Raw genomic sequence first — 72089 nt, forward strand, 5'->3', positions numbered from 1 at the left:
ATTTTAAACACCTAGAAAGTGTGTGGCTCTTGGTAGGCATTTAATATAAATTTTTTTAAAAAAAGAAATGAAACTTTTTTCTTCCACTTTATGAAAATTTTAGAGAAATTTCTCTTAAACCTTTGTTCTGTCTAAGATTTCATGCTGATGCCACTCTTCCTTGCCCACCCCAAGGCTCTTCCAGGGATTCGTCCCTTTCTTCAATGACACTTTAAGTATCTCTGACTTGTCCTTAACACATTTGAATCCTGGGGTGTTTGTGGATCTATGTTCTCCTCCAGATGAGAGCTTTGAAGGGCAGGGATCTCGTCTTATTCGACTTGGCACTCTCAGGACCAGGCATCGCACCTGGCCGTGCTTATTTTCACAAAAGAATGGGTTCCATTTTGAAGGACCACCGAATTTTGCTTTGGATAATTGATCTGCAATCACTATCCAAGTTGTCTACTTTTGTAATCTCCACGGCATGGTTGGTAGGAGGAAGGACTAAAGGAGAAGTTTTCAAGTTGCCCAGCTTCTCTGTGGTCTGGCTGGTTTTGCTTTGCACCACATTGAAGCTTCTATCTGGTCCACCAGCCTCCAGTGAAAACAACTCTGCCTGCTTTATTCCCAGGGTGATTTTTGCGAACCAAGGTTATAGTGGTGCCTTCTAGGAAGGGAGCCTTCTGGGAAGTGTGGCCTGGAAAAGACTGGAGGAACAGAAAAAGAGGAGAGGAAACCCCAGGAGGAGGAAAACAGAAGTGAAAATATGGTGACCATTGGTACAACAGATTTAGTTGTTATCCTTGGTAGATCTTGGGAGGTGGAACTAGGGGACCAAGCAGGTCAGCAGCCACCGCAGGGCTCGTGGCTTTTGAACAGTGGACAGTAGAGAAATGGCTGCCCACTGGCACCAGGTTTTCATCATCGGCACAACTGAAATTTGGGGTTGGATACTTTCTTATGTTGGCGATGCTATCTCACACACTGTAAAACGTATGGCAGCATCCCTGGCCTCTACCCAACAGATGCCAGCAGCACACCTGTCCTCAAAGACTTTTGACAACCGAAAATGCCTCCAGCTATTGCCAGATGTTCCCTGAGGGTAAAATCACTCCCTTCAATTGAAGATTTTCCTGGATGCTTCAAACACGTGGTGCATGCTCTTTGTGAACAAGGATACTTCTGGCGACTGCAGGGAGGCGATTTTTCTGATGAAGATACACTCAGGGTGGTCTCACGGGGAGTGGAAGCCACCTAATGGTACCATGAGTCCAGGGAGAGCTGGGAGCAAGAGGCTCGCACACCAACCAGGAAAGGAGCACTCCCTGGCTGGACATGTGGCTGCAGTGAGGCAATGGCTCCGGCTCTGAAGCCTTCCAGCAGGGCATCCATCACTTCCCAACTTCCCTCAGGCCCCACTCTTCGCTACTGCTTACCCCAACCCATTCCTCCTTTCTGTGACCTCTCAGGCCGTAAAAGGGATCTGAGTTCGTCATCCTTGGAGCAAAGCATCAACAGGTGCTGGTGACAGAAATTACACTGACAGGCCAGGAAGTCCTAGAATCTCTGTTTAGTGCACCTTCTTAATATTTCAATGTGCATACGTAACTCCTCACATGTAAGGACTATCTGGTCCATATCTCAGACTTTATGAGGATTATTACAAGTACTGTGTCCTAGGAACATCCCAGAACGTTACTGGAGAAATCAGGAGCCTTTGTCCTCTGGAGCTGCTTAGTGCTGGGGTTACTTCTCTGTTTTGCAAATCTCTGGAATGGGCACCTCCAATACATCAGGGTCTGACCACAACTTCTACCTGCTCTAACTCTGAGACCTGGGCCCCTTGCTCACTGGAGGGCCAAGCTCACCATCACCCCCAATGCCCCCTAAATCTCAGGCTTGCATTAAGTGCGTCTTCTTCTTTTCCCCGCCGGGCTCCTGGGGCTGGTGATGGGAATGCACCCGGTGCAGCAGCTGCAGCATGCTTCCAGCCACGTCCTCATTAGGCTGTCAATTCTGGACCCCCAGAAAATGACCAGGCTGTCACATCTCTAAGAAAATGTGCAAATCCGCCCTGAATTCTGCCCCCAGCCCGCCTGCCATTCCTCCAAATGGCGGTGTTTGCAACAGTTTTCTACCTCCCAGAGGAGGCTCCACATTTCCCCAGTAATGTTCTGGGATGTTCCTGGGCACACAGTACTTGTAATAATCTTCATAAAATCTGAGATACGGGCCAGACGTTCTCACAGTGAACTTATATGTGAGGAGTTACGTATGAAGAACCACCCCTTCTCCTATTCAAAGCCAATCCTCCACTGCGCCTGTGACCCCCACCCTTCGTTTCCATATTGGATGCTGCTCCATGAGGTAGTTGCTATATCTGGTTTTATTCCTCTCTATGGTCTGCTTTCTTAAAGCCTTTGAGCCTGAGGACATTTCACTCTTTTTTTTTTTTTTTTTTTTTTGAGACAGAGTCTCGCTCTGTTGCCCAGGCTGGACACTCTTTTTAAAAATCCCTCCCTCCACCCTTGTCATCAGCTCCAGCTCCATCTCACCTCTTCTCATCGTAAAGTCAGGGACCTGGACATCGTTTCTTGTTTTCTGGCCTATCATATGGTCTGTCTTGGAGAATGTTCCATGTGCTGATGGAAAGAATGCCTATTGTGCAGTTTGGGGGTAGAATGTTATGTAAATATCTGTTACGTCTATTTGTCCTAGGGTATAATTTAAGTCCACTGTTTCTGTGTTGACTTTCTGTTTTGATGACTTCTGCAGTGCTGTCCGTGGAGTATTGAAGTCCCCACTATTATTGGGTACCATCTAGCTCATTTCTTTGGTCTAGTGGTCATTGCTTTATGAATTTGGGAGCTTGGGAGTTAGGTGCATATATATTTAGGATTCTGATATTTTCTTGTTGGACTTATCCTTTTATCATTCTATAACATCTCTTTTTGTCTTTTTTTTAACTGTTGTTGCTTTCAAGTCTGTATTGTCTATTATAAGAACAGCTACTTCTGCTCACTTTTGGTTCCCATCTGCATGGAATATTTTTTGCTACCCCTTTACCTTAAGTTTATGTGAGTCTATGTGTTAGGTGAGGCTCTTGAAGACAGCAGATACTTGGTTGGTGGATTTTTTTCCATTTTTATCCATTCTGCCTTTCTGTAGCTTTTAAGGGGAGCATTTATGCCATTTACATTCAACATTACTATTGAGAAGTGAGGTACTGCTCTATTCATCATGCTAGCTTTTGCCTAAATACCTCATTTTTTTTTCATTGTTATTGGTTTATAGGCCCTGTAAGATTTGTGCTTTAAGGAGGTTCTGTTGTGGTATATTTTTAGATTTTGTTTCAAGATTTAAAACTCCTTTTACCAGTTCTTGTGGTATAGACTTGGTAATGGTGAATTGTCTCAGCATTTGTTTGTCGAAAAAGACCTTATCTCTCCATCATTTATGAAGCTTAGTTTTGCTGGATACAATATTCTTAACTGATGATTATTTTGTTTAAGGAGGCTCAAGATAGGACCCCAATCTGTTCTGGCTTGTAAGGTTTCTGCTGAGAAATCAGCTATTAATCTGATAGGTTTTGCTTTACAGGTCACCTGATGCTTTTGTCTCACAGCTTTTAAGATTCCTTCCTTTGGACTTTAGATAACCTGATAACTATGTACCTAGGTGATGATCTTTTTGTGATGAATTTTCCAGGAGTTCTTTGAGCTTCTTGCAGCAAAGCCAGAGAAGTTTTCCTCAATTATTCCCTCAAATAAATTTTCCATACTTTAATATTTCCCTTCTTCCTCGGGAACACCAATTATTCTTACATTTGGCCATTTAACATAATCCCAAATTTCTTGGAGCCTTCGTTCATTTTTTTATGCTTTTTTCTTTGTCTTTGTCTGATTGGGTTAATTCACAAGCTTTGTCTTTGAGCTCTGAAGTTCTTTCTTCTACTTGTTCTAGTCTATTGTTGAAACTTTCCACTACATTTTGTATTTCTTTAGGTGTGTGTTTCATTTCCAGAAGTTGTTATTGTTTTTTCTTTATGATATCTATTTCTCTGGAGGGTTTTTCGTCCATATTCTTTTTTTAAATTTCTTTAAGTTGGTTTTCACCTTTCTTGAGTAGGTTAATAATCAACCCTCTGAATTATTTATCTGGCAATTTAGAGATTTCTTCTTGGCTTTGATCCATTGCTGGGAAGCTAGTGTGATATTTTGATGGTGTTATAGAACCCAGTTTTGTCATATTACCAGAATTACTTTTCTGGTTCCTTGTCATTTAGGTAGACTATTTCTTAAAATTGTTCTTGAATTTATTTCTCATTGGACTGTGTTTTGGTTTTTGTTCTTGTTTTCTTTCTTTTTTCCCTCTCAAGGATCAGACTTTAATGTTTATTTTATCCTAATTTGATTCTTGGTGACTGTAGGGGTAAAGACTCTGTATGAGATCCTTAGTTACAGAGTTTTTGTGCACTGGTTTTCCCTGATGCTCATTGTAGCAGTTACATTCTTGGTGTGTGGATGAGTTCACTGTCTCCTATGGAGTTGGAATGGCAGGAATCTCTTAAAGCTTATCTTATTCTCTGATGGTGTATACTTTATCTATTTATAAATTTTTTTCCTGCTGTTTTATTTACTGCATTGATGATTCAGTCTTCAGGCCAATCAGGGAGGTAACCCTGGGTAGGCACCCATTGTCACCAAGGCAGGTGGGTAGATGTAACAGCCAACAGTGGGCCAAGGCCCCAGGTTTTATCAGGGTGAAGAGTGAGAGCTACCTCAGCTCCCCTCCCAGGTCAGCAGCAAAGCTATTCACCCAACAGCCTCACTCCTGTCCTGGTGTTTTAGCTATTCGATCAGGCACCTCCTTTCATCTATAGGAATGTTGATTCTCCAAGTAGGGAGGAATTATGACTCTTCCTCTCGTACAGGCCTGAATCTGGAGTATGGTCCTCCTGTGGGGCTGCACTCAATTTGGACTGTTCCAGAATGGCTGTCTGTAGGTGCCTTCGTGCTGCATTCCTGTGGGAGAAGCCCCAGCTATGTCTTCAGAGGAGTACCGGAGGGGAACAAGGACCCCTTCTCCAAGGCCCTTCATGATCATAGAGGCTGCCTGTCTGTTGGGGTATAGGTGCAGACTTTCCCTATAGCACCAAGCACTGCAGTTGTGTCTCTGCTGTGAGAAACTGTCCACTCAGAAAGATCTGGAACTCAAGGTCCGCTGTTCAGATTTTTTTTGTCCTGCAGATGTGGTGCTTGATGAGGTGCTCTCCCCCTTCCCCTAGGGATCGGGCTTCCTGAGAGCCAGGCTGCAGTGGTTGTTATTGCCCTTCTGGATCTAGCCACCCAGAAGGGGCTACCAGGCTCCAGGCTGGTGCTGGGGAGTGTCTGCAAAGAGTCCCGTGATGTGGTCCATGTTCTGGTCTCCCAGCCATGGATACCAGCACCTGCTCTGATGGAGGTGGCAGAAGAGTGAAGTAGGCTCTGTGAGAGGCCCTGGTTGTAGATATGTTTTGTGTGCTGGCTTTCTTAAATGCTGGTTATACGATTGGTGAAGTTGTCATGTGATCTGACTCAGGGCCTCTGGTTAGCCAATATGTTGCAGGCTATGGGATTAACTGCTGTTTTCTCCTTCTTTGGAGCAGGGTTACTCTGTCATGAGTTGCTGTGATGGCCTGAGTTGGTTGACCTCTAGCCAGGAGGTGGGACTTACAAGAGAGCACCAACTGCAGTAATAGAAGGGGGATAGAAGCTTGCCCTAAGTTGGCCAGGGTGAGTATTCTGGTTACTCAGGCAATGGTTGGGGTCATAAAGCTCCCAAGAGTGTTTGTCTTTTGTGTTCAGCTGCCAGGGCAGGTAGAGAAAAACCATCAGATGGGGGCTGGGGGTAGGGTTAGATGGGTCTGGGCTCAGAGTCTCCTTGGGTGGGAATTGTCGCAAGTATTGTTGGGGATGTGGGGGTGGTTCTCAGGCCAGTGGGGTTATATTCCAGAGGGGTGCATAGCTACCTCTGCTTAGCAGTATTGTTCACCAGGGAAGTGGGGAAAGTCAGCATCGAAAAGTCTCTCCCACCTCCCACACAGGTGGCACGGCCAGTCTCGCTCCCACCGTGCTCCACTAACAGCACTGAGTTTATCTCCAGACAGCCTGTGTTGGGCGGGTGGGCGGGGACACTCAGACCTGGCCCCAGGCCATACTCTACTGAGCAAGTAAGCTCAGTTTTCAGCCCCTCCCCATCTGCCTACTATGTCGGCTGAGGCTCCTGCCCTCCTATCTCCTATCTGCAGCAGATTCCATTCACCCCCAGATTCTGCTCCAGAAACGTAATGTCCAGTCAAAATTATTGCACAATTCAGTTGCAAGCTTCTTACAGCCAGTGACCCTTCCCGCATTCTGCTTGGTGCCTTCTCTGAAGGCCGCTGTGAGATATAGTCAGGGATGGGCTCAAGCTGAGACTGGGAGTGCCTATAAGGCTCTGCCCGCTGCTGCTGCTTCTACTTTTATATTTTGCGTGGCTCCCTAAATCCATTTCAGCTCCAGGTAAAGTTAAATCCTTCTCCCTTGATCTGGATTTTCAGATTCCCTAGTGGGGATGTGTTTTCGGAGGCAAGTTTTCACCTCTCATAGTTTGGGTGACAGTTTTCCACCTGTCTCGGGATGTGCAGCGGTATGCCACTTCTTTCAAAGGATCTGTGAATTCTCTTGGTTTTCCTGCCGTGGTTCTTGGGTCAAGACGTGGTGTGAATCTCCAAACACTGTTCTGTCCATCCACGTGGGAGCTGGAGTTAGTCTTCTCTCCTATCTACCATCTTCTCATCATCCCCATTAGGTATTTCCCACCAGATATTCTTTGGGCAGAGAAATCTCAGATAGCTGTCTGATCACAGTCTAATTGCTTAAAGACGGGCCTTGGACGGAGGCTTCCAGGCCACAGTTTATACAAGAAGAAGTTTTGTAATCAACTGGCTTAAACCTAGGCAGGAAAGATAACTCTCGCTCATGCTCCTGGGCCAGCAGCTCTGCCCTGAGCCCGGTACCCTGGCATCGGTCAGACAGTGGGCACTCTTTTCTGCCTGCTCTTGGGAGCTGTGCTCAGTCACTGCAGCTTTGCCGGCTGTGGGCAAGGTCTGTTAGTTTACGGTTACAGCTCAGACTGCTCCCGTGAGCGCCTGGCCTGCCCTGATTTCCTCTCTCATGGAATATGGGAAGCTCTGCAAATTCAGGAGAAGAGGGGCTCCTCTGACGGAAGACATTGTCTTGTAAGAACCCGCACTAGTTTAGGATTAAAGCATGAGGTGTTCTCAGTGGAAATATTCTGAAGCCAAAATAAATAAAAAAGAAAAAGTGGAAAAGAGTCAAACAGGCAATTATTTGCAATAGGAAAAAAACTATTGATTTTCCTTTTTGATACATAGTCTAAATTATCCCTCAAGAAAAGTAGTAATGCATCTTTAAACAGATTTATTGGTTCTAAGAGGGAAAAAATGTATTATTTAACTTCAATGCTATTGGATTTTTCTTTTATGTTGGATATAGAAATAGGACAGACGAACAGAGTGGGACGAGAAAATTCCTTCAAGAATCACAGTTGTTGTGGATCCCAAGGTAAGAGACTCTGGCATTTCTCTCAAAGCAGTACGAGTTTGTAAATAAAAGATCATTTTTCTGGCTAAATAAATTATATTGCACAGTTAAGAAGCGTACATTTTTCACAAGACCTGAAGTTCCTGTGAGTGGAGTGAACAAACCACAGAGATCCCCCAGCATGTCCTATAGGCTCAAGTTCTTTCTTGTGAAGGAATTTTGCCCTGGGCAGAATCCTGTGACTTCTCTGATCCTGGAGCTCCACGTCCCTTCTCTGAGCTGGAATCTCCCCGTGTGTCTCACTCGTTGGCTTCTGAGATCAGAAAATACACAAACTGCTGACACACAGAGATGTGTCTCAGTCGGCTACAAACAGGAGCGTGTGGTTGGTGGAAAGAGCCGGGGCCTGCTTTTCCCAGCTCCTCATCCTGGGCCTCCTTAGAAGGGACCTTGGGTTCCATGGGGCGTGGCACATTTGGGGTCCCGCAGTCTGTGGGCCTGGTCCTGCATCTGTCTAGGCACCTGTTCTGTGGCCTTGCAAACCACTTCACCCAGGTGTCGTCATCTGTCACTCAGAGGCAATCTCAGGTAACCTTGCTGAATCATCACAAACAAAAACTACTCAGAATGATTGGAAAACATTTTTCAAATGTAAAAGTGCTCTAAAAGCCATGGATGAAAATTTCAAGCCACCACTACCAGCCAAGCCCCTCATCACATTTATTCCTTACAGTTCAGCAGTTTAGGACGGTTTTGTGCTTGTTTCAATAACTGGGCTCTCTCAATTACCTAGGGATGTATTCACTGGGATTCCATATAAAATAACCCATAAAACTAGTGTTCAGAAACCATCAGGCACTCATGATAGCAAAGGAAGCTCCTGGGCCGCCCTCCTCCCCACTCCTTCAACCACACTTCTCCCTACAGCTGCCTGGGCGTTTTCAGTCCCATGCCTGCAGGTGATGCAGATTCTGGCACAGAAAAGGAAGCACCACCACTGCTCACTCCGTTCCACGCGGCAGTTCTTTCCTCTCTCAGTGATGATTGCGGTCTGCTGGCCAGGCCTGGGGTTTTCTACTTCTAGTCTGGGAACTAGGAGTAATAAGCATGCCAGAGCAATCCGCACTTGTGTTGAAGAGCTGCATTCTGTTCCAGTGGCTTTGGACTAGAAAATCTCCTTCCCTGTTCAATCAACAAGATGAGGCAAGAGTTGTCTTGGTCATACAACAACATAGGGCATAAAGGGTCTTCCCACATGGTCATCTGCAGTCATCTGGTACACTTTCCTCTCAACCTCCCTTCCCATAGGTACACATGCCTGCCTGGACCTCATCCCTTCTACCGACAGAACTCAGCAGTCATTTATTTGAGGACAAGCAGCAGATCATATTCTATATGCCAACATACGTATCTGGGGAGACTGGCTGGTTGCAAGGGTTTGTAACCACCTTCCAGGCAGATGACAAGATGGAACCTTCTCGACATACACCTCAGTTACAAGTCAAGTCAATAAAAGCCTGGTTGCACGAAAGAGGACGATGCATAAAGACTGGCTGTATATCTTTGTTTGGTTTGAGTAAGAAATGCTTCCATTCAATGAGGCCACTGAGTTTATGATCAAATCTCCTGGTAAAGAATAGAGCACAGAGAAACCCACATTCTTACCGTGTGACAAATGAGACTGTGAACATGGACCCTTCTTTAAAACTCCAGCTAATTCAGGTTGCAGAATGAAGTGTGCCATGTCATAATTAATCCCTCATGTATTGCAAGCAATTTAATGTCAAAATAATCGACAGGAGCGTTTTTTACCCTTTTGTGAGTACATAATAAATACTGTCATTTAGCTGCAGCAAACATTGGATTTCTTTCCTGGTCTTTGAATAACGCTCCTTGTGAGGTAAACACCAGACCTCCTTCTCCATCTCCCCCTCCCCAAGCCCTACAAACCACACATATAGACACTCTTTAGGAAAATAAATCATGAATATCAAAAGAAAAGTAGTGTGATAATTTCTAGTTGGTACTTGGCATCGTGATTATTCTAGCTCAGAGTCTAAACACCAGCTAGGGGCAAACAGCACAGGAGAAGGAAGGAATCCGAGTGGAAAGGGTGCCCTCACACTGTTTGTCATTTATTTTTTTCCTTGTGGGTTACTGTCAGTGGCGTGACATTTATTTTTCCAAGGCTAAGTCCTTGCTATTAAATAATCAATGAATTTCTTTGGTTAAACCTGGCTCACTTTTTAAATAAACGGTGTCAGAAGTGGAGTGGCCTAGTGCTGCCTTTTTCCTCTGTAGCAGGGCAGGTGTGGAGGGACCTGGGTGTCTGCCTTCTTCTTCAGGCCACACTTCCTCCCCAGAGGTAGCATTTCACAGCCTTTATTACATCCTCCACTTCCAGGAGACTAGTGTTCCTTTTGCTTTAGATAGAAGCTCTCCTGTTAAATTAATATAGTGATCAAAAAGAGAGCCTGGGAGCAAGCTTCATGTAGATAATTAATCTCCAGTTGCTTTCGTTGAGAAATAACTGAGCTAAAATCTAGGCTTTGAGGTGACACTTCGCAACAGGTGGGAAGACCAAAGCAGGACCCTTCTGCTTTAACTGATCTGTGTGAAAATGATTGTTAAAGATTGAAGTGGAAGACAAGACTCCAAGAAGAGCTCCTTCTTGGTGATTAGTTTTTAAAGATCATGGACCAGACTTTCCCGTGAAATCACATTATGTGTTGCCCTTTGGCATCTGTTCAGCCATTGTTATCAAAGAACACAAGTCCCTCCTTTAGGTATTTACACATGTTTTGTGGATCTGCAAGAAGCTCGCCACTACTTATGTTTCCCAGTAATTACAGGTTTCTTTACACCATTATCGATTCTTAATTAACTCATATAAAGTACCTACTTTGCCAAAAGCTTTGGATAGAGGCTCCTGTGATGTGGAGAAAAATAAAACACAATTCAGTCCTGCAGGCATACACACACACATAGACACACACACACAGAGGCATTCACACACAGACATACACACACATACACACACACACACACATACACACACATACACACACACACAGAGGCATTTACACACAGACATACACACACATACACACACACATACACACACACATACACACACACAGAGGCATTTACACACAGACATACACACACGTACACACACATATACACACACACAGAGGCATTTACACACAGACATACACACACATACACACACACAAATACACACACACAGAGGCATTTACACACAGACATACACACACATACACACACACACATACACACAGAGGCATTCACACACAGACATACACACACATACACACACATGCACACACACGCTATTCAACAATGACAATAACATTCAATAACCTTCTGGGTGTCAGTGCCTCAGAGACCAGGACTGTTTCTCGTTTCTCCTTGAATTCACAGTTCCTGGAAAGATGCTTTGCACGTTGTGGGCAGTCAACCACTGTCCTGGCATGATAATGGTCACCTGGACAGGAAGGGAGGCCTTTTAGGCACAGATGAGGCAGCAGGTCACCTACAGAACACATGAGCCATGTTGGGGAACTTAAGAAGGCACTACAATCGTTTTGCTCTCCCGGATCTTACAACACCTCTAAGGATGTTGGAATGCAGTCGAAAGGCACATGACATCTTTGAGTGGCAGCATATAAAGGTGTTGCCAATCAAAATCATTCTTTCGAATGACCTTACTAGATCCAATAACCAACGCTCAAGTGCATCCTGAGTGGATGGTACAGGTACAATGGGTAGGGAGAGTGCCCTGTGTGAGGAGTTCTGGAACTGCAGGCCCAGGACCCCAGGGACTTCCCAAGACTCCGGAAGTGGGGCGGGCTCTGCCCCCAGGCCTGGGGCAATAAAGACAAACCTTGGCGACCCACCAGCTTCCCGTGAGCTGACTCTATTGGCAGTATATCTTTATTACCGGGAAGGATACCTCTGTCCATACGATTCTCTAGTTCCCTATAAAGTGGCTTCAGATGTTCACAGGCGAAAACACAGCTCCAAAAGGTTTGCAGAAGCAGCATTTAAAACGGCCAAATCAATCTCCCCGTGTAGACTTTTCTTTTAAAATAAACTTATCTCTGAAAACTGCCTCCTGAAGCTTTAGCTTTAACAGTAGAGCTTCACTGTTTTATGAGCTAGTGGTAAAATCCTAAAGCCAGCAGCTCCTCTAGGAGATACTAACACACCATTTACAGAAGTACTGCCATGAAAATAATACGTGGCAATGAAGTCACTATAAATTCACAGGCACTCACATGCACACACAATACATCGTATGTGTACCCAAAAAAACCCCTTTTTCGACACTGTTTCTTTCTTTAGGATGACATAAAACAGCACAGACAAAACCCGCTCTGCCTCCCTTCTCACTATTCTTAGCAAATCCATGCCGGACAGAAACCATCAAAAAGCAAAGGTGGCAGGTGCCTGAATGTTTCACTTTGGCACTACTGGCCTGTCTGCACGGTAACAGTAGATGCAAGAATATTTCACCAGTGCCATTGCTTAACGATGTAATATGACAGCATCCATGAAACTGATTAGCATAAATCAACATAATACTCACTTTGCAGCATTAGTATTGAAAACTTTCATCTTGAAATAGTAAGAGGAAAGAGACAATACATGATGAATTGGAATGATTTTGCTGGAATGCTACCAGATGACGATGTAAGAGTACAGGAGAACAGAGCCACACACTAACATGCATATGTCAACATGATCATCCCAAACAGCTTTCTTTTCATTCTACAAGCTTCACACAAGTAGACGCACACTATCTTAAATATGGCTAAGAAAAACGAGTTAAAATTATCTTCACAATTCAAAACAGGTCGATGATGCGGTAATACAATGTAAAAGTTTCCTGATTTGCCAAACGTACCATTTTGAGAGTCTTAAATGTAGTTCCCTGAGGTTCAAACTACAGATAATTGCACCTCACAGGGCCATCACCTAAAATAAAGAAGGAAGCAGAACTGTGTCACGGAATGACATTTTCAATAGTTGATAGATGGGTTCCACTTTTCAGGGTGATAAAGCAAAGGTCATGTGCTCTTCCAACAGCAATAAACACACTTTCCTTCCTTTCCCTCTGTTCACTCAAACCTTCAGCTTTTTAAAACATTCATCCAAGTGTTTCCTGTGAAATTATTCTTTATTTTACCCAACTGAGGAAACCAAAGGACTTGAACATTAGTCAGAGTGGTTTTCTTGAACATTCCAGAAAATGGAACTGGACTTGGAGCAGGGCCTGGGCGCATCCTTGGGATTTGTTTAGTATTTACCTACCTTGTGATGACACTGTTCACTTTTTTCATGCATCCATTCAAATTGACACATTGTAATCGTACATGTGAATGAGGGTACAGTTTAGGATTTTGATACATATATGGTGTATAATGACCCAGTCAGGGTAATTAATATATCCATCGCCTTAAGTGTTTATCATTCCTTTCTGGTTAGAGCATTCACAAGCCTCTCTTCTAGATGTTTTGTAACCTACAATACCTTACTGTTCACCACTGTCACCCTACTGTGCAACAGAACATCAGAACTTGTTCCCCCTATCGAACTGTAACTTTGTAGCCACTGGCCAATCTTTCCCCATCCTTCCCTCCTCCCCTCCTTCCCCAAACTCTGAAAACCACTGTGCTACTCTGTTTCTATTATATCAGCTTTTTTTAAGATTCCACATATGGGTGAGATCATGTGGTATTTATCTTTCCTTGTCTGGTTTATTTCACTTAACATGATTAAAAAAATGGGCAGAAGACCTAAATAGACATTTCTCAAAAGAAGACATACAAAGGGCCAACAAGTATATTAAAAATGCTCAACGTCATCAGTCACCAGAGAAATGCAAATCAAAACCACAATGAGATATCATCTCACTCCGGTTATGATGGCTGTTATCAAAAAGACAAAAGAAAACAAGCATTGGTGAAGCTGTAGAAATAAAGAGAACTTTTACAGTGTTAGCTGAAACATAAATTAGGGCAGCCACTATGGAAAACAGTATGGAGGCTCCTGGAAAAATGAAAAATAGAACTACCATATGATCCAGCAATCCCACTGCTGTGTATATAGCCAAAGTAAATAAAATCAGTATGTTGAAGGATATCTGCACTCCCATGTTACTGCAGCACTATTTGCAACAGCCAGAGTATGGAATCCACCTAAATGCTCAACAGATGAATGGATAAAGAAGACATGGTGTATACACACAATGGAATACTACACAGCCTTATCAAAGAAAGGAAATCCTGACATTTGCAACAATATGGACCAACCTCACGGACACTGTTTACTCTTAATGTATCTAGAGGATGCCAGGATTTAGCTATTGAACGTAAACCTTATTGGAAGGTGGCATATGATGTGACTCCTGGGGTTACAAAGAGACAGCCACTTGTTTACATGCAGTTTCCCTTGCTGACCCATACATGCTGGGAGCATGTGAACAAATAATAAAGGCAAGCGTTCACTTCCAGAGCAACAATTATGGTACCTTTGTCCATGCATCTTCCCCTCTCCACCATCTGTCTTTTCTACTCCCAGCACCTTGAGCACTGAGAAGGGAAAGATAGTACTGGTACTTTTCCATTGCAACCTCGGCAATAATAAAAGCATTGCTATATATTGAGGCCTTCTGCATCTCAGGCATCATAATCAGTACTCTTACACGTAATTTTTAATTCTTAAAATAAAATAACCCTTTGACACAGGTGTAAGCCCATCTCACGGATGAGAGACAAAAATGTGGCTTACAGAATGCAAGTAACTGTTTCCTATTCCCGCAGCACAGAAGCTAGCATTTGGACCTAAGCACAAAAATGATCTGCATACTAAGCACTAAGCGGCATTGCCTTCCCTGTCTGGTGGACTTCTGTGGCTGTCTAGCAACAGGAGGAATTAGGCTAAGAGGTGTAGTCCAATTAATAACTAATTATTGAATGCTAGCTATTTGCTCAAATCTGAAAAGAAAACAAGAAGACAATTAAACATTGTTCGTCTTTTTTCTACCTGCTCTTACAATCTTAGCTTCTTAAAGAGCCACCTTGTGAACAACAGCAAAAATAGATACAGACCCAATGCCTTATTCTTTCTCTACTTTGCAATACATCATTGACCAGTTATTTTGGTGGTACATTGATTAAATTTAGCAAAAAGAAATAAAAATATACAAATAGTTTACATATTTTAATTGGATTGCCATTTTTTATTTAATGTAGGTTTATGTCTAAACTGTCCCAGAAAATTAAAAATCTGGCAATTCTGAAAGACAATTGGCCATGAAAAAAAAAAGTCTCAGATCCCATTAGTGCTCTTGCGTATATGAGGAGAGAGAAGGACTGTTGTAAATATGCGGCCGTTTTAACTTAAGTGGATCCTTATAGCTTTGACTTTCTGATCCCTGGTTTCAGTCCATGCTTTCTTTCAAGTCATCCATCAATAAGAATTTTGGGTTGTCTTGCAATACAGCAGATACCTCTTCTCTGTACTTAAGTAATACTTTAAATTGCCTAATGTAACCTCATCAACAATGTGTTTACATTTCCACCACTGAGCTTTCTCATCTTCTTGCTAGGTCTCTGCTATAACAGCAGATCTAGTCAAATCGCCTTTCTGAGTCATAGGAATTGCTATGTAACACACACAGAAACTGGGATTTATTTTCCAGAGTTGAAATAATCCAGTGGATTTGGATAGGTTCTGATTCAGATGTTTGTGGGCAAACATACTGTCATGATTTTCTGAACAACTATGTGTAAAAGCAGATCAAACAGCATCCAAGGGCTGGAGATAAAATTCATTGTTTTAAATAATTAGGGTAATGTTTTAAACATCCAAAAAGTTTATTATGCCCAAGTTTAGGATTTGTAAAAGTTGTGATGACAGGATTGATAATTTATGGGTTATTGGCTATTATGCAAGGATAATGAAAATAAATGCATTGATTTGAGACTATGTATGCCAGCTTTATGCATATAAATAGACTTTAAAATCCTATTGTGTTTTATGGCTCCACATAAATAACAAAACAACCTCATGACTTGGAAACAGAGCATGTGCATCTTAAACACTCCAATAAGATGGCTTGGTTTCTTCATTTAAACTCTCCTTATTAATGCCCATCTATGCATGAATATATTCCTGCTTGGGAAGATACAGAAGAAAGTAAAATCAGTGCTTCTGAAACATTGATGTGTTCATGAACCAACCAAAAAGAACCCTGTTAAAACACATATTCTGTTTCTGCAGAGAAAGGAAGGGCCTAACAGTCTCTGTTTTTAACAAACTCCCGGATGCTGCTGCTGCTGCTGCTGGTCGTCCAAGGCCCAACTCTTTGAGTCGCAAAGCGCTGGACTCCTCAGTGCTCCTAAAAGCTCAACAGTAACTACGTCTTTGATGTAATGATTTAGATACAGAAGAAAAGAGTTATAACTGCTATCATAAAGAATATGATACCTGGAGACATCTGCAAAATATATTTTTAGGAGCATAACTTATATAAAGCATTATAGGCAGCTTTTGCAATTGCACAGTTTAATGGCATTATTTGGTTCTGGGACTTCAATTGTGTGAAGTTCCTTATTCACCTCTTCGCCTCCCTCGAGAAGTGACACTGTATAACCAGATGAAAAGACACATGTAAGCAAAGCTATGTTTATTCACCTAGCAAAATTAACATACAATATTTGTCACTGAAAGCCAAGTAGAATCTTACACGACATTCAGAAAGGTTTACATCTGTCTCCCTTCTCCTTCTCCTCCTCCTTCATCTTCCCTTCTCTTCCTCCTCCTCTTTCTTCTCCTTCATCCTCTCCTCTTCCTCCACCTCCTCCTCCTCCTCCTCCTCTTGTTTCTTCATCATCTCCTTCTCCTCTTCCTCTTACTGCTTTTATCAGCAAGGAAATATTAATATTTTGGATTTAAAACCTCTTTTCAGTACTTTTTCTGGAGATATCAGTGTGTAAATTACAAATTATAATTTACAGTTGACCGTACTTGTATGAGTACTTGAGTGGCTCAAGGCTCACAGCGCCTGGATGGGAGCACAAAGGGAGCCCCCTGGATCCTCTTATAAAAACTGGGTCACACCATTATCAATTCATGAAGCTCCCCAGCAGAAAAATATGGAATCTATAAACTGGTCAGAACTGTAAATCTGTCGATTAGAAGGTCATTCATGAGAATAAAGACATGTGACATTTATGAAATGTTATACAAGCATCGCCTCATTTAACTGTAAGTCTTTATTCTACATTTTGTTTCAAAATGATTTGCATTGGGTTTTTCATAAAAAGTGTAAATGCTAACTTTTTTTTCTATTCCCCCAAGTAGAAACCAACTTAACATTAAGGCTATGTTTTTAGGAATCTGTTACCCAAGGTCAGGCAAATAACGTGATTAAAAATGTGTTCATTGGTCTTACTAATTCAAACCTCAGGCCAATATTTTGTGAATTTCTGCAGCTGCAAACACTCGAATATGGTATTGTGCACCTTCTTTTTTGAACGACAACAACTCTAGTTAGAAAGCCATTTCTAAAGGAAGACATTGCACTAAGCAATTTTAAATTTAAGCAAATTTTAATTTTGAATTCAATTTTAAAGTAGCGATTACGTTATCAGTCCCAAACTTCCAAAACCACTAAAGGAATTGCATTAGTTTAATATTGGCAATACCACATTTTACCCACAAAATACACTCACACACTCATAAATGAATTGAAAATAGAATATAATTTAATATTGACTGTATATGAATGAATATAGAAATAAAATTTGCTTAATATTTGAAAGACCTAGAAAAGTGAATAAAGTCACACTCTACTTTCTTAATCTCAGTTTAACAAAATATATTTTATTTATAATCTTAGGTTTTTCCTAGCTCATTGGTAAAGCTTTGTTTCTTTAATATTCTCAAGTACGTTTATTTCATAAAGCTTTTTTTCTGAAAGTCTTCTCTTTTTATCTTAAAATGCATGAATGCTAGGAAGTTCCAGTTTTATCTTAGTATTGACGTTTATGTTGATGAATATGCCTTTCTATCTTTTCTTTTTTATTTGTATAGAATCACATGATATTGTTTTCCTTTATTTTTGATTAAAATGTTACATTTGATGTTCCAGGAATAAAGTAGCTCACACAAACTGAAGTAAAGATAAAACTTTGAATTTGAAAACTAGCCAGAGTGACCACCCAAGCAATATAGAAAAGCACTAAATCAGCAGCACCATAAATCAGTCACACCATTCAAATTCACATTGTAATGACATTTATTTTTGAGACAATTTACAACGATTCCAGCTTCACTATGTATTCAGTGAGGTGGGAGGGGGAACCTGAGTGAAGTTATTTACATCTTACTAATTCCTTTATAACTTATCAATTCAGACAGCTTGTATCATATAAACAATCTCTGCCCTATTATCTAAAGTTGGCAAATTTTTCTGTGGATTCAGACACTGAGTCGGGTGGACTGATGGCTTTTTTAGTCCCTTTAATCCCCAGACTCTGTTTTGATTAGAAAGATGCTTTAAGTGGGCAGCAGCCTAAATGAGTCGAATGCAATGTCTAGAGTGGCTCTCGTTCCCAGAGAGCACTTCCTACTTGGAAAAACCGGAAAACTGCAGGACACTGTTAGAAGACCTTTCTATTACAGTTGTAGTACAAAACTAAACCTATCATTGTTTTTCTTCTTATTAAAGATTAAGTATGTGGTCCTTTTTCTAAATTCAGATCCTACAAAACAATTCCATTGTCCTTCATCCAAGGGCTATGTAGTCAACGTTATTGTACCTAAATGATGCTCAAATATGTAGAGAGGCATTTCTTCCTTGGAGACAGAGAAACACCAGCTTGGGAGGGAGACCCTCCTGGATGCAGGAATATGGCCCAGATGACTTTGGAAAACAGCTCCTGGATCTATTTCTTTAACCCAGGTTGTCTTTTATTATTTATATTTATTATATTTAAAGTTTTCTTAGCAAGACAAAAGCTAAATGCAACGGTGTGCGACCATCTTCTGGGGTTTCTAACAAACTGCATCTACACTACGCTGTTTTGTTCTATCAGTGATATGAAAAAAAGAACTGTTTGGTTTTTCATTATACACGTGTGATAGTCAGTAGGTACTGGAAGTGGTATTTTAAGCTCCCTCAGCTTTGTTTCAAGGTTTGAGTGTGATAATTCCTATGCAAATCATTCTGTGGCAGAGTTCACTGCCACGCCGATGCTGGAAAAAGAAACGTTTATACAGTGGGTGAAAGGGAGAGGAGAAGTTCTGGGAGAATACATGATGATCAGGAAACCAAATCAAGACAATTCCTTCTAGCACCCTAAATTTTTAATGCAAAATTACATAAAATAGACTCACTGCGTAATGGTAGATGTGACTAATGTCGGCTAAGAAACACACAGCATGAACCAAATCCTGAGAATCACAGAAAACACTCATGGAGGCCCATCGCCCAGAGACTAAGCTAGCCAGGGACTGCTTTACACTAGGCCAGCCATCCCGTCAAGGGGAGTTGGGTTTTTCACGTCTACCGTACCTTTTTAGAAGCAAAACAGCTGTTTATGGCAAGATATAGGTAAGTATTTTATTAGACAAAACCACATATACACTGGTCATTAGAGATATCAACACATGGAGCGCCTTTGGTTGCTGTGAGGTTTAGAGATGTCGCTCATTCATCTCCTACTGCTATTAATCCAAACTCACAGTCTCAACCCAGAATTGGTGGATAAACACATTTTTTGAGCTTTGGAATGACAGCCAGGGTTAAAGTTGTAGCAATGATTCCAGAAGTGTCAAAACAGACGTACATTTCCACGGCACATCAGGTGGGAGGTGGGGTGTCGAAGGGGTGGAGAGGAAAGGAGAGCAGGGAGGAGGGGGAAGTTCAGCCTTTCCATGCCTGATTTCTGTCCCCAGAAGCCTTTTCTGCTGAATTCCCTCCTGCAATCGTGGTTGAAAGGAGCTGGAGGCATCTGGTGTACCATCTTCCTGCTTCGTAGACTGTAAATCATCTGGAAAATGATGGCTTTCGCGGTACGTAGCACCACTTCTTGAACGTGACCCTCAGCTATCTAATCAATTCCCCATTAGTGGCATCTACATTTTCTGAAAACACTTTAAGTTTCCGGGAAACTATTACCAAATGTGTTTACCGAATTACCAAAGTTAAGAATGTTCATACTACCTTGGTTTCTACAAAGAGTTAAAATATTTAGACACCAAATTCTTGATCAATTCTATTTTTCCTCTCTTTAGAGACCCTCCAGGAGAATATAAAAAGCTCACTGTGTGAGCTACAGCTCTTTTAATGTGGCATTGCACAAACAAAGCTGCTACAGACTCACTCATCATGTGTTTCAGGAGTGTCACTTGATTTAGTGCAATGGTGGGCTACACGATGCTGTTTTAAAAAATAGTAATTGTGGGCCGGGTGCGGTGGCTTATGCCTGTAATCCCAGCACTTTGGGAGGCCAAGGCAGGCAGATCATCTGAAGTCAGGAGTTCAAGGCCAGCCTGACCAACATGGTGAAATCCCGTTTCTACTCAAAATACAAAAATTAGCTGGGTATGGTGGTGCGCGCCTGTAATCCCAGTTACTCTGGAGGCTGCGTCAGGAGAATCGCTTGAACCTGGGAGGCAGAGTTTGCAGTGAGTCAAGATTGTGCCACTGCACTCCAGCCTGTGTGACAGAGTAAGACTCCATCTCAAAAAACAAAAATAGTAATTGTGTTTGTGAAAATAAAATGATTCACTCCCTTGTGTAAATGCATGTGGCCTCTATTTGGCTGTGACAGTGTAAAAAAAACTTTCAAATTTCATTTTTCTTTTCTAAATGTAATCTGTGACTTTTATGTATTGCTGGAATAAGAAGTGGCTTTTTAGAGGCAAAAATAAAAATATACTTTTTAAAAAGCCATTGGTACTTCCAGGAAATAGCTTGGAAACAAGGATGTAGTTGCTATCTAAGCCGTCTATTTCCGGACTTTTACATTTTACTCTGAAAGTTACACTGGAGAAACCACATTTTCCATTTTAAAGGGGCTACTCATATTTGGTGAGATTGCCTCCACCCAGAGGGTCCTTTCCTGTGTGTTTTTCCTGCAACTTGTTTCCTGCCTGGACGTCCGTCCACTGCTTGCCAGGTCAGTACCCGGAAAAGTCAGCATGAAAGGCAATGCCAAAGGGCAACTGGCTGAAATGAGATCCCTGCATGGGTGCAAGGCAAAGCAAGCCTTCTTGAGCACCAGGGGACCTGCCTGAACTCACCGCAGATGGACGTACAAGTGCTAATCATAAGGCCACCGCAAGTCATGTTAGGTAAGGAGACAAGCGTTCTAAAGGAAAGGAATTAAGGTCACACCATTCCTCTACTGACACTAATGGATCTTAAAGGTTCAGATGTAGAGAGACAGAGATAAGAGTTTTAGAAAACATTAATATTTACCATCTACATTCCATATTAGCACCTGTAGGGCAGAATTTTGTGTAAAAAATGGCTACATGTCAATCTAGTAAGTATCCATTTACTGAAATAAATTCTACCATGGAAAGACCTAAGAAAAAACAAAAGCCTAATAAATTAATCAAAATGATATCAACATAATTGAACAGAACCCACTGAATAAGTAGCACAGAAATGTCTATTTAGATGCTTGCCAGTGTGTTAACTTCTGAAGTCCTTATATTTAAAAATTATTATACTTTAATACAAAATAAACATATAATACATATGGAAAAAGAAAATTCTAAAGTGTTACGTTTATAAAAATAAACTAGAAATATATGGCTTTTAAACATTAACTTTTAATTTCAAAACAATTAAAACTAAGTTATTAAATAAAGTCAGTGTAACAAAATTCTCTATTGGTCTTTCGTAATAACTCTCTAGTCAATCAGAATTTACTAATTGATGGTGGAATAATACATTTGTGTCTTTTCTTCTAAGAGAACATGTAACTAAAATCCAAAGTTACTGTATGTTTTATTGCTTAATTAAAAAGTTGAACCCTAACATGGTTATAATGCAACAATATTATAAATGCCATAATAATGTGTGCTGTTCAAATGGGATCTCCTTTTTCACTCATCAGACGCTGGAGGCTTTGGGTTTTGTTTTACTCAAAATACTGTTGTAATTTGAGACAGTATGAGTAATTAGCAGTTCTCCTATGCTATGTCCAGGTGTGAACAAGCCATCATTAACATCTGAATGAGCTGTCTGTCCAGTGTGAAGACCTAAGCGAAATCGCTCCCAGAATTCCGAGTTGCAGAGTTGATGCTCAGTGCTTATTTTGATGCTTCCTGAGATCTGCGACATACCGAAAACACATGCACAAATCCAATGTCAGAAATTTTAATTTGGTTTTTCTAAATATTCTCAGGATAATCCAAATCCAAATAAAATTTCTCATTATAATGAACACATCGTTTTCTATACTTTGTTCTCAAATAAATTGAAATGAGTCACTGACTAGAAACAAACCAAAGGTTGGCATCGGTTCCAGATGAGCCCCGTGGAACTGTGTTCTGCCATATCTAGCCTGGTACCTTCCAAAACTTTCAGCATGCCAAACCCGGCAACCTGGGTGACTAGGACATGCTGTCTGGTGAACGCTGGTCTGAATGTAGAGGGAGTGTGTTGGGAGGTAAGGTGGGAGTAGGTAAGGTCCTTGAATGTCCTCATTCAAGAGCCCTTTTTTTGGAGAGTCTTTCCCTGTGGACCTGAGAGCCAGCATCTCCGCCGGCCTTTAGTGCAGCCCTCAGACCCTCTGTTACTCAGGGCTGCCTGGCTGAATTAAGCAAGGGAGAGCTGAGAAGAGTTAACTGTACATTTTGGAGGGTATTTCTCCCACTGTCATTTGTCAACTAGTTGCTTTGTCTAGGTGACACTTGTTTATTCACATGGTATTAACACGTTCTCATGGATCTGAAAAAGAAGTTGGTTTTCCAGGGAGAAACAGGTAACTTTACCCTGAACCCTGGGACCTGATGGGCTTGTGTCTCTGTATGCCCAGGTGCATGGGAAATGCATGTACTGCTGGTGAAGAGTGATGGCCAACAATGCCACCCTGAGCCCTCCCACCATGATTCCCTACCTGTTCCCAAAAACCTAAGAACCTGGGCTGTGGCCAGTAGTAAGTAAGCAGAACAAAAGAAAGAAAAAGTCTTTGTAGTATTTATGGTCCATGGCCTAAGTAGAAGGAAATACCAGAAATTTCCAAGAGAGGGACTGTTTCCAGGAGATTTTTCAGACTACTTTTGCATAACCACATTTGCTTATCCAAGAGTCTTAGACAGTTTGAATTAAGCATTTGAACTTCCGGGTGCTCATTTGAACCAAAGTCAAACTTTGAACTTTTCAGGTTTCCCTGTCATTAATCAAAATTTTGAAGATCAATGGCATGTAATGAATCAAGTAGAATAGCCACCATCAATTGCGACAGCAAGGAGCCATACCAGGGGAGTACCAGAATGCTATGTTGGATAAAACTCGAGCTGACTTTGAATACCAAGTGAATCGACACTGAGATCTGATACAGAGGGAGGTTGACACCATGGGTGAGAAGCGTCTGCCATGGATAAGGACAAGTGAGCTGCCCGGCTGCACCCAGAGCACACCAAACACACGCTTTGAGGCACTTGCAGGAGGTGGACTTGGAAGGCCTGGAATTCATGTGCTGCCCTGGCATCTCTGAGCCTTCTGGGGCCCCAGAAGCTTAACCATGAGCATCCTTGCTCTGGCCAGAATGGCCGTCACACAGCAAGAAAGACCCCATCCAACTAATTCCCCTATGAGCCGGAACAGCCCCACCCCACTGGGCCCCCCATTGAACTAACAGGTTTCACTTCCCTGCCAGTGCACAGAGTTCTGCACACAATCCCACCTCCCCATGGGAACCGGGGGCACCCCACCTCTTGTTCCTACCAAGCCCCTGCTGGTTCTGCTGGAGTCTCCGCCGTTCAGTGCAGTCCCCGTGTGTCCCCGTGTGTCCCCGTGTAGCCCCGTGTGGCCCCGTGTGGCCCTGTGTGGTGTGCGATGTCTTCTCCTGAGGCCCTGAGTATGTTTAATTAGTAAACCTCTGTTTAATTTTCCCTGTCATGTCTTGGGTGTCATGGGTCCCGCCATCTCCTACTGTTTAGAGTGGGGAATCCTTTCTCCCACAACGGGGTGATCAAATAGAGTGGGAGTGTCTGTCGAGGACAATTTTGCAAATATAAGGACATTTATGGAAGTATTTCAAAAATAAAAGCCAGAGAAAACTATTTACTAAGAAGTATTTAAAACAGGACTCCAAACTCTCCTTGTGAGAGGTGTGTACACGTCTGTATATGCTGTGCACACACAAGGGAAACTGCATTATCAGGAATGGACTCTGAGTCTGGTGCAGCTCTGCTGTATACCTGCATTCCAGGAAGTTATATATCCTGGAACACTGGACCCAGAGGATACTAACAGATGTGTTGAAAAATATATGGTCTGTGGTCAAACAGGCTTGAGAAATGCTGACTTTAACAAACCTAGGTTTATTACTAATGTGCATTCTAAACCACCCCACTTACTTGTAGGGCCGATATTCCACAACAACCAATGCCAGTCTACTTAATGACTTTTGTGCTTACAAAAAAAAGTAAAGTAAGTAATCGAACATGTATTTGAACCTGTCCCCATTTTCCCATTTTCCCCCATAAATAATACACTTATTTATTTGGCACAGATAAAAAAGAAAGTAAAATAATAAGCCTTCTGAAGGCATCTTCAACCAGTGTTCATTCCACTGGTCGTTCCTCCTCACCGGCATCATCCCCCACCACAAACCACAAAACATTCCCAAAATTAGGAATGCCTCTTCCTCTTTCTCAGTGCATTTTCCTCATTAATAAGCAGGTGAACACCTTTAGACTCATATTCAGCCCTGCGAAGATAAAAGCTGACTTGCGCAGGAAAATAAAGAGTAGTGTCCCACAAAAACACAATTGCATTTGACATAGAGGCAGACACAAAACACAGCTCCATTAATATTTTAATATTTGTTTTGGAAATGTCAGCCCATTGGTATTCAGAATATATAATTCATCATATGGTTTTTGTTTACAGAGTGTACATTTTAAAATCTCTTGATTCTAAAAGTTTTCAGGATAATATTTCGGAGACTTTTCCCACCAAGGTAATACTGAAGACATAGATTGATTAAAGACAGAGACAGAGCAAGGGGATAGAGATAATGACAAGCAATGTAGGAAAGAATTAGAGCCATGTAAGGTAAGGAAGGTGAGTTTGATATGCTAGACAACAGTGAGATCTACTCATCGACAAAACAAAAAGTATAAAAGACTATCTATCTTAAAGAGCTCTAAGAATTATTTTGTACAAGAATGCTTACATTTAATTTTAGGTGAATGTATTTATTTTTAATGATTAAAGTCCAAATTGACTGTTTTACTTGTTTGCATTCTTACTATCACTGATTAACAGAAAATAATGCATACACCAGCACTATAAAATTCATAGCAGCATTAGTATAGCTAAAATAATTCAGTCATTTGGAAGTTATTAAGCAAATACTATTAAACATGTGTTATACTAGATACTAGAAACAAATGCATGATTCAGACATAGTCCTTGTCCTCAAAGAATTTATAGTCTAGTCACACATTATTAAAAATATCCACCAGGTTTTAATCACATTTGATGTTGATTTGAAGGAAAACATCTTTTTTAGAAAATGTAAGCAACCTATACAATTGAAATTACTTTAGCCAATTGTTAAAGTGTTTTATTTTAGTTAGTTGGTTCATACAAAACCATTTCAAATATATGTTTACCTGGAAAAAAAAAGCAAGATGTCAAATGCAAGGGATAATATGACTGTATCTTTATGCTCCTTGAGTTGTCTCTTGGGTCATAATTATAATAATGAAGTAATCGGCACTAAAACATTCTTTACCCATGGCCCAAGTTGGTATTTCATAAATAATATCTTACTAGAAATAAGTGACTGTACTTCTAAACCTAGATACTTGCCAAATCAATGAGGAGTTGGTGGTTTATTCAAAACATGTTCTTCAGACAACAGACTAATCACAAAGGGAAAGAAACGTTAAATGTCTTGTACCTTCAAGGAAAATAAGTTCCAGTTGAATTTTAAGATATCCATGTAAAAGTGAAACCATAAAAATAATAAGAAATTATGGAGTAAATAATTACAAAAGTTTGGAGTGAGGACAAAGTGTCTTTAAATGTGACATCAAAGCCAAAGCCGTAAAGGCAATGACTCAGATGAGACGCATCTCTTTCAAGTCGGCAAGTACCACTAGTGCTTGTCATACAGGAAGTAACACATGACCACAGACTTAATGCCTTAAAAGAACAAAAATTTACTATCTCACAATTTTTGTGAGTCATAAATTTGATACATTCCACTTGGGGCCTCTGCTCAGCATCGCCCCAGGCTGAAATCTTGGTGTTGCCTGACTGATCCTCATCTTGAAGCTAGACTAGAAAAAGATCCACTTCTAAGTTCCCGCAGATGGTCGGCAGAATTCACATCCTTGTGGTGTGGCCGAGGCCCCCATTTTCTTACCATCTGTCATCTAGGAACCCCTTGCTTCCCAGGAGTCTTTCTCAGGTCCTCACTACATGTCCCTCTCTGCAGACAACTCAAACATGGCTGTTTGCTTCTTCAAGGCCAGCAGGAGAATCTGTTACTTAGAATCTCTCTTCAGGGAAGGCCTGAGCTCTCTTTTAAAGGATTTACCTGATTACGTCAAGCCAACCCAGAGTGAGTCAACTAATTAGGAACCTTAAATACATCTGCAAAAGCCCTTCATTTTGCCATAAAATATTTATGGGAGCAAAATTATGTGACAGTGACAAGCTCCACCCACACTCCAGGGGAGAGGATTATCCAGAACATCTCTTGGGGGCGAGGATGCTGGGGGCATCTTAGCATTCTGCTTCCACCCAGAAGGAGACCAATAAGTACTTTTAAATAAATGAATGACAAAATAGTCCATCAAAATAAACTTTAAGAGTGAACTTGTAACCCAGAAAAACATTTTGTAACAATACAACTTTGATTTCAGTCCTCTAAGCCATAATTTTTAATGTGCAAATAATATGAAAAAGAAATTTATAAATTATTTTAAAATATGTTAAATGTGATCAATTTCACAAAGAATGAAATAAATGCAGATAATAACAAGATATTTAAGTAAGAGTTTGTGAAAACCCTTTTTAAAAGAACACACAGTGTTGTTGCAGAAGTGTAAGAAATCATAGTTCATACCCCATCATACCTCAAGAAAACAAATTGATATAACCTTTATGGAGAACATTTTAGCAATACGTATCAAACACCTTTAGAGTGCTCATCCTTTTGACTGGAAATTCCATTTTTAGTAATTGATCCTAAGGAGGAAAAAATGATAAGAATGCAAAGATGAATGTACCCCGTCTGGATGAAAATAGCAGAGTAAGTGCACTCATTTTTGACCCTTTTCATCCAATATCCCACAAAAGTCAAAACAAGATAGAGAACAGAGACATGACTAGCAAGTCATAAATTTTGACACATTTTCTGGAGACAGCATCAAAGTCACACAAAATAAATGTTGTCACAAAACTAACCAAAAAAACAGAAAGAAAAGGCAGAGGCAAAGAGAGTTACAGCCCATACTACATTGAAAAAATGTCTTCAGAAAAGATACTTCTCTTGTTTGCCTTGATCCAAACACAGAGATAGCTGTTGGGAGAGCAAGAGTAGGCTGTGGAGAAACGTGTCGGGCTTCAGTATCACTCTTGTCATTAACCTTGTCTTATGAATTTGTTTACATACTGGTCACTCTTGCCCCACAAGACTGTAGGTTCCATGATGACCTCAAATATTAAAATATCAAATAGTAATAATGAAACCGAACAGTGACAAGGAAAAAAAAAAAAAAAAAGCTTGGGGGGGGGCAGAGGGAAGACCGTGGGAATCAATCTAACTCAAAATCAATCACTTAGATTGTACCAAAGTAATAGATCCATTGTCCAGCACTCCAGGGTCTATCACTGTGCGAGGTCCCACTCCCTACAGGGGTGTCTGCATTACTGGGAATGAATGGAGCCCAGCCACATTGGTTCCTGCCTAGACACAGACCTTTGAGAGTGTGAGAATTACATGACGTACCACAGGGAAAGGAATGTCTGGCTCAGCCCATAAATTTTTTTGTTACATCCATTATTGTTCTGGTTGTTATTATTGCTGTTGTTGTCAGTATTTTAACCTGGTTCTGTACTTCAGCTACACGTAAACCAAATGCTCCTTAAAATGATCTAATTGGCCTCTTGATCTATTCTTTACCTATCCCATTATCAGAAGAGAATGAGCCTGGGACCCCACGTCTATAAGCTATGAATGCTAGCGGACACTTTTGCTATCATTAGCTGCTCGGGTTATTATCAGTTGTAGGAAAAGTTCGGCAGCATGTTTGTCATATCACTATTCAATAATGACAAGAACAGAAATAAATGCAGGTATCATAATTCCTATCTTGCTATTTGACATAAATTTTGTCAGCAGCTATACCCAAACACCCTCACAGTATCCTGACTAATGCAAATTGATTTCGGATACTTTAGTCAACTATTGAATAGGTAATAAGGTTTTTAATATCCCCAGGCAAAAAGAAAAACAAAACAAAAATGTGAGTTCATTTCTATGGCTAAAATACATCGTCATTAATTGTATAGGAATGATTTCTGGTGGACCGAAGTCAGGGAAATGGCTGACTAAATAGGAGAGACAACTGAAAAAAAAAATACATCTAAGTGGATGTATTATGAGAAAGGATGCATAGGAGAAATAAAGGAAGAATAGGTTCATTGCTACAAGCCCAGGCTTTTCATCTTAACTCCTTGTTCAGGTTCTCTTTGTTCAGGTTATAGGGGAAATGGACTCCCAGCAGGAGTGGAATCAACTTCCAACTTCATCAGGATTCTGAAGGGAGATTCACATATTAACCATTGCCAGCATTTATTGGGACATCACCGCCTGCTGCCACAGCAACACTGAACATTGAACAGAATGTAGAGAGATTTGGGGTATGCCCGCTCCTCCTGCATATACATAGACTGTCCCTAGTCAACGTCCCAAACTAGAGCGGTGAATTTGTCACTGTCAATGAACGTACATTGACACATCATTGTCACGCAAAGTCCATGGTTTACATTAGAGTTCACTCTTACACGTTTTATGGGGTTGGACAAATACAAGTTTTTTATGGTTACTGTAGTCTTGTACTATAGTTTGAAGTTGGGTAACATGATGCCTCCAGCTTTATTTTTTATTCTTAGGGCTGCCTTGGCTATTCAAGTTCTTTTTTTTTTTTTGATTCCATATGTATTTTAAACTAGCTTTTTTTCTAATTTTGTTAAGAATGTCATTGTTAGTTTGAAAGGGCTAGCATTGAATGTGTACATTGCTTTTAAGCAGTATGGCCATTTAAACAACATTGGTTCCTCCTATCCATAAGTATGGAATATTCTTCCAAAATTGAGGAGGAGGGACTCCTTCCTAACTCATTCTATGAGGTCAGCATCATCTTGATACCAAAACCTGGTACAACATAGAAATAAAAGAAGACTTGAGGTCAATGTATTTGATGAACATAGATGCAGAAATCCTCAACAAAATACAGCAAACTGAATCCAATAGCACATCAAAAAGCTAATGCACCATGATCAAGTAGGCTTTATCTCTGGGATGCAAAGTTGGTTCAACATACACAAATCAATAAATATGATTCATTATATAAACAGAAGTAAAAAACAAAAACCAAATGATCATCCAATAGATACGGGAAAGGCTTTCAATAAAATTCAACATCTCTTCATGTTAAAAATCCTCAACAAACTAGGCATTGAAGGAACATACCTCAAAATAATAAAAGCCATCTATGACAGACCCACAGCCAGCATCATGCTAAATGGACAGAAGCCAGAAGTATTATCCTTGAAAACCAGAACAAGACAAGGATGCCCCCTCTCACCACTCCTATTCACCATAGTACTAGAAGTCCTAGCCAGAGCTATCAGGCAAGAGAAAGAAATAAAAGGCATCCAAATAGGAAGAGAGGAAGTCAAATTATCTCTTTTTGCAGGCAATATGATTCCATACCTAGAAAACCCATAGCCTCTGTCCAGAAGCTCCTCGGTGTGATAACAACTTCAACGAATTTTCAGGATACAAAATTAATGTACAAAAATCAATAGCATTTCTACACACGAACAACCTCCAAGCTGAGAGCCAAATCAAGAATGCAATCCCATTCACAATAGCCACAAAAAGAATAAAATACCTAGGAATACAGCTAACCAGGGAGGTGAAAGATCTCTCCACAAAAAAAAAAAAAAAAAAAAGAAAAAAATTACAAACACTGCTCAAAGAAATTGGAGATGACACAAACAAATGGATATCCATGCTCATGAACAGGAAGAATCAATATTGTTATCACAGCCATCTTGTCTGAAGCAATTTAAATATTCAGTGCTATTCCTATCAAACTAACAATGGCATTCTTCACAAAATTAGAAAAAAAACTATTTTAAAACACATATAGGACCAAAAAAGAGCTCAAAGCTCAAATAGCCAATGCAATACTAAGCATGAAGGACAAAGCTGGAGGCATCATGTTACCTGACTTCAAACAATGCTACGACTCTACAGTAACCATAAAAATTTCAGAATCAGTTTGCTGACATTCACAAAATAACTTGCAGAACTTTGAGATTACATTGAATCTAAAGATCAAAATAGGATGAACTGACATTTTGACATTATTAAGTATTCTTATCCAAGAACATGAAATATCTCTCCATGTATTAGTTCTTCCTTGATTTCTTTCATCAGAGTTTTGTAGTTTTCTTCATAAAGATCTAGCACATAGTTCATTAGGTTTATACCTAAGCATTTTATTTTGAGGGGTGGTGATGTCAACGGTACTATGTTTTTTATTTCAAATTCCAGTTGTTCGTTGCTGATATATAGGAAAGTGATCAACTTTCTTGTTAACCTGGTGTCCTACAAACTCGCTGTATAATTACTTATTAGTTCCAAGAGTTTTTTGTTTTTGTTGATTCCTTTGGATTTTCTACATAGACAATCATGTTGTTTGCAAACAAGATAGTTCTTCTTTCTTTCTTTCCAATCAGTATAACTTTTATTTCCTTTTCTATTTTTGTCTTTTTGCATTAGCTACAAATCTCGGCATGATAGTTAAAAAGATGGCTGGGCATGGTGGCTCATGCATGTAATCCCAGCAGTTTTGGAGGCCAAAGCAGGTGGATCACCTGAGGTCAGAAGTTCGAGACCAGCCTGGCCAAGATAGTGAAACCCTGTCTTTACTAAAAATACAAAAATTAGTTGGGCATGATGGCAGGCACCTGTAATCCCAGCAACTTGGGAGGCTGAGGCAGGAGAATCACTTGAACCCAGGAGGTGGAGGTTACAGTGAGCTGAAATTATGCCATTGCATTCCAGCCTGGGCAACAAGAACAAGACTCCCCATCTAAAAAAAAAAAAAATAAAATAAAAAGGATAGTGAGACGGAACATGCTTGCCTTGTTCGTGATCTTAGTGTGAAATTTTCTAGTTTCTCACCATTAAGTAAGTTCTCTGTAGGTTTTTTGTAGATGTTCTTTATCAAGGTGAGAAAGTTCCCTTCTTCTATTTCTAGTTTTCTGAGAGGTTTCTTTTTGTTTTTTTTTTTTTTTTTATCATGAGTGTTGGATTTTGTCAAATACCTTTTTGGCATCTACAAATATGATCATGTGATTTTACTTTTATAGCTTTTTGATGTGATGGATTTAATTGATTGATTTTCAAATGCTGAACCAACCTTGCTACTGGATAAACCCCACTTGGTTGTGGTGTATAATTCTTTCTATATATTGTTGGATTTGCTTTGAAAAAATTTTGCTGAGGATTTTTGTATCTGTGTTCAGAATATATATTGTTCTGTTTTATTTTCTTATAATGTCTTTGTCTGTTTTTGGTATTAGGGTAGTGCTGAAAGTATTTCTTATCTTTACTAACGTGCCTTTTTCTTTGGGCTTCTTACAAGATTTTTTATTCACTTTTGATTTTCTGCAGTTTGAATATGTATATTTAGGTGTAGTTTTTTGGGGAATTTATCCTGCTTTGTCTTCTCTGAGCTTTCTGAATCTGTGGTTTGCTCTCTGACTTTAATTTAGGGAGATTCTGTGTTGAATTTCTTCAAGTATTTATTCTGTTTCTTTCTCTCTTTCTTCTGCTTCTGGTGTTTCCATTACACACATGCTACTTCTTCTGTAGTTGCCCCCACGGTTCCTGGACATTGTGCTCCAATTCTTTTCTAGTCCTTTTTTCTCTTTGCTACTGTTGCAGTTTTCTTGCTCCTTAGTTCAGCTAGGTCTGAGTTCTTGTCCCATGACCAAGAAGAATAAGGCACACTGACACTGGAGAGTGGCTAAGGCAGAGCGGAGTTTTATCAAGCAAAGAAAAGCTCTTAGCAATGACAGGAGACCTGAAGAGGGTTGCCAGAAATGAAGAAAGTTCTGGATCTTTTATGTGGCAAAGACAAGGAAGGTTCCTGTGGGTTTTACCCTAAGGGGAGGTGTAAAGTTGCATCTGTGCATACCTTGGGTTGGTCATAGCTACTCCATCTTGGTTACTACCCATGAGTGCCTAAGTGAAACCCACAGCAGGGCTAAAACCATAATGCTAATTTCTTGTGAATGGTATTATAATGAGTTAGGTTAAGTTAAGGATATTTAAGTTGATTTATTGCACCTGCACCTGGGTTGGCATTGGGGGAAGCACTTTACCACATTTCTTTCTTCTAGCTGCAGGTGTGGTCCTGTGAGTGTTTTTCCTCTCGGGAGACCCTCCCTCTCTATCCACCTAGCTGGCTTCTAACTGCCTCCTTTCTCACTCTCTCATTTTGGAAGTTTCTGTTGACATTTTCAAGCTCAAACATTATTTCCTTCAGCCATGTTCAGTCTACTAATGAGCCCATCAAAGGCATTCTTCATTTCTGGTATGATGGTTTTTTACCTCTGGTATTTCCTTTTTAGAATTTCTGTCTCTCTGTTTACATTTCCCACCTCCTCTTGCATGCTGTCTGCTTTATCTATCAGATCCCTTATCATATTAATCATAGTTGTTTTAAATGCCTGCTCTAATAATTCCAACATCCCTGCCTTATCTGAATTGGGCTCTGATGCTTGCTTTGTCTCTTCAAACTGTATTTTTCTGCCTTTTAGTATGCCTTGTAATTTTTTTTCTTGATAGCCAGACATGATATTCTAATTAAAAGGAACTATTGTTAATAAAAAAAAAACCCTTTAGTAATGTGGTGGTAAAGTGTGCGGGGAGGTGAAATATTCTATAGCCCTATAATTAAGTCTCTGTCTTTCAGCCAGCTTAGGCCTCTAGACTATGAACTTCACAAGTGTTTCCTAGTAGCCCCCCACCTCCTGGCCATGTGAGACAGGATGGCTGGAGTGAGTTAGTTGGGTAATTTTTCTTCTCCCACATGGAAGGCTAAAGGGAGATAGAGTTGGGCATTTTTTTTCCCCAAAGGCGGCTAGGGTCTAAAAACATCAAAAACAAAAAAGACAAAAAAAAAGAAAAACCACAGTAGTTTAGGCTCTTGTAAAATTGTCTCTTCTGAGGGCAGGCCTTATTAAGAACAGAATGTTCTGACATATTTCAAAATGGTTACTTTTCTTCTCCCACCTGCTAGAAGTGCAAGAGGATTTTTCTGTGAAAGCCCGATCAAGCTCCTGGAGGTAAACCTCACAAATATCAGGAGAAGGGGCATTCTCTATAACTGGGTTCCCCTGGAGTTTTTAACTCTCAGCCTTGTCCACATTGAGCCTCCAGCACTTCTTCAATTGCAGGTTAGGTTTCCCTCCCTGGGCTCTGGTTCCCATGGAGGTTTCTGCTCATGAGTTTCTGCTCCAGTCACATGATTCTCTGTATTGACCTGTCTGCCTCTCTACTTTGGAGGCAGTCTGTTTGCTCAGTTACCTCACTTTTCTAAAAGATCTAATGAATCATTGATTGTGCCATTTGTTCAGCTTTTTACTTATTGTTAGAATGGAGTGAAGACTTTCAAACTCCTCACATACCAGGCCAGAATCCAGAAGATTCAGAATCACTTTCTATTCTCATAATCATCCCATGAATTAAGCATTATCATCCTCATATTATGAATGAGGAAACTGAGGTTGAAAAGGTCAGATGACTTCACAAGGGCACACAAGGTGGTAAAAAGTATTCTAACCCTGGTGTCCCCATGTACTAGAGGGTTCTTACAGCATAAGTACAGTGGGCTGAGTTAGCAGGAGACAGAAGTGAGAAAATTGCATATCACTCTGAGAGGTATACCAAACCCCTACAGAGGGAATATCAATAAAAATAGGCTTTTTTTTGCAGAAATTGATAAGTTGACCTTAAAATTCCTATAGAAATGCAAAGGACCAAGAATAGCTAAACCAATGCTAAAAAAAAAAAAAAAAAAAGACAAAGAGGACTCACATTCTCCCATTTTAAAACCTATTACAAAGCCATAATAATTAAAGCAGTGTGGTACTGGCATGAAGACAGACACATAGATGAATGGAATAAAGTTAAAAGTTCAGAAAGAAAACTTTACACTTATAATCAATTAATTTTCCATAAAGATACCAGGATTCCAGTGGGGTGAAACAGTTTCTTCAACAAATGTGCTGAGATTACTAAATATCCACATGCACAAGGCTTTATTTGGCCCCTTCCCTTATGCCATACATGAACTAAACTCAAAATGGATCACAGACCTAACTAAAAACTAAACCAATAAAACTCTTGTAAAAAGACATAGAAGTAAATCTCTGTGACCTGTTGGAACTTTAGGTTAGGCAGTGATTGCTTAAATATGACACCAATAGCAGAAGCAATAAAAGGCAAAATTGATGAATTAGACTTCATCAAAATTAAAAACTTTTATGAGTCAAACAATATCATCAAGTAATTGGAATATCAGCCCATAAAATTAGAGAAAATATTATATATCTGATAAAAGACTTGTATCCAAAGTATATGAAAGCAAATTCATACAACACAATAATAAGAATAACCCAGTCATAAAACAGGCAAATGATTTGAACAGACATTTCTGCAAAGAAGATATACAAATGGTGAAAAAGCACATGATATTCAATGTCCTTACTCATTAGGGAAATGCGAATCAAAACTACAATAAGCTACCACTGCACATCCAGTAGAACAACCATAATAAAAAAGCCAATAATAAAGGTTGGTAAGAATGTGATGAAATTGGAACCCACCTTGCTGATGGGAATGTAAAAAGGTGCAGAAACACTGGAGAATATTTGGGCAGTTCCTCAATATGTTAAATATAGAGTTACCATATGTCCCAGAAATTCCACTCCTAAGTAACTACCCAAGGAAACTGAGAACATATGTCCCGGCAAAGACTCCTGGATGAAGACCGAGGGCAGCTACTTCTCGTAACAGTCAAAAAGTGTAAACAACCCAAATGTCCTTCAGCTGATAAATGGATAAACAAAATGTGGTATGCCCATACAATGGAATACTATTTGGCAAAAAAAAGATGAATTACTTATACATGCTAAAACAAGGAAAAACCTCAAATATTATGCCATGAAACAAAGCCAATCACAAAAGATCAAATATTACTATTCCATTTATATTACATGTCCAGAAAAGGTAAATTCATGGAGGCAAAAGTAGATAAGTGACTTTCAGAGGCTGGGGCTGAAGACCGACGGGGGTGATAGGGAGTGACTTTTAATGGGTATGAGGTTGAAGATTGAGGGGGGTGATAGGAAGTGACACCTCATAAATACGGGATTTCTTTTGGAGGTGATGAAAAATGTTCTAAAATCAGATCATGATTGTTACACAACTCTGTAAATATATTAAAAGCATTGAACTGTATACTTTAAATGGGAGAATTTTATGGTATGTAAATTACATCTCAATAAAGCCGTTTTAAAAAAGTGTTCAGATACAAAAAGGAGGTTGCTAAAAACAGTCCTTCTTCCTATAGATCAGGCATTTTTTTTTTATCAAGCTCACTACATCATATGCTTCTCCAGATGCTTGGTTTGGTTTCTCTACTTGGGGGTTCTTACAATAAAACCTATTTCTCTATAGCCTCTAAGACTTTATGTAGATTCTATACGATATTCTCGAATCATAAAGAGGAGTGATGTCTGTCTTATTTGAAGGAGATGGGTAGAGCTTCCTCATAACCCTACAAATACAACATTTTCAATGTTTCTGCTGACGACCTGATGAAACAATAGGACCTCAATAGTTAATGTGCTTGTTTTGTCCCTTCAGGACAATAGCTTTAGTTATGGAAATGTCCTCTGCTGTATTTTTTCCCAAAAAAAATGCATTCAAAAAGACTTGCGAAATGTATGTTAAATAAATCTTTTTCACTATGCTGAAAGTTTAAGCGATTTAATAAAAATAGAATCCAACATTTTACAACTTGAACAAGCCTTCAAATGCGGCATTACTAAACTCCATTCTTCCCATGACGGCATCACCTGGCAGTTCAGCGTGAGACAGGTTCGCCTCCTACATAGCTCCAGAGCAACTGTGTGGGAGGTGAGCCTGGCCCTGTAACCTGGTAAGGCCACAAAAGCTTAATTAATTTTCAGAAAACAAAGTTACTTGTATGGTCTAATTAGCCTACATTTCTTAAACAAACCCAACACAAACCTAGGTGATATCATTTTATGCAAACAAACAATAAAACCTAATCACTCCCCACACTTAGACACCACCATTATTATAGTTGTTCAACCTTTTTAACTCTCCATTGCTTGGAATAATAATAACCTGTTAGAACTTTGAAATGAAAATCTTTCCACTTGACAAATGCTGATGTTTTTAAGCATTTCAAAAGCCAATGTCAAACAGGCTTGCTTTTGATTTTCATCTTGGTCTGTGCATGAGCATTAGAGAAATTAACAAGAGCGAAGGGCCTGAGATTAGCCCCTCCTACATAATTCCCTAATGTCAATCAGTAGGGGGAGCTCTCCTATTATTTAAGTGTCCACAAACAAAGCACAGAAGCATTTTTTATTGACTCTCCTGGGGACAATGGTGAGGTTTTTTAAAATGGATGTTACAACCTGAAGAACATTAAGACAATGATTTGTTCAAAGTTAGAGATGTACCTCATTCAGCACTGAGAACATATTTTCTAAAACAGCCTTGCAAATTAACGAGGGTGTAAAAGTTGCAGGCCTGTAGAAAATTATCCCATTCCAAGAAGGAATCAAGTACCTGTCACTTATAGTGGAATAAAACTTAATTGCATCAGAATTCTAATGGCCATAATGGGCTTCATCATCTCTTTAATATGACAGAATGTTTGGAAAGGTTATAAAAAGGAAAAAATAGACTAACAGATTTTTAGACTTTGAGAAAGGTGGCTTAAGCTATAAATTATGTGAAAGGCACAAAATGAAAAGAGCTTCAGAAAGTATTAGACTCTTTGAGATTTTGTAGTTAAGTTAAATAAAATATCATGGTAAGGAAATGAATGGTATAACCCATAAGCTTTTCATGTAATTAGCTAAAATAATACTTCCACAATTAGAGATCTACACGATTCTTTTTATTATTATTTTTTGTAAAGATTAGGTCTCCCTATGTTGCCCAGACTGGTCTCAAAACTCCTGGCCTCAAGGGTTCCTTCTGCCTTGACCTCCCAAAGTGTTGGGATTACAAGTGTGAGCCACTGTACCCAGCCTGCATGATTCTTTATTGGAGCTTTTGAGTGAAAGTAATGAAGTCCTTACACATATACACAGTATATATCACAATATGGTCACAATATGGTAAACTGAAGATCAGAAAATACAGAGTGAAGTTATCAATAGGCAACAACAGCAAGAATTATGTATCCCTCTATGAGTACATCACATTGCTAAGTATGGCAGAAACTGCCGATGTCCCCAAGTTGCTCCCACTCTCTCGATAATACAGTTACCAATTTTAATCTGGGCATATGGCTTCTCACGGGAAAAACTACAATTCCCAGCCTTCCTTGCAGCCAGTAGAAGTGAGGTGACTGCATTCTGGCCGATGGGGTAAGAACAGATGGACTGTGCAGAGTTGCAGTGCACAAGAGAAAGAGGAACATGCTCTTACCAACTCCATTTCCCCTTCCCACTGGCTAGAATGTGGATATGATGGTGAGTCATCTGGGGCCATGTGGAGAGGACAACAGGTCAGGAGAGTGAGGCAAAAAAGTAGGAAGAGCTTGAGCCCGTCATAACTTTGCAAAGCGAAACCACCAAACCAGATTTGACTTGGCTGTGAGAGAGGACTAAGTCGCCAGGTTGTTCAGACTAGTCTCCATTTGTCTTTCTGTCTCCACAGTTTAACCAGTATCCTATACTAATAACATTATAGGAAACCTAAAATAATACCTAAACCTTATTTCTTTCTGTTGTGGAATTATCTAGGAGTTTAGAAAGTGAGCCCAGCATTGGGCTAGCATCAAAAATTTATAATGAGACTTATTGACTGGCAATTCAGTGTTTTCATTTGGGAGACAGATAATAGATAGGTAGGAAGGTAGGTAGGTAGATAGATAGACAGACAGACAGACAGACATATACTTCCCCTGTGAATAGGCAGTAGCAAGAACAGAATAAGAAGGAGGATGGGGAAGAGGAGGAAGAAGAAGGAGAACAAGGAGGAGAATGGGGTGAGAGAGGAGGAAAGAAAGGACCATCTCAGTTCTTGGCTGGAATTGTCCCAGTTACATCCGTGGTGTGACATTGTTAACGTCCCTTTTTTTACTCTCAAAAGTGCCCTGACTTGAACAACAGCTTACATGGCCACTCTGCCTCTTGGTGTCTTTTCAACAATCCCAAACTACCTCACATAGCTGGAGCTTGACATTGAAAGTGTATAACCCACTGTAGAATGTGAGCATGGTGTGACCTGGGCTTCTATATAAGAAATGCCAGTATAGATACTAAAACTAAAAGAACACAAAATGCAAAAGTCTAAGAAAAAGATCACTGCAGGTGAAACGATGAAAAGTATTTGGTTTCGTTGAATCAAATTTAGAAGAGAAAATGGTGGTAGGAATGGTTTCCATAAGCTGGAAGAAGAAGAGAAAAATAACATAGAGAAAACAGCCCAAGAAGATAGGAAGAGCCTGGTCAAGGGAAGAGACGCTGAGGATTGGAAGGGAGATCTTAGCAGCAAGGATCAGCAGAAGTGATCTTTAGCATGAATGTTTTGCTTCTATGTTCTAAATGTTTTCATATAACTGGTAATAAAGGTGTGGCAGGTGTTCAGAAAACACATCACTCCTACCCATGGCCTTTCAGTGGCACCCCCCCGCCCCATCACTGATGCCTCACATAGGACAGTGCAGAAGCATTAGAAGAGCGTGAAGTGGTGAGAGTCAGCCTCTCAGAGACATTTATCAATGGGTTTCTTTTATTTTAAAAGAAAAGAGATACATCCTGAGGCTAACAGTACATCTGTTTGTTTCTTATAAGTTTACAAAATGGCAGGGCTTCCAATGAAAATTAATATTTGCCTAGTGGGTCCATGATTAGCCTATTTCATCAGACCCCAAATATGCCAGTGTCTTATCCCCGTCCGCCACCCCCCAACCCCCACTCCCAGCTCTCCTTTTTGGTGCCTGTCCCCAGCAGGATGAAGGAGACACACAGGGCAGCTGCATTCCTGTGTTTGTGATTAAGGGGGTGGAGAGGGAAAAAAGTTAGAGGTGAGAAAGTGCTTCAAACCCAAACATAATGTACACATCTACAAATCTTGACAAAATGTTAACAGACACAGCAAATCACTTACTAAGATGTTCTTTAGCCGCAAGTGTCAGGATAATTTTACAGTTTTAAGTCTGTACTTTAAGTACTCAGTACTGTTAGAATTTTCTCTAAAATCCATGAATATCAATGTGTTTACATAGTTGGGTATTATCTTCACAGATTTAATGGAGAATATATAACATTTATAAATTTTAACAGAAATGTACAGAAGATGAAATTGATTCATGGTAGTGGTTTTCTTTTCGTTCGTTTGTTTTTGTCTTTCACGTTTTTTATTCTTTTATTTTTTTGTTTGTTTTTGTTTTTGTTTATAACATCTGCTTGTTTAACTTCTGGAAGCACCAGAAAGCTAGACAAGGTAGGGGTGGAGTCTAGAGAAAGGAAAGATGTCTATTTTGAATATTTTGTACAAGCTAGAAATGGTTCCAAGGGATCACAACGAAGTGGTTTCCTAATGAGAAACATTTTCCTTCACACAGATTGGATTCAGAGGATGGGATCAACTCACGTGCCATAGTTGCATGTGAAAACACAACCATAGTTTTCATTGTGATTTAAAGTAGTAACCCAAAAGACTAGTGTGTTTGCTGGCGAGGACGGAAGTGAGTAGGAAGCGTTTGGCTTATGATGTTGGGGGAAAATAAACCAACTTAATAGCTGGAAGCCTGCAGAACAGAGGCCACAATGTTAAGGCAGGTGAAAATTTTAAGGGATGCTAATTTTTGCTATTGGTAAAGGACTCAAAGTTTTAAGGACTCCATTCCCAAGAGGAAATGCACATTCAATGACAACTTGGATAGTGGCGTGTGACTCCTCAGCCCAATATTATAACATGTCAAGTCTTTTCCAAAAGCCACCCACTCTGCTCTATAAACAGATGAATCCTGGCTGAAGAAAGCTTCACTAACTTTGAAGATTTGAAAGGCATACAAATCTTAAGGAAACAAATCGTGACCAATAAAAGTTGAAGAGCATCTGTAAGATGGTATTACAAAGCTGGCTGACTTCCATGACTGGAGAATAGTATTAGGAAAGTGACTCAACAAGATTCTTTAAGAAAAAAAAAAAAAAAGCTGAGTTATTGGGTCAAAACATCATTGGTTCATTTTGAGGCATTGCAGATATTGGGAAAATAAGACCAAAGTCTTATCATCATGACAAAGCAGGCTGGTGACGTGATCGCAGAACTGGTTACCAGTTTAATCAGCTTAGTAGTTTCCTCTCACCCTGCTGTTTTTTTTTTAAGAGTGATCAATAAAAACATTAATTTTCAGGAAGCAATAAACACAGAGCTATGTGGTAGGAAGAATAAGAGCAGACATAATTTTTTTGTCTTAGACACATAGAGGAAGACGTCATCATAGGTATAAATTTCTTACATGATGTTCACATAGTTACGTCTTATTTCAAAGGCATTAGGACTCCATCCTAGAAATTAAACAGAAAAATGACACATCCAGTTGACCCCATCCACGGGGCCTCTACATCTTTAGCAATTGTTGCGTGATCTGGTAGCCAAGTCTCTCCTAAGGAGCGGTTGAATGCAATCGCATTCACGGGTTGAGCATGGTGTCTGTGTGGCTCACGTTCTCCATGAACCTGTGGGGCCACTCTTGTTGTTGAGTTGCTGCTGCTGTTACGGTTATGATCATTACGTGTCCTCTACAAAGAGTTCTGGGATAAGGATGACTATATAAGGGTGTCTATATTGATTATTTTATTCATCTAACATCATGTAAATTATTTTATGATTAATGCTAAAATGTAAGTAAATCTCACCTAATTCATTCTAGTTTCTTCACTTATCCTATTACTAAGCACATGTGTCAACAATTCACAGAAAAATACACAGTGAGTTTTTATCGTGTTTTAAAATAACTGCCCACATGTTTGGTCCCACTGTTTTCTGATGCAATTCTTGGTCCTCTAATGGGCTTGCCAGTTGGCTCCTTAGCCTTCCAGGCCAGCTTTCCCTACTACTGAGGAGCATCTCAGAAGCACCTTGATTCAGAGGTAGACATAAAGCTGGCTGAGTAGAGTGCTCGTGATTGAACGTGTTTCGTTGTTGCTTACATTAATAAAATATAAATAAAGTGCCAAACTCAGAATTTGCCCCTCAAAGTGAGATGTTATGTGCTTATGGTCTTCTGAGGAAGAAATAAGGTGGCTGGTTTTTCAGGGCTTGACTATTCCCACAGAGCAGGCATCATTCTTCTCCTGCAACTGCAATTTTTTTTTTTTCTATTTTCCTTCAATTTCTCACAAGATCTTTTCTCATTAATGTCTAAACCAGGAAAAGTTTTGACTCTTAATTTTTTCACTTAACCAAAATGTATCTTAATTACTTGTAGAGTTTTTAAAATTTAGTCTTTGAAGTGTAATACAATTAAATAGATTTGTTTTAGAATTTTCCAAAAAATGAAGTTTTGGGAGAAGATGGAAAATATGGAAATATTTTTCCTAAGAATTTATTTACTTTCATTTCTTTTTCTTTTCCTTTTTCTTTTTTTTTTTTAGAAAACATTAAGAGAGAAATAAAGTTTCACAATTCCATCGTGCCAGAAACATCTATCAAATTGAATAGGAGTGAAAATATTCACCCTCAATATTACATTCTACATGTGTGTTGAATATATTTGTCTGTTAGGCATATAGGACCCTTGGTCTTCTAGAGAATTCTAGAACTGTCAGAAATGGTTACAGTGGAAAACTTTTTTTTTCAGGAAGCAAAAATAGGCTAATACCAAATCAATTGCATTCTTTTCAATTCCATTCAAGCAGGAAAGGAAATCTCTATCTGAAATTCAGACCCACTTTTACCAGATCTCATTCTTAATGATCTAGACAAATATGGCAACTTCCAGCTCACTTTTTCTGAAGATATCTAACTTTGGGCTAACTTTCAAAAGCAGCTAACCTTAACAAGGATGTGGCAGCTGTTGGACAACTCACAGGCACATTCCACGGTAATTAGAGCCAAGAAACACTGGAGAACCATGTCCAATTGAATCCGAAAAGAGAACATTAGTCAGCCAGAACATCTTTACTGGAAATAGAATATAACAACAACAAAAAAACTGGTCAGTAAACTTTAAGATTTTATTTTTCAAAAATATGCCCACCAAAATAATTACCTACCCTAGAGAGAAAAATTGCCCATTAACTTTGAATGACATCTTCTAATGATTTTATCAGGTTTTCATGTACACAAAATCATCTCTATTGTTTGAAACCACCAGGCATCTCAGCTTGTATTTAGAGGGAGAGGCAAAAGTAGCTTGTGAAAGGCATGTCTAGCTCTACAACCTGACCTCTGAGTGGACCTAGAGGAAGGCACCAGGTATAACATGCCTGTGGGCAGAGGCCCAGGAACACCTTGCCAGGCCTTCGGCAAGGTCAGTCCTCCTGTGTGGGGATCCTGAGACCACGCCCAAAGGAGCTGTACCCTGCAGGAGAGAGAAATGCTGGCCAGATCCAGGATGCAGAGTCGAGGAGACAGGAAAATAGCTCAATTGTGTGTTAAATTTTGGACAGCACGGTCCCAAACAGTCAAAGGGACAGTGAGGAGATGCATGTCTGTGGCATCCTTGTGTAGAAGACGAGAGGGCACTGCGTCAGGGTGAGAAGGAGCCCACAGGGTGGACGTGCAGCCCCTCATGCTGCCAGTCCAGCGCCTCGCACCTCTAAATAGCACTCACGGTAGGATTCTGTTTTGCGTTCTCTGGTTTCCATGGTGCACCATTCCACAGACAGTTCTGGTTGTTTTACTGACAGGTGGACCTTATCTTACATCACTTTCCTGTATTTCTCAGTTCAACTCTGCACCACACAGACATGAACGCTGTGTGGTAAAGACACAGTCTAGTCAGAAGAGCCGATGGCAGCTGGACCAGTGCAGAAGGAGAGTAAGAGCTGGTGCGTCCCCCAGCCACCAGGGACAGCTTCTGACCGCAGAGTGCTGGTGACTGCAACAGACTGTGGGCAGGTCACTTCTCCTCTATGGGTCTCAGTGTCTTCAACAGTAAAATAAAAACATTGAATTAATATCTCTTTGACCTTAACAAGTCATCGTCTTCATTATTCTTGTGGAATTTAATATCAAGAATCCCAGAAAGCCAGCGGCTTCCATCTGCACTTACTCCTCAGATTCAGTTGCTGAATCCCTGCCCACCAACTCTCGAGTTGCACAGCATGTCCCTGACTGCATGTGAGAAGCCTTTCTCCAGACTCCAGCAATAGAGCCTTCGGGAGGAGAGTGAGGGCTCCCAATCACGCTTCTCAGTCTATAGAGGTGGAAGTGTTTAGAAAAGAGACAGAAAAAGGAAAACTCACAATGCATGGAGAAAAGCCTTGAAGGACTCCTCAGGCAGCTGTGCAGGCCCCCACTCAGGATGCTGAGGGCGCTTGTACAGGGTTCCACCGCAGGTGTGTCCTGTCTGCAGCCCGTGCGATTCAGGCCCCCTTGGCTGGGCTCTAGGTCTCTCAGAGGCCCCTCTGTCCTTAGCATAGACGCCTGTCTTCCCAAGGAACGCGAGGGAGGCCAGCAGCACATGAATGCCCACACCGTGCTTTACGACACGGAAGATGCTTACAGGCAAATGGGAGTTCTATGAATCTAATGTTAATAAAAATTGATTTTTGAAAATGCAACATCCTTCTTATACTACTTGCAGGTTAGATAAATAAGCCACATGGTGATAAATGCCTGCTCTTCACAGTTATAATTGGCCAAATATTCTTTTACTCATTTTGGTCCCTGTTTTACTATGGCCAAAATAATAGTAAATAGATCAATTAGCAGGTTTGAGATATGACCTGGGAACTTATATTTATGAGAACTAGGCCAAAATGCTCTCCCCCTCATCAATAAGTTGTTGGGTCTCCCCCTCCTTGCCCCGCTTCCCGCATCCGAGGAAGGGCTGAGATCCAAATAGTTGTCGCACGATGGATGGCATTCCTTCTTCATGACCTACCACACTCACATGATTTAAGCCATGGTTTGGGATGTTGTTGATGATTTATTGTATGAAAAATGTAAATGATCTGGATGGCAGATGTTTTATATTTTCTGACCATTCATTTTCAGTGGGAATGTAATTAAAATTTATGAAGTGTATCTGCTGAATTGCATTGGCAATTGATGATCTCCTCCAGGGCTGTCTATCCACAGATGATGAGTAATTGTGGACAGAGACGTGTGGTGACAAGGGCAGGATGTGATGTTTCTGCCAGAGTGAAGCGACCTGCACAAAGGACGGAATTCCTTTGCCTTTGTCCCCAGACCCCAGCCCGACCCAGCCCCACCCAGCCCCACCCAGCCTACACTGTGAAGAAAGGTGGAACAGTGTCTGCTCTTTTCTTCCCAGGGTTTTAAAACTGTCTGCCAGGCTCCTGTGTCTTCACATGGCCTGAAGACCTTCTCCTGAAAGGCATGTTAGAGGCCCACCACAGAGATCCAGGGAGACGATGTCACCCTTCAGAGAAAACCCACAGAAGGGACTTCGGCAAATCCCAAATTCTCCAGAGAGCTGTCATTGTTTGACCTTGCAGATCATGTTTTCAAGCATCAAAGTTACCATGAGAGGTGCATCCACTAGATGAAATGTGATTGTGCAATTATCAGTTGATGTGTCTACCTCCCTACTAAGCATGGAGCTTCTTGAGATCACAATTCTCTCTGTCTCTAAAACCTGGGCGGCATCTGACAGCAGAGCCTGCCACACAACCGTTCTTGCACTTGGTTAAGCTGTGCAGAGGAAGCTACATCTGAGGAAGAGGAATTCCAAAGAGCCAGAATATGCCACACCGTAGTGTTATTGGCATGGTTTTTCAGTACCTGATGACTTCTTGTGAGACCTTTTCTTTTGTGAAGATGCCAAACTCTCATCATTGATAGCATCACTGTCTTGCAAAGTCCCCAGAGCATTCCTTTAAGTTCCCAAGTTCCCAGTCCCAGTAGGCCACAGAATTGGATGGCCTGGGTGAAGGAGGTCATCAGATGCCCAAGCCGCAGCATCGATGGTGTGGACACTCTATGTCAGTGCAGAAACTTGCACTTTGCTTCTGCTTCTTTTGCACCTAAATGTTTACTTTAAATTCCACAAGTCAACTTGTGTACGGTTCTGATGAGCGTGTGACCTAAAAGTGCTATGAGTAAAACTCACTAACGCTGGAGCTCAAATGAAGACCGATGACCATGGCAACCAACAGAAGTCTCTTTGTGTCAAGCAGCTTCTTTTATCACCTCACCTTTCTCCATGGAACACCCTTTTTTATTTCTCTTCTCCCTTCTGTTGATCTTCATCACCAGCCCACACACCTACTGTTTAATCAGGTACCCTCCAAGCCATTCATTCTATTTCATACAATCAGTAGGATGGAGTCTTTGATAGCTCGTACTTCTCACTGAAACAGAAACAAAGGTAAAAATACTGAAATAACTTATTTTTATTTCAGCAGACCCAGATGATCACTGTGTTTACTGAGATGCCTGGACACTCAGGAGGTCTTTAAAAAGCATTCACAACTCATGGGAAGATAGAATTCCTGAGCCAAAGGGCACCTCAAATTCTTTAGCACAAGCCCTTTATTTTATAGAAGGGGAAAATGGCTCAGTGAGCTGAGGAGTGGCAGCTCTGGGGCCATGATTCAGAACTCTGGTGGTTCCTTGTTGCAAGTGCGACTTCTGTGCATAGTCTGACTTTGTTTTGAGATACCAGCTATTTTCTTTCATTTATTCTCTTGGTACTTCAAAGTCACAGTAAAACAGCAACTTAGCATTGCATGAACCGGGGCTCCAGGTGCAGCTGTGAGGATGAGAACCTGAGTGCAGCGTTTACAGGAACACACTGTGTGCCAGGCCCATGTCTGGACAGCAACGCTACCATAAGTTGTATGATTACTCCCATTCTACAGGGAGGCAACCTGGGAATTTCCACTTTAACTTTTCATTTCTTCTTCTTTGCCCTATAATTCCCTTCAAGAAAATTACACTTACAATCTATAATCAGTACCAAAATTTGGTACAAGGATGTTCACTGCAATATATTAAATGTCAGAAGAGGAAAGATGGTTAAATAAATTATGGTAAGGCCAAGCATGGCGGTTCATGCCGCTCACTTTGGGAGGCTGAGGCAGGTGGATCACTTGAGGTCAGGAATTCAAGACCAGCCTGGTCAACATGGAGAAACCCCATCTCTACTAAAAATACAAAAATTAGCTGGGTGTGGTGGTGTGCGCCTGTGGTCCCAGCTACTCGGGAGGCTGAGGCAGGAGAATTCCTTGAACCTGGTGGGTGGAGGTTGCAGTGAGCTGAGATCACACTACTGCACTCCAGCCTGGGCGACAGAGCAAGACTCTGTCTCAATTAAAATAAATAAAAATAATAAATAAATTATGGTAGAGCCATATAATTGAATATCTCCTGAATGTAAGAAAATCATGTCTTCATCCTTTGACCATAAAATTCTACTTCTACTATGTAGGAAATAAATAATGAAGGGTATCCATAAATATTTAGCTAAAAGTTATGTTTATAGCTTCATTATAAATCACAGATTAACAACAACATAAGTATTTGATACGAGTTTATTTGTGAAGTAAACTATGATACATTTATGTAGTGGAACACCATACACCTAATAAAAATTATCACACAGACTATTACTCAAAACATTCATGTAATATACTATTTATTATACAGTTAAATCATTATGTTACCAAGCAATATAGACACAGTGAAATTATACTGTTTTCATTCAAATCGAATATAAATAGATAGAAACCAAAAAACTAAAATGTTAACAGCAGTCATTTCTAAGTGAGGGGATTATTACTGATTTTATTTTCTTATCTTTCTTTTCTATATTTTTTATTTTTCTCATAAAGAACATAAGTACTTACATAGTAAAGAAAAATAAAAGCCATGTAAGTCCCTCGTTTGAAAGTTATATTAATAGAAGAAATCAGAATACAACTCTCTATCTAAAGTATTATCCAAATTTTGTTTTTAAAAATTTGGACACATGCTTCAGAATACCTCGGAAATATATATAGGATTATTCCCATGGCTTAGAACTATAGGTGATTTTTGTTTTATTCTTCATATCTCTGTTTTGCCAAGTTTTTTGCTGCAAACATGTATTTTATATAATCAGAGAAAACAACAACAATCATAGAACACATAGAAGTCGAATCCGAGTTTTCTTATTTTAGTTAAAATACTAAAAAATAAAGCAGAATATTGAGTGTATCTGGGGAAATTAGAAGGAAAGTGAATACTTCTCTTTCTTTTCTTTAAACTTTATTTTTAAGTGGCTTCCTGACTGCCATAATGTTTACCAAACTCAGTGCTAAGATTTTCATTGACAAGCACAGGCATGCTGTAGCCCGCTTTCCTGTAGAACTGTCACAATAAAAAGACATTCACATTTTAGTATTTGGGCAAAATGTTTAACACTCAAACATTTGTATTTTTCCTTCAGTTTTCAAAACAACTTTAAATCTCTCTTTTCAAAACAGCGTTAAATGATGTCACTCATTAGCTAGCAGGTGGCTGGCAGTGGAGAATTGTGTTTAATGCTTCCATTTCCAATGCAGCTGGAAGCACAGACCAGGTGAGCGTGCAGTGTGCGGGTTCAACTTAGGAGCTGCAGGCTGGGCATTGAGTAAACTGGGGGCGGCACAGCAGCAAGCTGGGGTAGACCTCCGAGCCCCAACCAGGAACGTGAGGCATGAAGTCCAACCTTACACTGTCTGCATGGAGATAGATCCGGGAAAATCAAGCCACTGGTAATAAAGGAATCAGTGCCACCCAGAGTATAAGAGCCATGTGTCCCACAGAAGAAACCACTGTTGGAAGTCCAGCTGTCATTTTAGGGCAGACTGAAAAGGAGATACAGAAAGTATCAGGGAAGTCAGCCGGGAGGGCCATCCTGACCTGAGCTTAGTGACAGCCGAGAAAAAGAACGTGGCATCAGTGACGAAGTTCACATGGTACTGGTTGTGAGGTTTGGCTACAATAGAGGATGAGGTGGCAATGATGATAAACTGCCATCGAACAGACATAAAGGATGAAATAATCTTGAATCCCTCCTGAGCCTACCAAGCCAGGCTAAGCCCAAAGAGTCTGGAGAAGGCTCTGCATTTGGATACCCAGCCCCTGCACTGGAGGAAAGCTGTGCATCTTCAATGGAATTTCTCAATCCAAATGGCTGGGGTGGGGTCAAAAGCATGCTCTTGCCCAAGGTATTTTAAGTGTAGGAGTGAGAGGTATGCTGGGATTTCATTAAGATCTCTTTGGGGAACACAGAACACTTAGTGCCTGTCTAGGCCTTGTTTGTATCAGTACCAGGTTTGCAGCCAGACGGATTTTTCAGCCCTACCCATAACCATTGCCCCCGAGTTGCTCAAGGGGACAACAGGGATTCACCCAAACCAGCCACTGAGTCAGCCCAAGGGACTGGATTAAGTCTTCTGTGACCCTGTGCTTGGAGGTGCAGATGGCCTAACTTGTGGCATGAAATGCCACTGGTAATGGGCGACACTAAGACCTGAAATTTCCTGAAAGGCCAGCATGGTAAGTGTGTCTGCTTCATAACATTTTTGTGCAGATTAGGTGAGAAGAGAGGCTGTAGGTTCAGTGTGGAGGACAGGGGCCAGCTCAGAGCAAACGCCCAAGTGTGAGTCCTTAGAGCCTTATTATTCCTCGCGCTTCACCTTTGCTTCACATTTCACAGACTTCAAAGCATTTTCACTGAGCATCCTCATATTTGTTTCTCACCTTAGCTGAGAGATAGAGAGTACGGCACAGTTATAATTATGCCCATTTTCCATTCATGGATCTGATGGAAGTTGGGCGTTTTGCCCAGGGATGGTGTTGGGTGGTAATGGGCCGGGGTTCCAACGCCCAGGGACTCTACTGCCCAATGCTCTACTGAAAACGCCAGGCTGCCGTTCCATGGTCATCTGTACGTGCACTACAGCTGTGTTGTTTTGTGGTATCTTTTTCCATTGTAAAATCAAATGATTTATAAACACATCGATTGATGCCACCAGAGCATTCCTAACAAGGAGTCTTTGATTCAGTAGAGATAACCCAGGCAAGAACAGGAAGAAAACTCACAAGGCTCTTGCTCGTGGAATGAGTGAATGATTTTTCAACCACTAAAACTGTCCTCTTGTAAATTCTTGGTTTTTGTTTTGTTTTGGTTTGGTTTTTTTGAGACAGGGTTTCACTCTGTTGCCCAGAAAGAGTGCAGTGATATGATCTCAGCTCACTGCAGCCTCAACCTCCCGGGCTCAAGCGATCCTCCCATCTCTGCTTCCTGGGTAGCTTGGATTACAGGCACATGCCACCATGCCCAGTTGATTTTTGATTTTTCATAGAGCCGGGGGTCTCACTATGTTGCCAGGCTAGGCTTGAACTCCTGGATGCAAGTGATCCTTTCATCTTAGCCTCCCGAAATGCCAGGATCCCCACAACTGGCCTTGTACATCCTTCCATAAGCTCCCATGCATTCTCTCAGATATGTCTTGCTTCCTGGTTGTGGTCCCTAACCTGCCCCTGTACTCTCAAGTCTTTCCAGAAAACCAAGGGCCGCAGACACAGCATTAGTAGCATAGATGGTAGTGAGTGCTCTCCACTGAGTGCCTGCTCTGTGGTGGGCAATGAACGAAGATGACTTGATCACTTTCCTTAATTTAGTCCTCGTCATATCCACTGGCAGGTAACAGATCATAAGCTGATAAAGGCAGGATCCGGACTGAGGCATGTCGGGCTCCAGATGCAAAGCTCCTCACCCAGGTGCTAGCCCACCTGCCTGGTCGGGGAACCAGAGCCAACACTGCCCTCTGCTCCCTTCCCCCTGGGGCCCCTCCCACAGGCTTCTGCAAAACCAGCTTGCACAAAACCAGGTGTCTTTCACCTGCCAGGGTTCATCTCAGGCCCTGCACTCTTAATGATCACCGTAGATTTCCCACTGGGAACCTGGCCCGTCTTCCTTGTCACAAGACAGCCAGTTGAAATGAACACAGATGCAGGCTATTGGGACCATCATGCCCTGCTCATAGCCTGGGGGAGAGCTCTGCAGTGGCTTCCAGAGTCTACCCTCTCCACCACGCTTCTTTTCTCCTCTGAAGCTTCGCCGTCCCCACCACCCCGGCGACCTCTTCTCTCTAAATTTCCACAACTGTCCTTCACTGAGCCCACACCCAGGACATAGGAAGATGGAGGTGGTGACTCACACAGGGCCTGCTGTCTAAGGGGAAACGGGGACATTCAATCAGAAATCTCCATAATATGTGAAGAGATTTAGGATTGAAAATGCGCAAGAAACACCTAAAGGAAAGGAATCATGGTCTGGGAGCCTCTGGCCTCCTTTTCTACACCACAAGCGTGAGCGTCTCCACGCATGCGCTCTCACCTCTTGCACTGGCTGCTCAGTGAATGTTCTTCTGGGTCTTCTGGGTGGAACCGCAGTTTGTTCAGCTCTCTCTCTCTCTGCACACCCCGGCGGGCCTAGTGCAGAGTCTGGCATTGCCTAGGTGCACGGCTCAGCACCTTCGTGCGGAAGAGCTTCAAGGGTCTGGGAGCTACTGCTGCATCACAAACCTCCCCAGGCCCAAAGGCTCACAGTTCCAAATTTTGTCCATTACTCCTCACACAGTTGCGAGTTGTGCGGTTCTGGCGATCCTGGGTGGGGGGCCTCATTCCTCTGCAGGCGGCTGTGGGCTCTGCTGGGATGGCTGATGGGGCATGGCCTTGAGGACACACTCAGGTCTCCTCTGGCATCTGTTCCTCCCGCAGGCAGGCCAGCATGCTCCTGGACAGCAAGTGGAAACACAAAAGCACATCTTTAAAGCCGGCAAGTATGGATGTGACTCCTGTCCCCTTGGCCAGGACAAGTCCAAGGCCAGTATGCATATGGAAAGGCACAGGCCTGAGAGGCCAAGGGGCATGAAAGTGGGGGACTCTGAATGTCGGGGGCCCAGTGTACCTCATCCCACTGCAGAGGAAGCTTGCATCCAGCCAACCCAAATCCTACACACTTCCATTTTAACGGGTTTCACACTGAAATAAATGAACGTCTCTCAAGGCAACAATACATCCAGTTCTGCCAGTGCAGAGTCCTTTGTGTGGGCTGGGCAGAGTCCTGCAAGTCCCCTGGGAGACAAAAGATGGGCGGTGAGAAGTGGGTCCCACGTGAGGATGACGAGAGGGTGGGAAGTGCCAACACAGATCCCACTTGGAACTTCATCTTCTCCAAAGAATGTCAAATTTTGAGTGGAAAGGGGAAAAAAGGGGGGAGCCCCAAACGTAACACAACACTCTGAAGTCAGTTCTTTTTCTCTCTTGACTAATTAAGCTTAACCAGAATGGTGGGGCTGTCAGGCGTGGGGAACCTTTCCCGAGAGAAGAAAGGAGCCGCTCTCCAGGTGGGTTCCCGACTCTGGCTGGCTCCCACCACAACATACATTTGGCATCCATGACAGCACCGTCAAAAATAATAGCGAGAAAGCTCACTGTCTGTCACGACGGAATAATTATGTATGGGCTTTCCTTACACTCAAGATGGATTAGATATTTCATTGAGGAAAATATATGTGGCTTTTAAAAAGAATGTAATGTATTGAGGGCACTGCTGAGATTAATAGCCAAATAAAGAATTTTTTTAAAAAAAGTTCTGTGTGTACGTGTGTGTGTGCGTGTGAACATGTCACTCATGAAGAGATGGGAGATGTCATTCCTAAGCTGGTTAATTACAAAATGCATTAATGTTTTATTATACCCTTATCAGTAATTAATCACCCACTTTGATGTAAAGTTCAGCCTCAGAAAAGTATCATGAAATTGTCCTTCATGTATGAATGAGGATTTTTAGGGGTGAACAAAGACCATGACAAAGATAGAAGAAGTGTATTCCCCCTGGAAGGAGGGCAGGGATTAGCCTTGTGTCTATCTTACACTGCGTATGTTATCCTTGGGGTGTTCATGAGGCCAGAACCAAAGGAAGCAAGAGAAAGAGAAAGAGACAGGGCAAGGGAACAGAGAGAAGACAGAGAGAGAGAGAGAGAGAGAAGTGAGAGAGAAGCAAGAGAGAGAGAGAGGTGTCTCCACAACAGCGGGATGGGGAGCTTTCCTTAGTGGTGTTCTTCAGGTGCAGAGTTTGAATAAAAATGCAAAACAGGATGCTCCCATTCAGTAAATATTATCGTTTTTATTCACTCATTAATTAAGTTGCTTAATTGCTGCTGTCAAAAGACTCTCGAGTTTGTGACTGGGGCTGCTGCACTGTTTTGATAGGAGCTGAAGGAGAGAAAGGCAATATCGCTTGCTCGCTTGGCTTTCTGAAGGAAGCCTCAGTGAGGCAGATCAGAAAGGATCCAAGAGGGTGATGTTGAGAGGGAACACTGCTTCTGGGGGGAAACAGCCAGTTGCAGGACTCCTGTAGGAGGCTATTTCATTACTGTGATGGATGCCCATCACCAGCTTATTATCATTTCAGTCATTATTCTGTGAAAATCACTTTTATGCAAAATATTTCCCCCTTTAATCTAACTTCCCAAGAGGGGCAGGAATGGAAATAGACTCCGGCCTTGTCAGTCAACACAATTGTGCATCCCTTTGTATCCCCTGCAGAGGAATGACTCTGGGCTGTTTTGGAACACATCCTGTCCACTGCACTCCATCTGCAAATTCCCAGCACTTCCAGAGCCTCCCATGCATAATGCTCCACGTTTCTTCACACTGGGGTGATCACATGTCCCAGGGAGCCTAAGCCAGACTGCCGCTCAGCAAACACATACCAGAAATAGCCTACAAAGTGTCTTGGTGCTGACATTTGATTAATGTTCCCTGGCCTTTCCATGCTCAAATATGCTTTATTTGAAATATTTGAATAACCTTTGAGCACACCCTTCCTAACTTGTCACCCTGTGCACACCCAAAAATAATAGACAGGCTAATCCCACAGTCACTGCACCCTCTTGCCCAGGAAGAGACGACTCCCGCCATGTCTAAGCACACTGGGCTTCCCAAGAGGGGCGGCTCCACCCCATCTACCAACGAAGTGTGGAAAAACAATGAAGAACAACAACACGGACCCACTGGCATCACCCTCAATGGGAAAAGTGACGATGGATCTGCACAGTAAACATGGGTGTGTGTATCTGACCTTCTTCCCCAGAGTCTCAGGTAGAGGGGAGCTCCATCCAAGTTAACTCTGCTCCCCCACCTGAGGGCAACTAAATGTTTTTCTTCTGCCTTTCACAATGTAGCTACTCCTCCATCCAGTGGAGCCAAGGGCATCTATGTGTGCATGCATAGGCCACGTATGCATTGCCTGTGTATCGTGTGCATGTATAGGTTGTTGCATATGTGTGCATGTGTGGATTGTTGCATATGTGTGCATGTGTGGATGGTTGCATATGTGTGCATGTGTCCATGTTCTCTACACTTTCTCAATGACCTCAATTGCATGCTTATTGGGTGCCTGGTTGATAGTTTATCTGAGAGGAGCTGCCACGTGGTGAGCCTCACCTGCAGGCTGGAAAACCAAGCCATACAGATAATATGATGAAAGGCTAGGAGGGCAGGCCAGTTAGCTAATGTTACTTGAATCTTTATTTTTTTGTTAACATACAGCTAGACACGTTGGAATCCTGATGTCAAATCGCTATGAATTTTCTGCCAAAAAAACAAAAAAAAAATCTTCATTTTCCGGGCTGCCATGGACTTTGCTTGCATATGCTGGGAAGTTACTCTCTCCTTTGCCATGAGGAAGGTGGGAAGAAAGGAGGGAGGGAGGGAGGGAAGGTTGAGAAGCATGTCAGTTCATAGCATTATTCTCACCCTCTTCAATTTTCTGAGAAATTCATTTGCATTTAGGACAAGGTGACTTCCTTCTGTTTTCCACTACCTTCATGAAGGAAGGTGGGGAATAGTTGTTACAATTTTCTAACACTTACCTTACGAATCTAATGGTTTTATTTGACTATCAAACCCAACTCTGTGAAATATATTTAAATGCCTTGGTATCTTGCATCTATGGGTATTGATTAGGTAAGATACTAACCATGGGGACTATCAAATTCCTATAAAGGCCTGAATGTGTCCCCCCAAAATTCAGGTGTTGAAATCCTAACCCTAATGTGATCTTATTAGGAGGTGGGACGTTTGCGAGGTGATTAGGTCATGAAGGTGAAGCTCTCATAATTGGAATTCCTGTCCTTATAAAAAGACACCAGAGAGCCCCCTTGCCCCTTTTGCCATGTGAAGACACAGTGAGGAAGCAGGGCATCACCAGGCATTGTACCCAGCCTCCAGAACTGTGAGAAATTAATTTCTGTAGGTTATAAGCCACACAGTCTATGGCCTTTTGTTATAGCAGCCCAAATGGACTAAGACAGGGGCCATTATGTCCTATGATTGGTAGACAGAGATGCTGAATTTTGTATAGACCAGGAAACCCAGGAGCTCAAATCACAAGGAACCTGGAGCAGAGGGAGGGGAGGGTGGAAACGGGAGACTACTGGAGCAAGAGCTCTAACACGATCATGCTGCAAATTCAGGATGAGTTAGAGGAAGCCAACACTATGTCTTCATCACCACACTTCCAATCACATTAAATGATTTAGATGATCTCAAACTTCTGAAAATAGCAGCACAAACACAAGTGTTGATCTAAAACAGGAAGATTACAAGCATACCACAGATATATGAAATATTTTCCAGGAAAAGAAAAGAAGCCACCAGGGGAAATATGGTTTTACATGTTATTATTCTTGTCATGTTTGCAAGCATTCATGTAGACAGTCTTTGTTTGAGTAGGAAATGACACAACTTGATGCAATATGGACAATATTCTGGAACAAGATTCTAAAAAATTTAAAATTCTAGTTTTTGACATCTAAAGTCAAATTTTCTAAAAAAATGAAGAAATAATTATTTCACTTACTGCTTATGTTGGCTTTCTATTGCCACTATAAAAAATTACCACAAACTTACAGACTGGAAACAGCATAAAGCTATCATCTTGCTGTACCGTGGGTCAGAAATCAAACACGGGTCTCCCTGAGCTAAGATCAATGTGTAGGCAGGTGTGTTTCTTTGTCTGCTGGAGAGGAGAATCCATGCCTTCCTTTTCCAGCTTCTAGAGGTCACCCACCATCTTTGGTTGGCAGACCCTTCCTCCATCTCCAATTCTGTCTTCTGATTTAAGTACCCTGTCAATCTCTTTAACTACCCTCTTCTACTTTTAAGAACCCTCATGATTACACTAGATCCACCTGGATAGCCTCCGTATTTTAAAGTCCGCTGATCAGCAAACATAACTCCATATGCTTCCTTAATTCCTCTTTGCCATGTAGCTCCCATATTCCCACGTTCCAGGACTAGGATGTGGACATCTTTGGGGGCCATCATTCTGCCTACCACACTGCTTTTAAGGTAAGCAAGAATAACATGAAGAGTGGACGGAAAGGCTGTCCCAGTAGGCAGGGATTACCACACTGGGCTGGCCAAACACTCTCAAGATATGCCATGGAAAGGGCAGAAGGTTGTATGATCAGATCAATCTGGGAAACGTGAGATCATCACATCTTTTTCCTAGAGGTTTGTATGGTTCCTGTGTCTGCTCTAACAAAGTACCACAGACAGGTGGCTTGAAACAATAGAGATTTATTCTCTCACAGTTCTGCAGGCTAGAAGTCTGAGATCAGAAATCAAGATGTCAATACAGCCCAGCTCCATCTGAAGCTGATGTGGTTTGTTTGGCTGTCCCTACCCAAATCTCAAATTGAAGTGTGATTCCCATAACTCCTACCTGTGGCGGGAGGGACCGGATGAGAGGTAATTGAATCATAGGGGTGGTTGCCTTCTTGCTTTTCTGGTGATAGTGGTGTGTTCTCATGAGATCTGATGGTTTTATAGGGGTTTTCTGCCCCTTCTCTCTGCACTTCTCCTTCCTGCCATCATGTAAAGAAGGACATATTTGCTTTCCCTTCCACCATGATTGTAAGTTTCCTGAACTGTGAGTCAATTAAACTTCTTTCCCTTATAAATTACTCAGTCTCAGATATGTCTTTTATTAGTAGCATGAGAAGGAACTGATACAAAAACCTATGGAGGAATCCTTCCTTGTCTCTTTTAGCCTCTGGTGTTTGCCAGCTATTCTTGGCCCTCCTTGACTTATACATGCATCACTCCCATCTCTGCCTCCATCATCACATGGGCATCCTCCCCCTGGTCTCTCTCTCACTGTCTTTATCCTACTCTTACAAGGACATCAGTCATATACGATGAAGGGCCCACCTTAAATCCAGTATGACCTTAACTAATTACATCTGCAAAACCCTTATATCCAATTAAGATCACATCAACAGGTATGAGGACTTCAACCTCCCTTTTGGGGAGGTAGAATTCAACCCAAAACAAGGCCCACATTAAGGATTAGCATTTTACAGAGTCTGAGAAGTACTAGGGAAGAAATCCTATTTACCTTGGTTTAACCTACAGCTTCCCAAATTTATGACCATAGAATCGTTTTGCATAGAATGCCTTTTAATATGCCAAACAACACATTGTGGAGAAATGTAACTCTAAGGAATAATTAATTCTGCAATTCTATCACTCAACACATTCTTTGATTTTGAAATTCTTACCTTTATCTGATTCCTTGTCTTTAAAAAATCACTCCATTTATTCTTTAGCAGTTTTCTGACATAGCATATTCCACAAGAACTCCAGAATTCCTCTTTTGTTATATTATGACTTTTATATGACTTTCTTTTTTCATATATCATATTGAGGAATGGCTTACATACAGTGAAATGCACGAATATTAAGCATGCAGTTGAATGAGTTTTACAAATGCATACACTTGTAAAACCCACACTTCTATCAAGATACAGGAAGATCTTTTATGCCCCTTCCCACTAAATCTTCCCACCAGAAGTACTCCCAGTTCTGATTTAAGTTACCATGGATTAATTTTACCTGTTCCAGAACCTCAGATCAAAGAAACCATATTGTATGTACTCTTTCATGTCTGGCTTCATGGCTATTCATCATGATGTTTTTCAGATCCATCCATCCATCTATCCATCCATTCATGAAGTATATCAGGAGTTTATAGTTTTTTATTGATGAGTAGTATTCCACTGGATGGATAAACAAAATTGGATTATCTTTTCTCCTGTTTTTAGATAGCTGGTTTGATTTCATTTTTTGTTATTATGCATAAAGCTGCTGTGAACATTTTGGTATAAGGCCTTTTGTGGACATACATTTTTATTGCTCTTGGATAAATACCTACAAGTGGAATTGCTGGGCCATAAGGTATAAAACCTAAGTATGGTTAACTTGTTAAGAAACTGTAGCAGTTTTCTCAAGTGAATGCACAATTTCACACTCCCACCAGTCAGGTATGAGAGTTTCAGTTGCTCCATACTCACACTAACGTTTGACATTGTTGGTCTTTTTCACTTTAGCCTATATGATGATTTCTTTACCTTTTAATAAGTCCTCCTATGCCTAAGATAGAACTACGAGTAAAATCCTAAGGCAGGATCTTGTTTATGTTTTCATTTTAAAGCACAGACAGTTTAAGCTTAAGGAAGAGTCTATTCTCTTTGGACTTAGATCTAGGAAGATTGTGAAATTCAATCTATTCTAGGAAGATTGTGAAATTCAAATATATTTATGTATTTTAAAATACTATATTGCTAGCCACCAATGACTCAAAACAAATAATTTGTTCAACAACAATAATCCAATTAATGAAGTTTATAATTTGTTCTTTCATAAATTTGAACTGGAGTGCAACATGTGGATAAAAAAAATGAAGCTATATTATATACCTATGTCAAATTATTTAATTATAAATACTGAGCTAGAAAGTGCTAAAGACTAATTATGTCCCCGATGTCCCCAACCATTGTGCACCTACATTCACGATGGTTACAACAGAGCAAATACAGTACAATGTAACTTGTAATATTATAATTTGAGACCTTAAGGGGACTGAAATATGCTCACATTTATGGAAACTAAATTGTGAAATGGCTCTAGAATTCTCGTGTGGGCAGTGGTTTAAGGAAGCCTGTCAGTGATTAGTATACACCAATACATACATCAGTCATGCTGCACTAGGAGCTTTGGTGTGATGGTTTATTTTTACGCAGGAATTTCATTTCCTAGAAGTTGTAAGCTCTCCTAGGAGAGCCCTCCTATGGAGTGCGTGGACTTTCTGGGGCTTTGTAACCCCTCAGGCTCTGCCCTGGCAACAGTGCCCAGCACCACGCCCGCCTAGACGTGCTCTTGGCTAAAAGCCCTTCTGCCCAGGGGACTCAGAGGGCAGCCTCAGGCCTGACCACAGCAGCCCTGAGAGTCCTTCTTCAGCTTCCCGGGAGACGCTTTCAGGGGCAGGAAAGGGGTCAGGAGCCAGACAGCCTCAGCCCTGACCCAGGCCCCAAAGTCGTCAGGGCACCAGCAGCTCCCCTCTGTAAACCTCTCTATGGAAAATTTTAACCTAAAATACTTTTCTCTCTTTCTCTCTTTGCAACTGAAGAAAAGGGCTTCTCAGAGCGAGCTTAACTACCTACCTTCAATGTTTCATTGTCAGGGAAAGCGATACAAATCAACGTGTTTAAGTAGCTCCTTTGCTAGCGTTGATAGAATCCTAAAATCGTCCTGAAGAAGTGTCTTTGGTAAGGAATGAAATCGTATCTGGAACGTCCAACTGCAAAGCCGATTGCATGGCGAGGCTGTCTGGCGGTGCTGCAGTCCTGGAAACAGGAAGCCTTGTCCTAAAGTCAACAGGGGTCAGAAACGTACAGAAACCGAAGCCAGCTCTGCAAGTCCGTTTCCAGAGTCACATTTTCGGCCTGGGGGTGGGTTGGGGGCGGGAGAAGCACGCTTGATCCATCGCCTCAAATAGTCACGGTTAGGAACATTTCAGGGCTGTGTTACTTCTGAATAATTTGTCTGCTCGCTTTGATCCAGGCTGTGGGGGTGGGGCGTGGGCAGCGGGGAGGCAGCAAAACCCTACAGGCGGGCCTTTCATTTCAGAGGCCGGGAGTTCTCTTTAAAACACGTGTGGAAATCCACTGGAAAAAAACCACAGGTCCTCCTCTTCAAAGTCACGCAGAGCAGAAGTGACTCCGACCCTAAAAGCCCAGGCCCTGCACAACTTGAACTTTCTTAGTCGCCGATGTTTTCTTCCTCCTCAAGGGATTAGACAGAAGTTGCACATAAAAGCACTTTTAGAGTGAGCCTGCCATTAGCCTCTCCCTATGAAATTTCTAGCGTGGTCATTACCGCTCACTTAGCAACGCTCTGGCGGGGCAGAAAGTTGCCTTTTGCTCCCACAAAAGCAAACACTTTTCCCGGGCAGGCGATGCATTATACATTATAGAGTCAGTTCTCCTGCGCTCGGGCCGATCAATAACCGAGTCGGGGCCCCCCGACCCAGCCCCGAGCCCAGCCCCGCGCTCGCGGGTTCCCGGGTGCCCGGTCCGGCCCATCCATCACGCGGCCACCGCTGCGCGCAACCCGGGCGGGACGAGCCCCCGCGATCCGTCTTCGCCGTGAACTCCGCGTCGCCTCCTGACCTCGCGCTCAACCCGGACACACGGGGAGGTGCGAAGCGCCCTCCCGGGGCCCGGCCCGCTCCCCGCCGCACATCAAACGCTCGCGCTGACCCCGGCGCCGCCAGGTCCCTGCACGTGCAGCGCAGCCGCGCGCTCCCGGGTCCGCAGGCCCCGCCGCCGACAGGGCCCCGCAGTGTTCAGCCGGGGCTGGGAAGGGAAGTCGGCGGAGCCTGCGCAGCTTCCCAGGCCGTCCCGGCGCAGAGGCGGGCCCGGGCCTCCTAGGAAAGGAGCTGTCCCCGCGGATCCCGGCGGGGTGAGCGCGAGGCGGGTGCTGTCCGACTTTCAACAGTCCCAGCGAAAATGTCCTAGGAAACGAAACAACTTTTTAAACTGTCTTTCCAGAGAATTAGGATGCTAAGAAGTCACCCAGCTCCTGGAGGACAGACTGGAAAGGCACCTGGCCTCGGCCTGGGCGGCTCTCCATTCGTTCCTCGCTGCGCCCCCTCATCCCCACTCCCTGGGCCCTGCGGGGAGCCCCGTGGTGCCGACCACGGCATTGCCTCAACCCATCAACTCGTAAAACACACGAGCCTTAGCAGAGATACGATTTCATTCCTTCCAGAGGCCCTTGAGATTTTAGGATTCTATCAACTCTAGTAAAGGAACTACTTAAACATGTTGCTTTGTGCCATTTTCCCGGACTATAAAACATTAAAGGTAGGTAGTTAAGTTCGCTCTAAGAAGTACTTTTCTTCAGTTGTAAAGAGAGAAAGAGAGAAAATTATTTTAGATTAACATTCCCCATAGAGAGGTTTGCAGAGGGGAGCTGCTGGTGCCCTGACAGCTCTGAGGCCTGGGTCAGGGCTGAAGCACCCACTGAGGCTGCCTGGCTCCTGACCCCTGCCCTGCCCTTGAAAGCGTCTCGGGGAAGTTGAAGATGGACTCTGGAAATGGAGACAAAGCAAAGGGTTATTTCTTGGTAACGCCAAAAACGGGAAACATGAGCCAGCAGAGGCTTTGTCAGGGTGCATCAGTGGGCAGCCGGGAGTTAGCAATAAGGGCACAGAACGTGGCAGCCTCCCCCTGTTCCTGGGCAGGCAAGGATTCCGGGTCCTTCTTCCTCTCCTCGCCCTGAGGTCAGGGAGACAGCTGCAAATGCCATTTTTCCAGAGGCTGAAGGGGAGCTGAGAAGTGTGAGGCCACTGAATCACGAGCGATGAAGTTTTGACTTGGCAGAGAAACGAGCACGGACCTTCCTTCGCAGCTTCGTTGCATTATCATGCTTGATTCCATTTCAAACGTGCCTTACCCGCGGCAGAATATTTATTGTTTCCAAATTCCAAGGTCCTTGGGAATTTCTCCAAAAGTTTGAATGCTTTTCAAGTAACGCTACTTATAAATGATGATTTGATTGGGTATTTTTCAAAACAAGAGCAATGTAAACATCGAAATAGATGCAACATTTGATTCTTATATGGTAAAAATGTGCACCGTTTCTGCAAAAGGAAAGATTTATTAAAAGTTTATTTATTTTATTTATTAAAGTTTATTAAAAGTTTAGATATGAAGCTAACTTGGGGGTTGATGTCTGGAGATTTAGAATTGCTTACACATCACTTTTTCTGCTTCTCTGCTTCTACCATTTTCTCCATTTTAAAAATATCCTTCTTGAGTTCCTATATTCCCTAAGGAAAAGGTGTTTTGATTTCATTTATTCATTCAACAAACTTCTTTTAAGCAAGTGTTACGTGCTAAAGAGTAGCAATATGAAGATGTAAAAGTTAATAAGTACCAGAAGTTAATGAACAGCAAAACAGAAGTTCCTTGGAATGACTAATAAAATAGACAATAAACTAATCTGAGGGAAAGAATATAACTATACATTACAACAACAAAATAGGAAAATAGGATAATAAACAGGTAACCATAAAAATGTTAGAATCCTAACAAATAACATGCGTAGTATCATGCCAATCATTAGAACATACAAACCAAATGAAATAAAAGACTTTTAGGAAGCATCTTTACCAAACTTATCTCCAAAAAGTCGGAGACAATGAAAAACCTATTATATCAATCATTTTAAAAGAAATTTAAAAGCGTATCAAATGTCTATCACAAAAAGCCTTCAGGCCCAGATTATTTATCAACTTAAAAAAATACATAGTTTCTTCTGTCATTTTAACTCTTATAGTGTAGAAAAATATGGGAAACCTTCCAAATAAATGTGTGAAGCAAACATAGTACTAAAAACAAAGCCGGATAAATGTAGGAAAAACTGAAAAGTATAGTTTTACCTCACTTATTAACATCGGTTAAAGAAATTCTAAGTATTAATATATTGAATCTGGCAAAGTAAAGAAAGGAGACAATACTCTGAAAAAGTGAGTTTATTCCACACTAAATAAATCAAATCTAGGATGTCTGTTAACATGATTTATTATACTGAGTGTTAAAAAGAGAAAATTCACATAAGAATTTCATCAGATGCAAAAAAAAGAAGAGCACTAAATAGAATTTAATAGCTTTTCCTGTTTTTAATAATATATAGCAAATTAGGCTAGTAAGAAATTTCCTAAACAGTTCAGGGAATATCTTCCAAAACTCACACCAAATATTTTATGCTAAATGGTGAAATACTAAAGATACTCCAGTGAAGTCAAGAATAAGATAGAATGACCAAATTAATCTGTTTGTTTTTTCCAGTATCACTCTGGAATCCCAAATCAATGAAATAAGATAACAATATATGCAGAATACAATTATTAGAAAGGAATATATGAAATTATCATTAGTTGGAGATTATTTTTACTGTATAAAAAATCAAGTTAAGATGATTTAATAAAGTGGTTAAATAAAAATTAAAATAATATATCAATAGGTGTCTGTTTTATGCCAGGACAACAAATTAGAAAATAAAATGGAAGTGAAAATCCTACTTAAAAAAATCAAGCAGGGACAATCTAATTGGGAAAGATTTTCAACAAATGATGCTGAAACAATTGGATACCTATATGGAAAATGGTGGATTTTGGTAGACCCTTGCCTCACACCACACACAAAAATTAATTCAAAATGTAAGAGCTAAGGCTCTTAAACTCCTTAAAGAAACATAGGAGTAAATCTTTGTGACCTTGTTTAAGCAAAGATTTATTAGATAAACAACAAAAGCACAAGTGATAATGGAAAAAGTTGATAAATTGAACTTAGTCAAAACTAAAATCTTTTCACTTCCAAATGTATACTATTAATAGAGTAAAAAGACAAGCCACAGACTGGGAGTAAATATTTGCAAATCATATATTCTAAAAAAGATTTGTATCCAGAGTATCTAAAAGCATATAAAAATCTCATAACTTACTACTAAGAAGATAAATAGTTCAATTAAAACTAGGCAAAAGGGCCAGGCACAGTGGCTCATGCCTTCTAATCCTAGACTTTAAGAGATCAAGGCAGAAGGGTTGCTTGATCCCAGGAGTCCTAGGCAACATGAGGCTGGGCAACATAGTGAGACTTTGTCTCTACAAAAAATTTGAAAAATTAGCCAAGCATGCTACTGCCTGCTTGTAGTCTCAGCTAATCTGGAGGCTGAGGTGGGAGCATCTCTTGAGTCCAGGAGATCAAGACTGCAGCGAGCTATGATTGCACCACTGCACTCCAGCCTGGGCCACAAAGTGAGATCCTGTCAAAAAAAAAAAAAAAAAGCTAAAATATTCAAGTAGAAATTTACCCCCCAAAAGATAACAAAATGGTCAATAAACACATGAAGAGATGCTCAATATTATTAATCATTAGGTCAATATAAATTAAAACTATAGTGAGGTACCATTTCATGCCGTCTAAGATCACTATGATTGAAAAGTCAGATAATACCATGTTTGGGTGAGAATATGGAGAAATTGATACTTTTGCACATTGTTGGTGGGAATGCAACATGGTTCAGCCACTTTGCAAAAGAGTTTAGCATTTTCTGAAAAAGTTAAAAGTAGATTTATCTTATGATCCAGCAATTCTAATCCTAGGTATTCACTCAAGGAAAATGAAAAGATATATTCACACAAATACTTACTTGTGCACCAGTGTTCATAGCAGCATTATCCATAACCAAAACATGGAATCAATCCAAATGTCTATCAATTGATGAATGCATAAACAAAATATTGTATATCCATACAATAAAGACTATTTGGCAATAAAAAGAAACAAAAGTATTGACACATGCTATTATGTAGATGAACCTTAAAAATATACTAAGGGAAAGAACCCAGTCACAACAGACCACATATGGTATGACTGCATTTATATGAAAAGTCTAGAAAGGGCAAATCCCTAGAGACAGAAAAAGTATTAATAAGTAAGTGGTTGTGTGAGGCTATGACAGAAACAAAGATTAACTGTAAAAGGGCATTAAAATGCATGGGGGTGAAGAAAATGTTCTAAAACTGGATCATAGTTATGGTTGCATAATTCGGTAAATATACTAAAAAATTATTGAATTATATACTTAAACAAGCAAACTTTATGTTATGTAAATTATGCACCAATAAAGCTGTTATATAAAATGGCAATGAGACTCTACTTTCAGCCATGATTGCATAGTTTGTGGAAGATCAGTGGTCTCACTGCACACAAATAGGAAATCTCGATTAATTTTTTTTAAAATGCTTGTTGGACTTGCCAGGACTCAAGGGGCCATGACCTCGGGGAGAAGAGAAACTCAGCGAAAGAAGTGAAGGCTGCATTTGCCAATTCTTGATGCCAAGCAAGAGACTGAGAATCCAAGCAGAAGGCTACAGCTGAGGTTCGTATCATTCAGTAGAGAATTTGGTTGTCACTTCACCATGCTGGAGAGAAAAAATTGACTTTGGAACGTCTAACACAAGTGGATCTTAAAAGGTCAAGATATTGAAATAATAAAAGCTCAGAGAAAAATGCTCAAAATGCAGAGGATTCCCACTCAAGGCATTTGCTGAACTCTATTTTTATGTATTAACTTCTAATTTTGAAATAATTTAGACTCACAGAAAGTTTAAAAAATAGTGCAGATAGTTCAATATACCTTTCACTCAGCTTCCTCCAGCAGCATCTCTGGCTTCTATTTCCTAGATGTTAGTAGCACCCTCCCCAGTCATGAAGATCAGAATGTCTGCACTCATTGCCAAATGTCCCCTGGAAGGCAAAATTACTCTTGGTTGAAAAACCATTGCCCTATCATTAACAACTTACATGAACATAGTGCTCTTATTAAAACCAGGACGTTAGCATTGGTATAATATAATTAACTAAAATGCTGACCTTGTACAAATTTCCCCAATGTCCATTTTCTGCTCCTGGACCCACCCAGAAATTCACATTGCACTGAGTTGTGACTCCCTGAACAGCACCACTCTATGATGGTTCCTCAGTCTTTCCTCATCTTTCAAGACCTTGAGTTATTTGATGAGACCCAGTCAGTTAATTTGTTGAATCTCTCCTGATTTTATTCATCTAAAGTTTGCTTATGATTAGATTGGGGTTATACATTTTTGGCAAGAATTCAACAGAAGTGGTGTGCTCTTTCCAGTGTGCTGTATCAGGAGATATATAATGTCAATTTCTCTCTCTCTCTCTCTCTCATTTATTTGTTTATTTTGAGATGGGGTCTCACTGGAGTGCAGTGGTGCAGTCTCTGCTCACTGCAACGTCTGCCTCCCAGGTTCAAGCCATCCTCCAACCTCAGCCTGCCAAGTAGCTGGGAACACAGATGTGTGCCACCATGCCTGACTAATTTTTGTATGTTTTGTTGATATGGGATTTCACCATGTTGCCCAGGCTGACCTCAAACTCCCAAGCTTCTGACTAATTTTTGTATGTTTTGTTGATATGGGGTTTCACCATGTTGCCCAGGCTGACCTCAAACTCCCAAGCTCAAGCAATCCCTCCACTACGGCCTCCCAAAGTGCTGGGATTACAGGCTTGAGCCACCACGCCCAGCCATAGTGTCAATATCTCTTATTACTGATGGTGTTGATTTGATCACTTGGTTAAGGTGTTGTCTACCATATTTCTCAACTGCAAAATTATAGTTTATCTCTTGGTAGTTGATAAATACCTTGGGAAAGAGTTTTTGAGTATATACAAATATTCTGTTTCCCTTCCAGCTTTTGCCCAAGTGTTCAGTATCCATCAATGGTTATTCCCTGCATTAATTATTACTTTGAGGTTTGCCTAAGGGTAATTTTTGTTTCCCTCACTTCTACATGTATTAATTTTAATTCTTCTGTAAGGAAGAGTTGTCACTTCTCTCCAACTTATTAATTTATTCATTTTTGTATCAGCATAGACTCATTAATATTTATTTTATTTTGTGGATTGTAATTTAATATATCATTTTTTATTTTGTTGCTCAAATTATTCCAGTGTTAACCATTGAGAGCTTTGACAGACGAGTTCTGTGCCCCTTTTGACATGTTTCCACCATTTTTCAAGCTCTTCCTTATTTTCTTGGTCCGTAAGGTGTTCCAGGCTTACATGACGCCTCTGCTTCACTTCTGAAATCAATCACTTTTCCAAGAAGCCAATGGTACTTTTTATTGGAGATGGTGTTTAGAAAGCAAGATCTAGACTCTGTGTGCTCAGTGCTATTGAGTTGTAATTTCTTCTCCTCTTAGCAGACAGAGCTATGAAATATATGTATACATATTATATATGTACATATATATGTAGATGATATATATACAACTACATTATATCTACCTGTATAAATATTTAAAATCGTAAGTTCATAATCAAAAACCACACATTTTATTTTAGTCCTCCCCATTTCTTTATTTGTACCTTTTTCCCCTCACTGTGATAAGCCTGGTTCTCCCCATCTACAATATATATACTTATTTGTTCAAACCTAATATGCACATAAAGTAGTTAAAGAATTTCTAACCTATACCCTGTGGGAAAAAAAAGATTTACTAACAATGGTATTTTTGTAAAGTTTTTTATCTTTAGCTTTATATCATAAAGGAAAAATACTATTTTCCAAAGTTACTAATGTTAGTTTATTTTCTTCACCATTAATTTCAGTGTTGTTTACTTACTCATTTACAGTACAGTTGGGTCCATATGTTACTGTTTGTATTCTATTTTGAGTTCCTCCTATATTCTAATTAATTTGATATGTTCACTTACTCATTTATTTGGGGAATATGTAAAACATTAGTATGGTTCTAAGAGTCAAAACTATGCAAAAATGTACATCTAGAGACAAGCAACTTCCTCCTCATTTCTAATCATTTGCTGAATTCTTAAACTTCGTAAGGCAAAGATCTGAGAAGCTAAGCAGAAAACTGCTGAATGGAAAAGGGGAATGTAGAGCAGTTTCATGATTCTGAGAAGATAGCAACTGAAATTCAGAGCCTGCCAGCAAGAAACATCCCTAGTGAAAAATCCCAAGATTTCCATTCCTATCTCTGGAGGTATTTCTGCCACCATTTCATTCAGTTCCTGATTAGATTAAGATAAACTTCCCCAACTCTCTACCCACCAAAAAAGATAGAGTGAATGCTCTCTGAAGGAAAATGACATTATCCACAGCCTCAATAATCTTTTATATATAATGTCTAACATTCAATCAAAATTTAGTAGACATACTAGAAACAGAACCAAGAAAAAATAGGCAATAAAAATAGACCCTTATAATAATTTGTAAATGTCTTATTAATTTCTTCTATGAAAGCAGATTTATGGTTAAACTAATGACACAAGTTTCTGGGTGCCTCACTTGCACAAATCTTTCTAAGACTTGGGAGGAGCCCTACGCATGTGCACTTAAGGTCGCATTTGCAAAACTTGCAACAATAACCAAAAACAAATCTGTTCCAAGTACAATCAGTTAAGACCGTTTTTTCTTTCTATTTTTACTTTATCTCTGTCTTAGTCCGTCTTACTTCCTATTACAAAAATGCCATTAAACACAGTCAAACACACACACACATTTATTTCTCAGTTCTGGAGGCTGCAAAGTCCAAGATCAAGGCTCTAGCAGATTTGGTGCCTGCTGAGGGCTTGCTTCCTCACAGACAGCTATCTTCTTACCTCAAATGGTGAAAGGGTAGAAATATCTCTTTGGGGTATCTTTTATAAGGATACCTGTAAGGTTAATTTTAGGTGTCAACTTGACTAGATTAAGGAATACCTAGATCACTGGTAAAACATTACTTCCAGGTATGTCTACAAAGGCAAGTTCTATCTAAGATACCCTTCTTCTACCACCATTAAACATCAGAACTCCAGGTTTTCTGGCCTTTGGACTCTCGAAATTACACCAGCAGCCCCCAGGTTCTCAGGACTTTGGCTGCAGACTGAGAGTTACAGTGTCTGCTTCCCCAGTTTTCAGGCTTCAGGACTTGGACTGAGCCAGACCACAGGCTTCCCTGACTGTCGAGCGTGCAGACAGCCTATCATGGTGCTTCTCAACCTCCATAGTCACATGAGACAATTGCCCTAATAAACCCCCTCTCATCTTTCTATATAGATATATATCCTATATATATCCTATTGGCTCTGTTTCTCTGGAGAACTCTAACATAGGCACTAATCCAATTCATGAGGGCCCCACCTTCATGATCTAAGCACATCCCAAAGGCTCCACCTCCTAAAACACCATCTTGGCTATTAGGATTTCAACATATGAATTATTGGGTTGGGGGATGGTGAATAAACATTAAGTGTATTGAACTCTCTGACACATTCTCCTCCTCATATCAGGTGGCAAGCTTCTCAGGTGATTGAGTGGTCACAGGCATTTTGGAAATCTAACCAGAGGGAATTTGAATTGAGGGTCTATTTAGTTTAGGATTAATGGAATATATTTATGTAGTTCACAGTCACTTCCAGGCATAAGTTACTGCTAACTCTCTGAATGTTCATTGGCTTCTAGGGATACATTACTTGCCTCCGTTGATGCAGGCCCAGCACCCATAATTATGACCTGGATATGAGAGCAAGGTCCATGAACCATGAAGTTCATGAAGCATAAGTTTTGAGGCCTTCATTTTCATTTTCACGAGTCCTTTTCCAGGTCTCTTACTTAATTTTGTATCCATAAATGTATCTCCTTTGCCTTAAAATGAGACTCAAAATTTTAATCCTCAAGTCTCACAAATGTTATGAAATTGTAATTTTTGTGATGTCTATTCTTTTTAAATAAAGATTCACGTTTGGTGCCTAAACTTTCATAATTTTGTGGGTTTTTTTTTTTCTTAAAGTTGGCTTTAAAATTGTTAGCAAGCTGAAAGACAAATTTGAAGAACTGTTAATAACATCTTATTAGATACACTTTCCAATATTAACATTTACAAAAGCAAACATCTTAAAATCAGATTCTACAGTTTTCAGTTCTTTGGTGAGCAATCTTATTCTCTTTTCTGCTTTATTCGGCTTTTGGAATTATGGGTTAGAAAAAGCTGGAAGTAACTTTGATAGTGTAGGTATAATTTCTTTCTAAACTATAAGTCACCATATAACTTTAAGATATTGCTGCACTTTAAAACACGTTCCTTATCATGTTCAATTTCGTTCTAGAAATAATGCACAGGTGTGGTTGCAATGCCTAATACAAAAAGGGATAAAATGCTCATTTGTCCATTTTAGAGTTATCAAGTCACTCCTGTAATGAAAGATGAGGAATTCAATGTATTCACCAAGCTTCCACCTGTTCTCTATCCCCTCCACTTTCAACTTTGGGGGGAATGTTATTGGAGTAACTTTTGAAGATAAAGTAAACTTTTTGAGTCTTTTATAATTGGAAGGTGTTTTATACTCTCATTCTTAATTACTGTTTTTACTTGTATGATATTTTAAGTTCAATTTTCTTTCCTCACAATTTTGAAGATATTGTCCTCAGCACTTAGTATCCAGTCATGCTAATTAGGAAATTATACATCAATTTGAGTGTTTATTTTTTTTCCAAAAAAAACAAAAACTTGTTCCAATTCATTATATTTTATTCTTTGCCATTGGAGGCCTTGTCAAAGCAAGCCAACTTAAATGATTAGCCTTAATAACTAAATGGCATAAAACATAAATAATCTGGCTCTTTTTTTTTTTTGCTCTAGTTAACAAAATATTTTTACTCAAAAGACATGCTCAAAATTTTTTTTTATCAAGTCTGTTCCTGTATCAAAACACAGTAGAAATCTTATCAGATGCAACGAGGTCATTAGAGAAAGTTGGGTAAAGAGGAAAACTATTACAATACTATGTAACCTAAACATCTTTAAAGTTTAAAAGTTTAATCAAAACTTATAAATATATACTCATACTCTTTAACCAACAAAGACGAACGCTTCTTTTTGAGGCTGGATCCATCAATGATTTTCTTTTTTTTTTTGTATAAACCACATCCCTTGTTCATCCACTGTGTTTTCTTCTATATATTCTTTTAAAGCAGAAAGAGGAAGAAAGGAATTGGGAAGCAATTTAAGTGCAGAATCCTAGACTTTTCAGGCTTTTCCCCCCAAACATTACTAGCTTTCTTGTTCACAATTAAGTCATCAGCAATTTATCAACTTGACTTTATTAAGTCTTTTCAAAGAATTCAACTTACTTTTCATAAAAACAATAACTTTATTTGATTCATATGGTATTTTATTATATAACTTAATTATGATAAAAAGGATAAGTGGCATAACTGGTTAAAATACACTTTTATAACCTCATCTCCAAAACAATCTGCTGATGGGTTTTTGAAATAGAAACTTGTTTTTCTTTTTCTTTTTTTTTTTTTTGTGTGTGTTTATTTGTTTTTGTTTGTTTAGACAGGGTCTTACTCTGTCATGCAAGCTAGAGTTCAGTCATGGCTCATTGCAGCCTCGACCTGCCTGGGCTCAAGTGATCCTCCCACATCAGCCTCCAGAGTAGCTGGGATTATAAGCACACGCCATCACACCTGGATAATGTTTGTAGATGGGTTTTCACCACGTTGCCCAGGCTTTTCTCAAACTCTTGGGCTCAAGAGATCCACTCACCTTGGTCTCCCAAAGTGCTGGGATTACAGTAGTGAGCCACCACGCCCAGCCAGAAACTTATTTGTAACGTTTTAAAATCACTTCTCAGGCTTTATATAAAGTAGCCAGACATTCAAATATTTAAGTGTACCAGTTCCTAAGTAGTTAACAATGGATTCATTTCATACTGCTCTCACTCCTGCCCAAGCAGGTACCATACTACTGATGGAAATATCCAACTGTGTATAATGTGTCAGTAATTAAACTGCTACACTTGAACACTTCCCATAAATATATTTAACATCAATTTGTGATCACTGTCAACAAATTCAAGCTTTCTGAAGGTTTCACATATAGCGACAGGAACATTCGCGATACAGTTACTTTGTTTATGAAATAGTCATTTTCTACTCTGTGTATTCAATTGCAGCTATTTATGATTGATTTTTATTAAACTTATTATTAGAATAAGCTTCTAGGGACTCCTCATAATACAGCCTTGTATTCCCTAGCAGTAGACATGTTTATTCATTCACTGTATAATGTCATTCATTTATTAACTCATAATCCATGAATGGATCATATATTTTCTATGTATCTGGCACTGTTCTTTGGGTTATTGTTAAAATAATTCAAATACCATAGGAATTCTCCATTCCTTCTCTCTGTCCTTGTGTACTTCAGTGTCTTCCTATTGGGAGGAAACTCATTTGTAAAAGGCAACTGGCATTATATTGGGGTCATGTGGAAAAGGGAACCTGCTGGTTACCTCTTAATATGAGGAAAGTCCAAAGGTGAAATAGGAAAGGGCTGGGGCACTGCACTAGGGTGGGGAGGCTGTTTGGAGGAGAAAAGAAGAAAGACATGAGGAAATCTGAGGTCAGGACATCCAGACAGAGACAGGAAGCACAAAGACTGCAGCTGCAACAGGCTTGACAAGTTTCAGAAGCAGAACAAAGCCCAGGCTAGACGTGCAGCCTTGACCTC

The 72089-nt window shown here is 40.6% G+C and overlaps 2 long non-coding RNA genes across 2 annotated transcripts in view; one reads left to right on the top strand and one right to left on the bottom strand.

The window, feature by feature from the left end:
* Positions 1–9276, top strand: part of LOC106994561 (uncharacterized) — a 12740-nt gene extending 3464 nt beyond the window's left edge. Inside the window, exons 2-4 of the long non-coding RNA XR_001441169.3 lie at positions 5630–5756; positions 7521–7589; positions 8877–9276. This is a non-coding gene — a long non-coding RNA (uncharacterized LOC106994561). The remainder of the gene's footprint in view (positions 1–5629; positions 5757–7520; positions 7590–8876) is intronic.
* Positions 9277–43991: 34715 nt separating this feature from the next.
* Positions 43992–60319, bottom strand: LOC106994578 (uncharacterized). Its single transcript, XR_013408269.1, has 3 exons — positions 59134–60319; positions 57527–57690; positions 43992–45936 (listed from the first exon to the last, which is right to left on the bottom strand). It is a non-coding gene; the product is annotated as an uncharacterized LOC106994578 (long non-coding RNA).
* Between the last annotated feature and the right edge of the window lie 11770 nt (positions 60320–72089).

The sequence above is a fragment of the Macaca mulatta genome, chromosome 18 (assembly GCF_049350105.2).
Source record: "Macaca mulatta isolate MMU2019108-1 chromosome 18, T2T-MMU8v2.0, whole genome shotgun sequence".
Classification (NCBI taxonomy): domain Eukaryota; kingdom Metazoa; phylum Chordata; class Mammalia; order Primates; family Cercopithecidae; genus Macaca; species Macaca mulatta.